The sequence below is a fragment of the Ruditapes philippinarum genome, unplaced genomic scaffold (genome assembly GCF_026571515.1).
Source record: "Ruditapes philippinarum isolate M1 unplaced genomic scaffold, ASM2657151v2 ctg2106_1_1_1_1, whole genome shotgun sequence".
In the NCBI taxonomy this organism is placed as follows: Eukaryota; Metazoa; Mollusca; class Bivalvia; order Venerida; family Veneridae; genus Ruditapes; species Ruditapes philippinarum.
The window spans coordinates 3,340-75,428 of record NW_026854426.1 but is presented as its reverse complement, the minus strand read 5'-3'; the positions used below and the strand labels follow the sequence as shown (position 1 = coordinate 75,428).

Here is a 72,089-nt window from a genome sequence, read left to right as displayed (position 1 = left end):
GCTTTTAAATATGCAGTGACATTACCTTTATATATCCTTTATCTTAATACAAAACAAGAAGCGCCGCAATACGACGAAAACCAGGTTTTCAACGACCAAGTTTTGATGTGACAACAATCAATAGGTCAAAGTGCACTGAAGTTATTGAGTAGATACTGAAAATTCTATTGTAAGCAAATTACGCTGACCTTGTACCCAGATATCTAAGTGGCAATCCAAAGCTGCCACTCAGCAAGTTCAGTGTCAAAAGGTCAAAGCAAACAAAGTTATAACATGAAAACTAAATGCATTAACCTTGATCACAGACACCTGGTAGCAATCCCAAGCTGCCTCTTGATATAAGCTACCCATTCATCAAGTTGGTGTCAATAAGCAAAGCAATCTCAAGTTATTGAGCAGAAACTGAATTCTATTTTTAATAACAGTGACCTTGACCTTGAATCACAGACACCTGGGTACCAATCGCCAAGCTGCCCTCTTGATTAACCTATCATACACCAAAGTTTGGTGTCAATAGGTCAAAGCAATCTCAAGTTATTGAGCTGACACTGAATTTCTATTTTTAGTAACAGTGACATTGACCTAAGATCACAGACACCTGGGTACCAATCCCAAGCTGCCTCTTGATATTATAAGCTAAAACCATACGACCAAGTTTTGGTGTCAATAGGCCAAAGCAAACTCAAGTTATTGAGCGGAAAACTGAATTTCTATTTTAGTAACAGTGACCTTGACCTAGATCACAGACACCATGGTACCAATCCAAGCTGCCTCTTGATATAAGCTATCCATACACCAAGTTTGGTGGTCAATAGGCCAAAGCAAACTCATGTTATTGAGCGGAAAACTGAATTTCTATTTTTAGAAACAGTGACCTTGACCTTGATCACAGACACCTGGGTACCAATCCAAGCTGCCTCTTGATATAAGCTATCCATACACCAAGTTTGGTGTCAATAGGCCAAAGCAAACTCAAGTTATTGAGCGGAAACTGAATTTCTATTTTTAGTAACAGTGACCTTGACCTGGATCACAGACACCTGGCTAGCAATCCCAAGCTGCTTCTTGATATAAGCTATCCATACACCAAGTTTGGTGTCAATAGGCCAAAGCAAAACTCAAGTTATTGAGCGGAAACTGAATTTCTATTTATAGTAACAGTGACCTTGACCTTGATCACAGACACCTGGGTAGCAATCCCAAGCTGCCTCTTGATATAAGCTACCTACACACCAAGTTTGGTGTCAATAGGCCAAAGCAAACTTAAGTTATTGAGTGGAAACCAAAAGTTGACGCCCGCCTGCCTGCCCGCCCGCCGACTTCGGCATTACAATAACCCGGTTTTCGTTGAAAACCTGGTTAACAAAATTTTATTTACAGAATGAAATAAATGGAAATAAAATATATTTTCTTAATGAAAAAAGTGCACCACAATATACAAGTAAATTGGAACAGTTGGGTAAGATAGCCCCATTACTCTTTGAACAGTCAAGCTAAAAATGATTGGTATAAAATTTTCCAAGGAAATAACTATAAGTCTAATAAGATACTCACTTATAAATTATGCATTGTTGACAATGCATACATTTAAGTAAGTTGCATGTAAGTTTAACAAAATATCTGTAAATTATTAACTTGCAGATGTGTTAACTACATGTATAACTAAACAAATTTTTTTCTTCCATGCCTTCCCTACATGATGGTTTCTTGTTATAACAAAAGTTTTAACAATATCAAACAAGAAAATTCTGACCACACAAGCCAAGTCAAACCAACTTGAGGAGTACCTTTATACTTTCAGTAGGGCTATGTACTATGAATCAACCTTTAATGATTGTTCCTATGTCTTTCAAATCTAGTGTAGCCATGTCCACGGGAACATAATTATCTACCCTTGAATCCCGATAACTCACATTCTTTCTGTATTTTGTTGCTATGGAAACAAAGTCATCCTCTGACAGACTGTCAACACATAACTTAGAAACACCTTCACGATCAACTCTCTCCATCAAATAATCCAGCCCCGATCTTAGAATATCTTTACAAGCTATCTTAACATCTCTCAATTTGTACTTTTGCTGCATTTGAAAGTAGTTGCTAGGTAATGTTATTTTATAGAAGTAGTATGGATAAACAGGGCTGTAGCTACTCTCCGATTCATAATCTGTTATTCCGTCACGATTTACAGCGTTTCTATGGAAATGGTCGTTATGAAGATGTAGTTGATGTCGAAGTTGACCAGAAAAGTCGCAAGACTCACACTTAAATCCTATACCAGGTGATAACCCTGTAAAAACACATTTTAAAATTGTTATAGACATAGATATATAGCATCATTATCTCAAATTGAAATCTCATTATGGTAGTCTGGACACCAAGTTAAGTACTTGAGATGGTGGAAAAACCCATTTTATTAACAAAATATAGCTATTTCTGTTTTTTATGAAATTTCTAAAATGCAGATTTAATTAAAATTGTTCAAACCCAGACTTCAGCACATCTCAGCAGTAGATCTTGATAATTAAAGAACAAAATGTATGTTCTTCTAATTTTCACAACAAAGTGAAAGAAATATTAAAATGCACTGCTTTCAAAAATAGCAATTAAACACAATATTCCCTGCCAAACCGGGCTAACCACTGTTTCCAACTTGCTATATATATGACTGAAATATTAATCAACTCATTTTCAGAGCTCCAGATAAGCTTTTGACCCAAAGAGTTTTTACCCCCAGTTTTTTTTTGAAAGGATACTTTAAATTTCAGAACTTATTTTCTCACATAGTACTCACAGAGTTAAATTTGGTCAGATGCGTATTTCATTATTTATAGTGCTTAAAATACCCAAATTCCAGTCTTATCTGGAACTCTACATGTTATAAAGAGACATACTTGCACGAGGTGTTTTGAGACGTACAACATCCAACTCTCTATTCTGGTGCTCCTTATAATGATGCAACACAACCAAGTCTACTTTCTCTGAACGAAACTTGCACCATCCACATGCATATATCTTAGTAACATTTCCAGCTTTCTGTTTACCTGAAATGTATTTGGTATAGAGAAAAAATACATGGACTCCTTTGTGACATGCTCAATTTATGCAAAAAATTCATTGAACAATATTACATAACATTCATTAAAGTTGAATACAATTCCCACCTTCTTCAAGAATATATACTGTGTCCCATTAAACCAAGCCGTTTTGCAAGTTTTAAGTCATTTTCAATAAAGGCATAGTTAATTTTTACAAGGAATATTTAAGTTGTACAATAGAAAAATAAATTCCAAATCATTTTCTTTAAGATTAAACAATGCTGATTTGTTGCTCTGCAGGGATATAAGATAAACATAGTGCTACCTGAAGTTTTTGTCTTCTTTGAATGTGCTGTATGACTATCCATATCATCAGATACTGGTTTTTTCCCACTCCGTTTCATAAGATAAAACAGTCTACCATATAACTTATTGTAACACTTCACACATAACTTTTTTCCATCCTCTTCTAATGCTGAAAAGTACATGTATATTTAAATTCCAAAGTATCAAATTACTCAAATGTAGGTGTATGACCAAACAAACTGTTTGACATAGGCCCCAATGTGTTCCTCTCATAATTATTTAAGACTAAATCAGGTACACAAAATAAAACCAACAACCTACTTAACTGGAAAAAAAAACTAGAAAGGTTTTTGTCACAAAAACATATGTCTCCCAAAACTAATTATGGTCACTCATGTGAAGTTTTTCTATTCTTTTTAGCTCTGGCGGCCATTTTCTGCTACGAAGTGAAAGGTGCTGGTAATGTGCACAACTTATGTTGTTTCTGATCACTCCTGTTAAGTTTGGTTGAAATCCCACTGTGTCGGCTGGACAAGATATTTCTATTTTTAGTTCTGGCTGCCATTTTGTACAGGGAAGGGGAACGTGCCATTGATGTGCACAACTAGGGTTGGTACTGATCACTTATTAAAATCAAACCAGTCATTTGACCTTCGAAGGCCAGTCAAGCTTAATGCGGATGGATGGACAACCAGACAGACATCTGACTGAACAGGGATAAAGGGCCATTTCTATTGTTATTTTCTTTTGTTTAATAGAGGGCCATGCCCCCTTATTCTATTATTACAGAAAGAATTCTCTTTTGTTCTGTTTACAGTTAGATGGCCCCCTATCCCTATTCGGTAGTGCGGACAGACAAACGAGACAGCAAAGGCAAAAACAAATAGGTCTCCCAAAATTTTTGGGAAACATAATTATCTAGAGTAGAACATTACTGTAACATATTCTTTTAGGTCATGGACCTTTATCATTTGGCCATTTAAAAAATAAATATACATGTATATTACACTGTAAGATAAAGGGCTTTCTCAATGTTAAGTTTTATAAGTAAAGTCTTCAACATAAATCAGCTATATAGAGGTCACTGCTCTACAGAGGGTCACTCTCCACAGGTTACACAGTATTGACATATATTTGAGCCACGCCATGACAAACCAACATAGTGCGCTTGCGACCAGCATGGATCCAGATCAGCCTGCGCATCCTCGCAGTCTGATCAGGATCCATGCTGTTCGCTTACAAACCCTATACCAAGTAGAGAAACTGATAGCGAACAGAATGGATCCTGATCAGACTGCACAGATGCGCAGGCTGGTCTGGATCCATGCTGGTCGCAAACGCACTATGTTGGTTTTGTCGTGACGGGACTCATATGCAGCTACAATGCTCGTAACTAAACCTTAAGTTTGATGATAATTACAAATTTTTGTCATGCTGTAAACTATGCAAACTGTGATATAGTCATATAATTGTTGTATGAATCAACTGTTCAGAAATCATATTACATGTTACCTATCTTACCTTGGATACTTCTGTACTAAAGAAATCAAATGATTCTAACAACAGGGACTCAGCACAGTAATGGTATAGTGATAAAAAGTAATTCTAGAAAAAAATATATACTTTTTATATATTTTTTTCTAGAATTAATTTTGATACTATACCAATACAGTGCCAAGTCCCTGTGATTCTAACAGCAGATAGATAACAAATAATATTACCTAAAGAAGATCTTAATTTTCGTTGACTCTTTTTATTCGCTTTAAAAAAACGGAATGGAAAATTCCGCAAGAGCTGTTTTGTATCTCTGTCCGGACATGTTAACGAGGCACACTTGGTGAATTCTTTCAACTCGGCATTTAATGTTTCTTTACTAGTTGTCTGTATGAAGTCTTTATTTTCCAAATTACACTTTATTGGCGGTGTATATGTGCTCTCATTTTCTCTAGTATTCAAGTCATTGCTTGTTACAACTGGTCCCTGGTTCATCACTACGTTAAAGTCACGATTTTCAGCAACACTGTTTTCTACATCAGGATTTTGATGATTGCTTTCAAAATTATTATTTACAGCTGTTGTCATATCATCAGAACATTTGCTGTCTCTCAACTGATCTTCAAGCTGTTTCTGCCTGTAAAATAAAGCTGATTTGTCCAAAACTGTAAAGTACTACTATAACCTTCATCATTTAAGTTATGTAATTAATCAGCCATGCCTTAAATTTCAGACATTGTTGATTTAAAGATCCTGTATGTTGTAATAAAGGTTGTTACCACAATAAAGTGAAATTTTAAATATGTATATAATCATTCTTCTAAAACAATTTCAAAACATCAAAGAATATGTTGAATATGTACTGCAGTTGTTTATTTGCATTATCAGGAATAATTAAAATCTATGCATTCAATTCTTATTGAAAAATTTGGCTTAGACTTTATCGAAAATAGATTTCTAATTACCTCCCTTTATTTACATGAAATGTTAAATTTGGTAATATCTTTACAAATCTTTTTTGAACTTACAATATTGATAAATCTTCATTTGAGAATTAGATTTATGATATAAATCCACAAAAAAATGAGTCACAAGATCTAGTTTAGTAATCAATTAGCCATGCTTTTAATGTTAGCTTTAGATATTGACAATCTAAATGATTTCAGTAATGAACTGAAGACATATACAGCATATAGTCTTAACAGACAGTACAAATTAAGCTGGCTATATTCTTTTGGCATATGTCACAGTATAGAAATTTAACAGTAAATCAATACAGGCAGGAAAAATGTTTTAAGCAGCCTCATAGGCTCAGTAAGTTAAGTTGTTGAACAATATTTAGTGGGCCCAGACTACGTATTTTTTTCTCATCTTGTGACATAAGTCACATTATTTTATACTTCATGTCATGATTGCTGTAAGTAATCACAAAAAGATAAAAAAACATATTTGAGCCGCGTCACGACAAAACCAACATAATGCGTTTGCGACCAGCATGGATCCAGACCAGCCTGCGCATCCGAGCAGTCTGATCAGGATCCATGCTGTTAGCCTACCAACCCTATTACAAGTAGCAAAACTGATAGCGAACAGCATATGCATGGATCCTGATCAGATTGCGCGGATACGAAGGCTGGTCTGGATCCATGCTGGTCGCAAACACATTACGATGGTTTTGTTGTGACGCAGCTCATTTGTGTTAAACAACAAAATGTAATGACATGGTTTATAAATATGAAGTTACCTCCATGTCTTCATCTTCAACAGGTTTAAATGACATGTTTTACAGACAATATTATCCTGGTGAAGGTCATTTTCTAGGACATCATAGCTTAAACACTCGGTAGCTGATGTGTAGCACCAGTTATTTTTGTCATCACTACACACCTTGTGGCAACTTACACATACTCTACCACCTAAAAAAGTACAAAATACAAATAGCATAAAACATAAATATTAAAAAGTGTCTACTCTAGGAGGGGCAATAGGGGGATTCATGTGTTGTTTTCTTTCTTGGTTCAAAGCATTAAGTACCGTGAACTAAGAGGAGCACAGTATAATATTAATAAATTCTCACTTTTCGATATAATTAAATCCCCCGTTTTTGATGACTGCATAAATCTCTAAAACCAGTCTTTAACAGCGTTTCAGTAAAGAAATAGGTATGTTTTAAATTTCAAAATGACTTTAGAATGCAAGTCAAACATCCATTTTGCAGATTTGCAAAAGAATGTGATAACAAAATTTTGTTTCGAAATCTCAAGTCGTTCAAATGAAATCTAAAACAATGACCTCATATTATCATATGACATGTAAGGTAGAAAGATGGAGGAAAATTGATTGCATCTTACCATTTACTTCTGACACAGACTGCTTTACTTCCATTTTCTGTAAGAAACCACGTTAAATAATGATAATATTATAGCAATGTCATATCTTTTTTAACATTATCTCTTTCAGGTGACAGATAATCTTATATGTATATGACTATATATATATATATATATATATACAGAGCTCCAGATAATTTTTTTGGCCAAGGGGTTTTTACCCCTCAAAATTTAGAGTGAGGGGTAAAATGCAAATTCTGAAAAACTTAAGGGGTAAAATCTGTCAAAAAAGCATTTTGCATTTTTTATAAACAAATTAAACTTATTGTTTTTTTTCTTTTTTTTTTTTTTTTTTGCTTATTTTCTTTTTTTAGAAAAACCTTTACAAATTAAATACTGATTTAATGTGAAACAATACAAAACATGCCATGTAAAGTCAGACTGCCCAGAGTATACTGGAACTCAAGTTTAGGATACACAGCAAAATTATCAGGGCTTCCATTTTCAAAATTTGGAAGTCAAAGACTTCAAAATCTCTGATATTGGAAGTCACATTATAATAAAATTATATAGGTAAAGAAGGAAAAGTATTGATTTTGGGAAGTCACAGGCCAAAATGAAGGAGAAAATGACTCCCAAACTTTCACAAGTGGAAGCCCTGAAATTATTTTATTTTCTAGGAGTCAATATTTTTCTTTCTTTATTTCTGTTGGCATGTACCTTTCATAATATCATGTACTCCAGTTTGAACAATTATAGTTGAAATTAGAATTAAAGAATAATAAACAAATTTTTTTTATCTTTCCTTAAAATAAGTATTGGTCTGAGAGAAAATTATCCGTAACTGTAGACTGGGTACGAAAATATTGAGTACAAAACTGCAGGGGAAAAACATGTTATTTTGTTCCAACAACATTAGTTAAAAAGAAATTAATATATATTTTTGTTTATATTGAGGCATAAGCATGTCAATAGATGCCTAAACAAACGTAATACTGTGTTTACTCCTACGATGATTATCTGGCACAAATTTCATCAATAATTTCACAGGTTGATCTACGGGAGTTACCTCCCTAACATGCGTTGCTGACAACAGAATTTTTAGTTTTCAATGCAATAAAATGGAAATATATTGTATTTTCATGCTCAAAACATTTTCTTTATACATATCAAATGTTTACACTTCTATTCTTTCACGCATAAATTTTGACATACGAGCGTATTTTCATTTTGTTGTGCGTAACTGTGACGCACGAATTTTGAAAGTGATGCGTATTTTAGATTTTCTATGCGTATTTTACGCTTATACGCACGCTATCTGGAGCTCTGTATATATATATATATATACATGTATATTCATTGTTTATATTGTATGTAAATTATTAAGTGTTTTTTTCTCACTTAATTGGGACGATGCCTTAGCCTCGTGATTTTGGGAAAAATTATCACTAAAATTGCTAATTTGGGCAGTAAAAAAGCAGGTTTAAGTTTTTATTTTTGGGAAAACTGCATGATTTTAAAGAAATTTTCAATTGGGAATTCTGTTATAAAAGCTGGAAAATCACTGTTATGCTCCAGTCTCCAGATAAGCTTTCACAGGGTGAGGTAAATGGGGAATAGACTTATAGCCATCCATATTAAAATTGATTTGGAATTTAGAATTTTAAATTGACTTTAAATGCATTTTTATCTTGATGTTTCAAACTTTAAAGCCCGACGCATTTGAAGATGAGAACCAGTTGGTTATAGTCGGAGCTATTCGGTAATATGTTGGTTCCCATATTCAAAGTGTGGCGCATTTGAATAAGGCAAAGCTAGGTAGCCAATTGTGTATTTGTCGAAAGATTTTGTGAATGGAGTGAAACGGCGATAATCTTGATGTTTATTTCACCTGTCTTTACATTTGATTTGGATTTTAAATGCGTTTTGAGATCCACACCCAAAATGTCTGTCACGTGGGAGACGTTGAAATATTATTTTTTTTGTCAAAAAGACTTCTATTAAGTTCTTTTGTTATATCTGATAAGAATGTGTATGGGTTTAAAAATATACATTCTGTTTGGAATTAAAACGTTTTAAACTCCACACCCCAATGTTGAAGTCAGAGATCGTCCCTGTTGAAAATATTCATCAGTTTATAATTCAACAATTTCCATGTCCGATTCCAGTGATTTTTTTTTCAATTTTAAAAACAACCTGTGGCTTTCTGAAGGGGAAAATATAGCGCAGTAAATCAGAAAAGAGGGAAATCTGAAGTCAAATTTCAATAACTAAGAATGAAATTTAAGCACACATTTTATAAACTTTTCAATTTCAGTTCAATTTAGCATGCATGGTACAAAGCAGAGTCTATTTATAGGGACTTTGAGCTGCTCTCAAGTCATCATGGTTCTGGTGAAGAACTGCACAGGGCATTTCAGGGGGAAATATAAGCATTTTTAGGGGAAAATATATCTATTTTGGACTAGAAGCAGCCTTTATTCAGCTGTAAAATACAGGGAAAAAAATCACTGGATTCATTAACCAGAAAATAATACTCGAACTGTTTATATGAAACTGTATAAAAAATTATCAAACCTCTCTTTGATAAACTGATCTGATACACAAACTCAGAAAGTGAAAATATAAACACGCTGAGACGGCTGAGATTGATTGTTTACATTATTTCCCGCCATAAATTCAACACCGGTGTAATCGTTTTATTTTTAAAATGTCAAGTAATGCGATAAATGTCTAACGCCGCTAAATAATTTTTTCGGCAAAGCAATACAAAAAAAGTAAAATAAATAGATCTAAATGAATGAATGAATGAATGAATGAATGAATGAATGAGTGAATAAATAAATAAATAAATAAATAAATAAATAAATAAATAAATAAATAAATAAATAAATAAATAAATAAATAAATAAACTAAAACTGTGTCCAAAGGACACGGGTGCCCCCACTGACAACATATATATGGTATATAGTGAAAACATCAACAAAGGGCAATAATTCTCTTAAATTTGGTCGCAGCAAAAATTCCTTCCTTTACTTGCATCTACACATTAAGGTTGTTCATCCCTGGAAGTTTAAGCTAAATCTGCCATCCGGTTTAAGAGGAGTTGCGTTCACAAAATTTCTATATGGTATATAGTGAAAAAATCAACAAAGGGCCATAATTCTGTTTAATTTGGTCGCAGCGAAAATTCCCTCCTGTACTACCATCTACACATTAAGGTTGTTCATCCCTGGAAGTTTAAGCAAAATCTGCCACCAGGATTAAGAGGAGTTGCGTTCACAAGATTTCGGGTCGTACGGACAGACGTACGGACTGACGGACGGACAGTGCAACGCTATATGCTCCCCATTTTGTGGGGGCATAATAAATAAATACTATTACTACTGTTGCCCTGTTGGAATTTAAAGTAAAGAGGAATTATAACCACTTACGTTTCTTTGAACACTTTTTGTAACATTAATCCTTGATATATACCCAGATGTTTCTTCCGAAAGAAAGAAAGAAAGTAAGAAAGAAAGAAAAGGAAATACCACAAAAAATAAAAAAGTTTTCTTAACCTTTGCTTGTATTTGAATAAAATAAAACATACGTGGCATACTATATGGGGATACATATAGAACTGTTTCGCAATAACACTTTCAAATAAATATGAAATAGGACGTTAAGTTGAATGTTTTGAAAAAGGTTGCTGGTGTTCCACTGGGTAGCTCTTAGTCTTATATGCAAGAGTTTCTTGAGGTACATTTTGCAAAGAAATTTTTTTTTTAGAATGATGACTGCCACTTGTCTAATAGGGACACTCCTGGTTTTTCATTTTTATCTTGCATCTTTCTTTTACAAGTACCATTTAATATCTTAAAATGTAACATACGTTACTGCCGCCACCTAGAATATTCATTTTTGAGGATGTGTTGTAGAAATGTATGTTCCAGAATAAACGAAACATATGCAGTTAGTCATTACTGCATGCATATACTTTGATTATTTAGTGTAAATTATATTTGGCTGTTACCTCACTCATATCATGGATGATCAAATGTCGCCAAATACATATAAATAAACAGTAACAAACTTAAAGAATTTGAGAGCGAAACAAAAATTATTTAATTGAAAACAATGCATGCTTAATAATACAGCGTATGTATAATAATAAATAAAAATACATGTAAGTTGCAAGCCTCTCAAATATCATTCTGTCTTTTGAAAATTTGTCTTTAAATCATATCTTTTTCCACGACATTTTAGATAGAAACATACGTCACCATTGTTTTAACGCTAATCCATTCAAGAAAACCCCGTTAATCTATGTGTAATTTTAATATATTAACCACGAATAATGGTGCGTTACACGCTCTTGCTTTATTTTTCAACGTTCGTAAAGTTGGCAGCCTAGTAGCCTTACAACCTGAAGTTGGCAGCCTAACAGCCTGAAGTTGACAGCCTAGCAGCCTGGCGGCCTAACAGCCTAAAGAAAACTAAGAATAGTACAAACATGAAAATGGTCGGAAATACACCAGTTGCACCTCCTTAGATCATTCCACGCCTTTCAATATCGTGATCTTTATTTTTTCAAGATGTTGAACTTTATCTTAACATATTTTTTTGAAGCGTCAGAATGGAAAAATGGCAAATTGAATCATATGTTACAGACACCTATGATGCCAACTTTTTAAGAAATGAATACAAAGGGAAATTCAGGTCAGAAACATGCATAACATCAAAAATATGCTTCAATTTTACATTAGTCCATGAATTTGTTAACTTTGGTCGAATTTAAACTTGTTAGTAACAAAAGTGAAACAAACGATAATATTCAACAGAAATGGTATTGTCTACACATGTAAATGAAAAACATAAAATTGAATTTTTATAACATTAGACTGATGTACATTTGAATCCTGAATAAAAGAGCCAAAAACTTTGATGTACTAGTAATTACCTGGACATTAGTGGGGCACCCATCTTGTTTGTATTTTCCTGGGTTGAAAAGTCCCTCTAGATAGAGAGATTACAGATTTTAATATTTTTACAGATAGTTCTTTTTTATATGCAACCAATATGTTACATTATGAGACCTGAAATCTACGCTACTGAAGAAAAACATTGTTACATTACAGAAATAGAATGATGTAGAACAGATACATTATTGTGTCAATAACCATCCGTCATCATTTTTATAAGTACTTTTTTCCTATTACAGAATTGCGATGTGAGTGATTCTTAATTGATCTAGGTCAATAACACAAGGCGTCTTCTGTATGAAAAACATATTAGTGACTAATGTGGCCTACTTGTTTATGATACAATTTTTAACAGAAAATAGACCAATAAAATAGACGTGCACACGTTTTCACAACATTCAAAGAACCTCTGAAAAATTTCCGAATACTCATAAGGCGGAAAGTGTCGGACAGTTGCAATTCATGTGACGGAAAGTGCCGGAAAGTTGAGATAGGTTATGTTTAGCGTAATAATTTGAAGATAAACGCTAATGCGAGCAGATTTCAGGTTCGAATCCTAATGGAGGCACAAGCTCTACATGATTATTATGATGGTCAATATTCAAAAATATCATGGTCATTTTCTTTTTTATTCAATTAGATACGTGTACATTATGTAAGCGGTGTCTGACAGGGACATACTACCATATAGTAATAAATGAGTAGCAATTTATTTTTTTTCACTGTTAAAGGAACTTCACTGAGGTCCAAAGGCCTAGAAATATATAATTTGAAAATTTTACAAATATCACATGAAGCACATTAATTTGAAAAATATGCAAAAGATATCAAAGAAATATACTCATAATGAAATTCAGAACAGGATTCGAGTGCAATCATTTTTTTTTTGCAAAAAAACCCTGATTATTTTAGAATAACCGAATGAGGGAATGAGCTGAAAATTTGCACACAAGTTATTGGTCTATACCTATATCAATTTGGTACATAAATCTCGGGAAAATATAATCAGTCCCTAAAACCTCAATGGAATCGCTTTAACAATTCTTCATCTTGTACATAAATTTTGTACATTTGTTGTAATATATATAAATTATGAGTGTTTAGTAACAAATAAGTAAACCTCAGTTCAATCATAACATACATTCTTATTTTCACTGTTATCAACTGTAACTCTTGATGATAAATTTTGTTGATTATACCCTATTCTTTGTATCACCAAAAAGAAAAAAACGAAGTATTTTAAAAGATAACCATTAATTCATAATTCAGATTTAAGATAAGGATAAAATAAATCTGCGTTACGCGGCATATAGATAGCGCAAATCTTAATCTTTCAATAAGGTCAAATCAGTTACAAATGCATCAATATATGCTAATAAATCCATTTCATAAGGTTAAAATTATCTAACTGAAAACCTGAGATTTTAACTTTAATAAAAGTGCATTTTGTTTACAGCAAATCGAGTATATTTGTTACAGAAGGATACGGTTTCACCCCACTTTGTTTGTAACAATAAACAAACTTATATCAAAAGTGCATTTTGTTTACGAAATCAAGTATTTTCATCATTTCCTCTCTTTAAGTAGCCCGCCCATAAATTTTATAATTTTCACATCCCCTGTAAAGGTATGACGAAAACATTCCATTGAGTGGATGACGTCGTTAAGTATATAAAAACAATCGTCAACAACTTTGAACCTACTGGTATCAGTATAGCTGATTATCTGTTGGCTTAAAATGCCGAATGTGCCCTGGACTTAAGTGTAACCCACTTGATCATCTCAGCTCTTGACCCGGATAAAATGACTGATAGAACGTTTGTACGGATACATGACACTTAATATCTTACTTTTTCTACCAATAAAAAGGGCATTGTTTTATATCGAGTGTCATTTTTTTCTTGAAGAAAATAAGAAAAAAGAAATTCAGCAAGAATAACAAACTGCATTAGAAATGAAGCAGTTTGGAAAATATCTATTTATTCTGATATTTTACTATTTTGGAGATTTGAGTTATGGAAAGCCATTTGATACTGACGTAAGTTTTGTTTGTTTGTTTCGTTGTTGTTGTTTTAAAACTTTTTACCAGTATCGATGGTACATAATAATATCTTTACAACAGCACACCTACATTTCATAATAAATGTACCTAAACCACATCGTTTCTCAAATGAAACCGGACTGGTATACAGGTATACAATAATAATGTTGTTTTCTCTATGCTATATGATGTTATAGCTATATCTTTCGTCTAAGAATCTATTAAATAACAATTTAATTGTTGGAAATGACAAACAGACTTATGTTAATTTGAAGGAAAATAATAAAAAAAGCATGCAACAATATTAATGTTCAAGAAATAGAGCAAGTCGGTAAATTTCCTACTCCATGTCTTACTGCATAACTAGTGCGTGTTTGTAGAACATTGTGTTTAACTCTTAACTTTCTTACAGCAAGAATGACTCGCATTTTTCAGACCAGTTAGTCCAGTAGGCTTGACGAAAAACTATTGTGTTGGCTTTTTAATTTCATTAGTATGTAGATCAAACTTACATTGACCAGTTTAGAAATAAATCATATAAGCTTTAATCTTTTCAGCAAAACAACCATAACTATGATATGTTTTATAAGTTTGTGAAAGGTATATGTCCGGTTTAAACAACAAAATGTAGCATAATTTAGGCAAATTGTGTCAATTTCTGTTTCTTGTTATTATTTAAAAGGAGCGAGTTGATATTTTCTTTTATTTCTCTTGGTTAAACCGACGCTTACTTACACTGAAGAAGACACAAAGAATTGCGAAATTTACCGATTAAAAAAAAATAATAGTCTTCTAAAGTTCAAGTTTGTTTTATAACGTTTGCACACTTCACTTTTTATCTATATATTTGACGTAAAATTGAAAATTGTGTTAATATGTCAATAGCATTGCCTGTTATCTCTCATCCGATTTTGATAGCATGCTTTCTTCCTTCACCCAATTATGTCTTACAAAATTATATTACGATTGCCTCTATTAAAGGTAGATAACATATTTTAATAGTTCTTGTACAAAAAGGCCGATACATTAAAGAAATCAAAGTAAGCAACAAAAAATAATACAATGACTCATTTCCTCGTAAGAATCTCCACTAATTCTTATAAATAGATAATTCATGCATTATATCCCGACATTCTGTTATATTATTGTAACGTGCTTTATCTCAAGTGTAACACATTTTTATTCTACATGTTTAAAAGTCTATAAAAAGAGATTTAAGATGACATGAAATTATCGATTTGTGAAATCATATTCAACACCAAGTGGAGACTACCATGCATGTATTATTCGCATGAAGCGATTTTGATTAATTTGTATTTTGTGAGAGAATGTTGATGGAAAATGTGTACATAAGAAATTTTTAAGACTTGTAAAAAACAGGTTTTAAATAATTAATTGTCAACATCTACATCGCTATAACATACCCCTCAACGTTGGGTTTCACAATATGCGTTTCCAGTCCGAATTATCATATATTTATCATTTAATTTAATTATCGTCAACATTTATCGTCGAATTTGAAAAACAAATATTAAAAATAAAAAATATCCCTTGAAAATAATAATTTACTTGAATTTAAAGATAACATTTAAGTAAGCAATGTCCTGTTAAAAGTTAGTAACATGCCCGATAAATATTACATACAATATGTTTAATTACCGGCGTCTATGTTTCAGCTTTACCTAGAAAAGTTTGGATACCTGGACGAGAAACAACCCGGTAAACAGCATGATGAACAGTCTAGGAAAAACGCAATAGAGTAAGATATTTGACCCATTGTGTGTTCGTGGAAATATCAACTTTTATAATCCTACAACCAAAAGTGATAAACCTTTGCAGGCAGCATAGAGCAAGGCCAGTCTGCATATTTTTGCAACTTGATCAGACTCTACTTCAGTGTTGTTATATTTTTCTTGTCCTTCAGGTTCATTGATTCCAGCACAAACGCGTTGAAAATTGCGTACCGCTCTAGCCGGTGCTAGGGGCTTGAGGGATGTTCCACTTTTTCATTATCCCTCAAAGACAGACTCAATCAAACCGAGTCTGTAATTTCATGTTATATTGTTGTGATTAATCCTCTTAATTTTCATTTTTATATCCCTAACATTGACAATGGACAGCCCAAGAATAAAAATGGAAGCTGGACAAGTCCATTTTAGGAATTCAGCATGTTAATGTTGGCTAACCTATCCTTCCGAAATAAAGCCCAAAATCTCTCATTTCAAATAGATTGTTCTTCATTCAAAGTAGATCAAGTTAGTTTTATACAGCTTAAGTTGAGTACGATCTTATTGAAAGATTCATAAAGAAAAACATATCTTATTAAAACAACGAAATATGTTTTAAATTTATTCCTTATATAATATCAGATTCATAATATTCAATCTTACCATTCATTCATTTTGCTTATTACAATTTTGCAGGACGTTTCAAGAGTTTGCAGGACTCCCGGTGACAGGTCAGCTTAATGAGGCAACTCTAAAAAAGATGTTGGCGCCAAGATGCGGCCTACCTGACGTCATCAAACCGTCTGACCGGATACCCCCCACAGGGAACAAGAAGCATGACCTTAGACAACCATTACAGTTTAATGCTCCCGGTACAGCCTCTCTATATGTATAAAGTAGTTGACTCATTTTTTAAATCCATCTTAAGCGCCAATTATGGTTCATCACTTACTCGGTCTTGGACATGTTTAGATTGTTTGACAGCTATGCGTAACGATACGTATAAAAAGTGAAACGTTGGCTCCATGTCCGGGGTCAGTACTCGACAGCGAAAGCTGCATTTTGTGCCCGAAAGGGCGGATGGACCCTCATTAAGCATTAACTACAACAAGAACAACAAACTTGATATTCTTGTCAAGATTATTGAATGCAATACATTAACTGGTTTAAGATTAAATACTGTTACAGGCAGTGCTAGGTGGCATGAAATGGATGTATCACTACTTTTATTATCTCTCTTAAACAGAGTCAATCAAAATGAATGTACTTTTCTGAAAAATAACATGTGACAATATTTCTATTCAAAGGATCAAGACTTACTAGTATAACCATATACATGTACATATCAATTCTTTTTTTATCAAGACAAAATAATCATCATTTCCAAGAAAATACATCGAATGATAATTCCTATTTGTAGAATATAGTACAAAAAGTCTAGAAAAAGTGAAACATGTTATAATTTTATGAAGTTTAATTGTATTGGTAAAACATAAATTCGGTTAAAATACTTATTTTGTGCAACATCTTTTTCCAGGATACAAATGGGATAAGAAACAAGTCACGTACAAATTTGCTGGTTTCACTCGACAGCTTCCGGCATCAAGTCAGAGGTGAGATTTGAGTTTAATATTTGTCATAAACACAAGATTTGGTAAATGTACATTTGTTTCTTTATTTATAACATGAATTATGCTGTAATTTCTATGATAATTGTGGAGTTGTATAATCCAAAAATATTCTTATCCAAAAAACAAAGAAAAAGATATTTGGTTGATTTGCACAATGTTCAAATCTATGTCGAGTCTGCTGTACCAAAATTATCTACATATGTATTGCTATCTCGTACATCGGAGTATTTCATCTTCTAAAACATTTTAATTTTTAAACACATGCAAATCTGATTCACGAAACACTTCTGTGCAAGTGTACACTCAATGTGAAAAAACAACCCTACCCTCAACCCCCAGAAAAAAAAACAAGAAAAAAAAACCCCACAAAACAACAACAACAACAACAACAAAAAGAAACTCCACAAAAAAAAGACAAAAAATAACAACAACAACGAAACAAAATAAGAAAACAAAATAAAGCAAAAAAACAACAACAAACAAACAAATGAAACAAAAACAAAGCAAACAATAACAATAGAAAACCCTAGAATCAATGTATGTACATCTATAGAAAGTTACTTAATCAGTTTAACCTTTCATTTCAAATGTGCAATCTCTCTTTCAGACGTGCAATAAGGAATGCTTTTAGCAAATGGGAAGCTGTTATTCCTCTTACATTTCGGGAAGTAAGTTCCGGCAACGCTGACATTCTTATAAACTGGGTTTACCGTTCGCATGGAGACGGAAGTCCTTTCGATGGTCTTGGTAAATTATTTTGTTTATGTATTAAGTAGGGAATACATTTTATGTGAATCAATCCTCGCAAACTCCACGTTTCAAAAAAATATCAATATGGGCTGTATCCTTCATATTATTCAGGAAAGTATTGTTTGTGTAATAATTAGTTTGATAAAATATGTGCTTCTGCTCGTAAATAACTTTATGGTAGAGTAGTCGGATCAAGTTTTAAAACGGAAAAATCGCTAAATAAAACCGCTTTTATCTTTCTAATGGCAAACGCAAAATGTGGTAAGCGCTTAAGAAAAAGTTCTTTTGTGAGGCATTGATACAATTCTTTTGCAATTAGTTCTAGGTTAATCTTTACATTTACTGGTCTATTGTACGATGAAAAGGTTTACAATACTACATATTAACATATCTCTTAGTACACAATTTGTATTAATTTATTAACTTATATCTTATTTACTGCAGGTGGGACATTAGCACATGCGTTTTTCCCTGGAGAGTCAGATATCAGCGGTGACACACATTTTGACGATCAGGAAGTTTGGACGGAGAGAAGTAAAGAGGGAACTAATTTAGAAATTGTGGCCGCGCATGAACTTGGACATGCTATTGGTTTAGGACACAGTAATGTTGATGGGGCACTTATGTTACCTTTCTACGGTGGATATGACCCGAACTATAAACTGAATTATGATGACATACGTGGTGCTCAGTCGTTATATGGTAAACTATTTAGAGCTTACACTGATAACATACGCTTGTTTATGTTAAATACTATAGGACGCAGCTGTAGGATTAGCCTTTCTCAGTTGCAATGAAGTAAAAATGAAGGTTAAATGCTTTTTAACCATTGCATAAAAAGACATTGCAATCTTATTATAGGTTATAAGCATTACATTGGATATATTCAAAAGCAATGTATTTTTACCGTCCTTTAGAAAATTTCATTGTTTGCAAACACGTTTTTGCGAAGTTTAAAATCAAATGATATTACTACTAATTATATCTTTTAGATTACATATATTTTCTAAAAAACACTGAATGCCTCTAATTTCAAGGTGGAAAACAAGCCCCAAGACCAACACCAAGACCACGCCCTCCTCCAAGGCCAACATTAAGGCCACGCCCAACATCAAGGCCACGCCCTCCTACAAGACGCCCTGCACCGACTCAAAAACCGGACGATGAAGATAAATGTAGTATAAAATTTGACGATATTGCCAATGGTTAGTAAATTTGTTTGATATTGTATTAAAGTGTAATGATGTTTTGTGTTATGAGATGATACGTTCAACAACGTTGGATGAGATTTTGCTGCAGTAATTTGCTTCTGTTGCACGAAGGGACAAACCTTTAAACTTAATATAGTAATAAGAAGTTCTGTTCAGATAAATAATTTCATTTTTGACTTTAAGATTTTCATATGTAGTCAGTAGAATCCAAGCCGCGTGTGTCTGACAGGACCGGTACTGTCTGACAGGACCGTGCTGAAACTGCCCAGTCTTGAAATCTTCCCGATATTGATACACCTAGTATGGAAATCATGGAAGTTCATTACTATGCTGTAAATAATTAAGTGTTTTCATAATGACATTGTTTGGGCTGAAGACTGTCATATTAGCCTGAGGCCAATGGCCGAAGGCTATTACCAATGACAGCCTAAACCCCAATTACAAGGCCATTATGAAAACACTTAATTAATTGACAATTTAATTAATTAACTACACATAATCTAAAAATGTTAAATAGCATATCCATGATGGGTATAAGCACTTTGTGAGGTTATATACAGCGTAAGTCATTTTTATGATAACTGCAAAGTATTTCATAAAATGAATTGTTTTATTTTCAGGACCCGATGGTCGATTGTATGCGTTTAGATATAGAAAGGTATATAAATTCAACAGTAATGATGTGGGTATAGAACGAAAGTTTCCCAGAAATGTCCGTAAAGTTTTTCCAAAGGCTCCAAACAATATCGGTGCTGCTGTGTACGATAGATTCAACAGAAAGTTCTATATCTTCAAAGGTAAATTCTACTAAATTTCTCTTTAGAAGTATTTAGGTACACGATGTCCAAAAGCTTAGATACCTAAAGGTTGATATACTGTTCCATTTAAAACGGACACCATACAACAGATGATACAGAATAAAGAGATGTTTCAAAAATAAATGAATCGAAAATCGATACCCGGTGCATCTCTTAACTAGATTTGTGCCAAAAGCAATTAAAAGCGTTCCTTTTAAGTATATTTGTCACATGGAATATGATTAACCTAGAATAACTAAGTGAGCGAAATGCCTATGTGCTATCTCATCAGTATTGAAAATTTTCAACACGAAAACGTTCTAATAAATGTGTTAGTTTGCTTTTTATTTTAGTACGTACAACTTACACGAACGAGAACGTTACATTTTGTTACATTTTGTTTCACTGATAAGCCATATGGAACAAGAGCTGTCACGCAAGTGACAAATGCCCCCCCCCCAAGTTTCTTAAAGAAAAGAGAATGAAAATAACAAATTGCTTAATATTGTTATTATGAGATGAAGTGCTATTTATAGCAAACTTAAAACATTGGGACAAGGGTCTTAGATGTGAATCAACATCTTGATGTGGTAGACAGTTAGGCCAAGTTATTTTAAAATCTTTGGCTTCAATGCATGATAATGTTACAGTTTGGAAACTAATGCGTACCTTCAAACTCTCTTATGACCATAAGTACCTTTAAACTATAAAAGTGACCTTGACCTTGGAGGTAGGAACATGGGTCTTACACACAACACATCATCTTGATGTGGTAGACATTTGTGCAAAGTTATTAAAAAATCATTTGATGCATGACAAATGTACAGTCTGGACACAAACGTGTGTACCTATAATCTCTAATTGTGATAGTGTGAACCTTCAAAATATAAGTGTGACCTTGACCTTTGAAGAAGTGGCGTGGTTCTTGGACGCGACACAACATTGTCATATGATAGATATTTGTGCCAAGTTATTCCAAAATCCCATGTGCATGACAAAGTTACAGTCTGGACATGATTGTTGTGTAAGAGGGGACGCGCGGCCGGACAGACGGGCATGAGCCGTAGCCGCCTCACATCATATCGATGTGGTAGACATTTGTGTCAAGTTACTTCGAAATCCTTCTATGTATGACAAAGTTACAGTCCGGACACGAATTAAATGGGGATGCACAGACGAACGGACATACAGACGGACATACAGACGGCGATTTTAATATGCTGTCCTTCGGGGGCATAAAAACTTAGTGTTAAACACAGCTGAAGGGGAATCATCTGGACGATACGTTGGAAAGTGATGAACCTGACCAACATATATAATATCAACATGCTAAGCACCGCCCGTTATTTGTCATAGCCCTCAGCATTTTGTAACGATACGGTCAATATCATGATTAAACAGCTACATTCGATAGATAATTAGCATAAATTTCTTCTGATTTTACAGGAAGTCGGTACTGGAGGTACAGTTATAATTTTCAGCTGGATCCCGGCTATCCTAAACGTTTACGTGGCTGGTACCGAAGTATTCAGGCTGCACTCCAAGAGGACAACGGTGAAATCAGAGTTCTCAAAGTAATGATTCAAACCTATTAAGTAGTTTATACTCGTAACTGTTACAACGTAAACAATATGCATGTATTATGTTATACAGTGAAAGTTAATTGAGGATTTATAACGTTTTGCTTAAGTAATACTTGATATAACACACACCATTTGCACATGAACCATTTCAACGAAATTCAGAAATTACCATTGCAGCAACGACCTCCTTATATATGACTTTAATTTTATTTTTTCACTTTGTTTCCAGAATTTTATCTTTTGTAACATTTACCAAGAAAAAACGGTATTTTCCTGTCATTATGTACATGTTTTTTAAGAGTGACAAACTATAAAGAATCTAAATGTTTTTAAAAAAGAAAATTATTTCCGAACGTAATACAATGTATATAAATTTACCAGGGCAGTGAAATGAGTGTATGGAGAGAGGATTTCACAAACCCTCCACGAGGATACCCAGTTAATATCAATCGAGGCTGGCCAGGTTTAAGGTCCGATCTGGAGGCTGCTATACGTTATAGAAGACAATCATATTTCTTTAAGGGAGGAAAGTAAGCTAATTAATAAACTAATTCTTAAAAATGGTAAACTATGTACTATTAATATCTTGACAGTCATAAGTGATGTTTTTTAATTTGTAATTATAAGTCTTTTAAGCGTGATTAAATTAAAATTTTGATATATGTTATTAAATTTTTTTTTCCATTTTTGAATAACCAATCATTTCCAAGTTTTTAAATCTTTAACGATTAATTGCTGTTTGATTTGACTAGACTAAGGTTAAACCAAGCAGTTGAAAAAGCCATGCTTAAAGTTATCCAGGAAATCGCGAATATAAAAAAATGATACAAAGTACAGGTACTTTTCATGTAGTTTTGCTATAAAGTTTCAAACAGTTGATATCATTCAACAATTGTATGAAAAATGATCTACTTTATATTTTCAGTTATTTTAGATACAATGACCGGTATAAAAAGGTCGATTACAGAAAAGCTAAAGCGGGACCCTGGCTTGGTTGTGGACGTGTGGAGCCGAAATGAAGAGGCTATAAAACATAAAAGACATGATGGTCCATATTGCATTTATTAATTATTTTAATGTGCTTCAGTTTCATGATTTGCACGTTACTTAGTCATTCTCAGAAAATTGTGCCAGTTCATTTTCTTTTGGAATGAATCGGAACTCGTTTTAGACACTCAGCGAATGTTAGATGATAAATCATATATATGTATAAATTTGTATTTTCAAAGACTGTACAACATAAATGTTTCATTAAAAGCAAGTGTAAATTGTGTAATAAACATTTACAAGAAATTACTTTTAAAACTTTTGTTTACCTTTGTAAAGAAAAGGATTTCAAAAATGCCACATTTTAATCTCAACAAAATCGAAGGTTCAGAATGAGTTACAAATAAGTATGGTAGTTCTGATTCAATACTCGTCTTCGGAATGGCAAAAATGTGCCACATTAAAGGATCCATGATACGAACAAATCAGCAGATGTTTCGTAATTCCAAATTAGGTTAATTCGATTAAGTGTATTCGTTGAAATACTATGATACTTGATCTCAAAGTAAATACTGTTTCGGTTTTCGGTATGTTAGAATAAAAAGATATAAGAACCAATGTTAAGATTAAAACTTTTTTATTAAGACAAGGAGTGTCTTTGTCATCAACGGCACATCCTAACGGAACATGCTAGATTAAAGCTTTAAGATTCCGAAAGTCATTAACTGGTTGATGGCAAAAACACTTATACAATGAATATGATTATGATATTAATGTAAAAATGAAAATAATTATTTTACACATGTAATACATGTTATAAAAAAAGTAAAAAAGATTGTTAGCAAATATCATTTAGCAAACTAATTGACAAATTTCGCTATTAATTACATAATCAGCATGACTTTTTGGAAATTAAAAAAATCTATGAATTCTTCCCTGATAGCAGAAATGTATATACAAAGGTTACAATGATTTTACTGATTTATGAATATGATGTTTGTGATGATCTGGACATAGAGCCTGCACATTCAATTGAATGAGTATTTCTTCAACAACCTGCAAAATAACAGTAAATTATGCTTAGTATATTAAAATTAATATCAATGTCAATGAATAAAACTGCATAATCTATGTAAACACGACAGATCACTCCTTTTCGAGACTTTCGTACGTGTAAACTTCAGTGTGGCAACTATTAAAAGCTGCTTCGTACTGTTATATTTTATTTTTCTAGTCCTGAGGAATCATTGATCAATTTCAGCACGTCAGCGTTGAAGATTGAATACCACTTAAGTCAGTACAAGAGGTCGTGAAGGATGTTGTACTTTTATATTATTTAAAATTAAACCGAGTCTGTAAATTCTGTTGTTTCATTGCATCCGAGACATAACCAATTTTAGAGATTGTTAGTTTAAGTGTTTTGGTAAAGACGTTCTTGTACTCCGTACTATTCGTAATCGAATTATAGCATATTTGGCTACAAAGCTCACGTAAATACACATGTATCTTATTTCTATATCATAGTTTGTAGTCACGTATCAGAGTTAAATCACAGTGCGTTAACTGGAGTGCTATTAGTTACCCGCACTCAGTGTCTCTGTCTAGAGCATGCTCATTGATCGGTTCATTTTTTCTAGGGTTTGCTTATTGCGACGGCATGGAAAAAGATAACAATAGAATGCTCGTATATTGGTTTCAGTCTTCTGGGCATTAATAAAGTGACAAAAGGGAAGGTGTTTTCATTTTTGCCTATGATTATGATACAAAAGTGATAACAGGGCAGGTATTTTCATTTTGCCTATGGTACAAAAGAGAAAGAACATCAAAACACTCGGCAGTCTGATTCATATACCTGGCCCCATCGTACAAATCAGATAGCCCGTGTTTCAATGCTCTTTCTTTTACATAAACGCTCAATGAATTGGTTATTGAAATAGATTTAGTTTGTTATCAACAAATCTAAAAGAAAATGACAATTGATTTACTATTTATTTGTGTCAGACCATTTTATTTGTGTTTTCTTACAAAAAATAACTATGATTAGGTGAACTACACTACAACAGAAAACTTACATGAGTTTGAGAAATAAACAACAATGTTGCAAGTGCTCTAACGTCATCTTGGTCATCTTACATGTAGATCTACCCCTATTGCTTCCAGTTCTTTATGTGCTTTCTGTAGAGTCTACAAAATGTATAAACAAGTATGATGTTTATTATGTTTTTTTTTCAATTAGATCTATTTCTTTTCCGCTACCATGTACTTTGTGATCGAAATCCTGTGCAATACACCAGTGCAGTAACGGCGTGATGCAATTTTCCTTATAGCTGAATCAACCTAAATGCTTACAACGCGGATTAAAAGTTTATGAACATTAATCGGTTGTGACGTCATATTATTATCTCAATTTGACGTCACAAGTGCTTGTACATGTATTTACACAAGGTCGAGGAATCACAAAGGACAACTTTGCTTATGTCAAAACCCGCCACGGCACAAATGAATGCTGCTAAGTAAGAATTTACAAAAACAGCATATAAAAGCAGTGAACAACACAGGGAAGAAGGCAACGCCCGTTCACAAAGAGATTAAACGGACATCACTGAATTCATGAATTTTCTTTTAAATCACAATCCATTTAATGAAACATCTAGTTCATTGAGGCACATAGAAACAGGTGTGACTGTCGATGAAAGGGTGAATTGAGATAATACAAAACAAATAATATTCCGAAAGACATGTTGAAGGTTATTAATTCAAAAAGTTAAAACAAGCTGTCACTATGAATGAAAAGTCTTCAGCGAGCCAACTTTGTAGTATTCTATCTGCTTTGTTTAACAACACAGGTTTTCCTAGAGAGGCTAACAAAGCTGCACTTACTAACGCATTGTGGAATTTTGAAAATTTTACAAATCTGGTACGATTCGATGACATTGCCTCCGAAATTGTACATGTACTTGACGGCGACTCACTTCTTCAGAAGATTTCTTGGGTAAAATGTTCAAGAATTGAAAATGTCTCGAGCAATATTATTCCTATATCTCTAAAGGGCATGTCAATCCTACAGTCGTTTTTGACCGTTACATGAACCATTCTATAAAAGATGTTGCTCATATTAGGCTTATGAAAGACGAAGTCTGTACAAAGGATATTACTCATGTTAGGCGTATGAAAGACGAAGCCGGTACAAATGTTGTGTTCGGTTATAACACACCACTGAAAATGATTTTGTTTGTTTCTTTGTTTCATTTTACGCCTTTCTCCAACAGTATTTCAGTCATATAGGCGGATAGTTTCCTAACCATCGTTCCTGAAGAGTTACACTAGTACTTGACTACTTTCCTCCGCGCTAAACTACCAAAGCATCTTCCGGGGATCGAACCCACGCCGGAGAGGTACCTGGATTAGAAGTCATTGACTCTAACCCCTTGGCCACGGAGGCGGTCTATGAAAAAGATGTGTTTCTGAGAAATGAGGAGACAAACACAACTTCATTTTTTTTATCTTGGTAATTATTTGGAACAAAAAGGCATTATTATACGCAATTCACCTTCTGATGCAGACTTTCTGATTATTCAAACAGCTGTTGAATATTCTAAAACGAAAACAACGTATGTTATTGGTGAAGACACAGATTTGCTTGTCCTGGTATTGTTTCATGTCTCGTCAGATTCGAAGAATGTTTATTTCAGATCAGGCAACAATTCGATTCGTCTGAAAACCCAAAAGGTTTGGCATATACAAAACAAACAAAATGTGATTGGAATATAAATTTGTAATCTCCTACCATTACTGCATGCTTTCTCTGGTTGCGACAGTACTTCACGAATACACAACATCAGCAAACCGGCATGTCTTATTATAATGTGTAAAAATGAAGTGTTGCTGTAAAATGCTGCAATATTTCATTCTTCAACTAACAAAGACGAAATTGTTAGAGCTGGTGAAAATGCCATGAAGATTTTATATGATGGAGCTAGGGAGATAAATTTGAACATACTTAGATTTCACAAATTTGCAATCAAACCCATGTCAAGTTGATCTATTATTCAAGTTCAAATCCTTCCACCTACGTCTGATGCTGCGGCGCAACACTCTATACCGTCATATTTTCAAACACAAGCTTGGATTGTAAATGATAAGTTAGATCCAAATGAATTGGGACAAAATCTACACAACCCGCTCCTCCAGATTTTCTTTTAAATATCATCAGATACAATTGTAAAAAAAATGCGACTCTAAGAGATGTACCTGTCACGAACTTGATCTCAAATGTTCGGCTGGATGTGGAGAATGTCATGGTATTAGCTGTTCAAACTGTCGGTCTATTTCAGATATTGATTTTGCAGACATGGACGACTAGATCTTGTTTCGGCATAATGCTCTAAGAACTGAGTTATCAATTTTTACCTGTTTGTATCTGTTTTGTATTGAAATGTATTCATATTTTGTGTTGTTATTGGCAATGTAATGCATCTGGCATCTTGTTTGTACATAAGCAATAAGGGTTTCACTGTAAGTTATTCAGACAAATATGTTCTATACATTGAACAGTCTTATATGCCTCTTGAAGTAAATAAATGTAGTTTGTAATAAAAACAAAAGATTTATAATAATACACTGTTTGCTTGCCATATGGAGTAGTTTTTAAATATGGTAGCTATACTCTTTTATCGAGTGCCAAATTATACTTAAATTTGTGCACAATATTTACACTTAGTCTGGTGTCTATTACAGAACAATTAACTAGTACTAGCACCAAACTATGCGTTATAACTTAAATGTAGTAAAATGTATGAATCAATCTAACTCCAAAGGTACAATACATACTTATCAATGCTGTTTTATATTTGTTTGTGTTGCGACAAAATGTTTTTTTTCCTCTAATTGTCAATGTCAAAGTTCATCTTTAGTAAATTAGAAAGTATTACTTTGATGTCTGAAATACAGAACGATAATTTAAAATTTATAGAAACTTGTGGTCTCATGTATTGTAGACTGTCATGTGTTAGTTCAAACACGACAATAACCCTACCATATACTAAAGTGATTTAGGTGTATACATCGATATGACAACTATGTAGGTTAACCTGTAGATACATGTTCTTTATATCAATGCAGTGTTGCTTGCCAAATTAGGTAGCTCTTCAGTGCATTAGTAATAGTTTTATTCCGTGTGTAATGTCAAATTTCAACAAATGACACTTAAATGTATATACTACAATTTCTCCATAGTATTTTTCATCTATAGTTTTTGGTAATTGTTACTCGCTCTTAATTATACTTACATGTTGTTATTCTTTTTTTACTTTAAACAAAAAAAAAATTGTTCAAAATGCGTTGGACATGTTGGATGTTCAGAATGTTAGCTTGACAAAAGTGTACCTGAATTATTTAACATTTATCTAAAAACATAATTTACAATACGCATGTATGTCCATTTTAATTCATATGAATACAGCGGACATAATTTACAAAATGTTTCTTCATGCATAAATATGTCATTATGTTTTGTTTTACTGTATATATATGCATGGAATGGATGATTTGCTGCTTACATATCTCAATTTGACTGGTTAAAATGTGGGTGGGATTTGTCATAAAATTGCCTATCAAATGTTTTTTTTTAAATTCTAAACACATATATTTTGTATCAACATGGATGGAAATTTGATTGTATGAAGTTTGCATGCAATAATATGTTTAACTTATATATGGAAGTGTTTTTAGTATCATCGGACATTAACAGATACACCGATTTTATAACTGAAATTTAAGGGTGTCAACTTGAAAGCTAGAGTTATCACACTTCCCGTTCAGCAAAAGAGTGCAACTTTTTTCCTAATATCAAGCAGATATGATACTATCATAAAATACCCAAACAAACAGTTTTTCAATTAGTTCTAGGTTAGCTTATATATATGTATGAGTCATTTATGTAAATAACTTACCTCATCAGTGTCAGATGACCTTAAAGCCCTGCCCAGTCGACCATATTCCTCCCCAACCTTGTTCAAAGGACCAGCTTTAATAGAAAAATCGAACTGTTTGTCAATAAAGGAGGACATTTATTAAATCAGCCAAAAAAAAGAGAGTAAAAAATAGTATTTTGATATATATTTCGTAGGCCTTTGTGCTGTATGGGATCTACACAGGTTGGAAAGTGATTATGTTCACACTTTCGTTTTTACATTGAAATGTAACGGCTAAATCTTTAGTTTGGATTAACATTATTTATACTATAACATAGTAGTTAAGTGAGCATATATATTTTTATGTTAGCTAGCATCATTACTTTTGTTTGAATCTTGGAAAGTTTTCTTTGTTTTGTTTTAAAACGTACTAATTAAGTCTTTTTACATAAATAAACAATACTACGCGCATTTAAGATTTTGACTGGAAACAAACACTTATAAAGGACATCATCTGTTTAATTTAATTAATGCACATTCTCTGTTGAGTTTATGTAATTGATCAGTCTGTACAATACGAGTTTTCAACATCAAGTTAAATCTTGTTTAGATCATACGGAGGAACAACCTGTAGAGCAATATTGAACCAGACAAGTATAGATTGTAAATATTGAATAGTTGTTGTAATAGAATAAACTGACATTTTAATTTTATTCATAGATAAGATTAATATATTCTTTTTATTTCATATACTTGATAAACATGTATTTATGACTTACCCTGTGCTAGTCCAATTACTAACAACGCTATAAGTATAAGAACTACTTTCATGTTGATGCCAGAATGAAAATAATATCGCGTCTGCACGATTTTAAATACACAAACATGATGTCAAAATATAGGCATTTGTACAACCATTTGAAAAATACTTTTAAATCTAGAAAACAAACAGTAAATGTAGACTACTATGAAGCTACGATGATGCCATGGATTGACCAATTTTTAACTAAAACTGTGGTATTATTTTATGTAATTGTTATGTTTTAATAACAAAGCAAATCAACATGAATACGAGATAAATCAAAATAACCCGCTCGATTAAAATTAGGAGAAAGTGAAACATGACCGAAAAATACATTTTCAATTCTAATGACAATATGATTAATATATATGTCTAAATTTTAGATACAATGAAAAAATAGAATTAGATGAAAATGCTAATTGTATCATTACGTCAGGGAAAACAGGAATTGTATAGCTTGCACAAGAACAGATACATGAGCTTTAGACTTTAATAAAGAATAATGGTTGTTGTCTTGTAACAATGTTTCTTATTAAAAATGCTCTCATTTTAAAGTCTATATTGGAAAACGAGATTATGGAAAGACCATGTCTTCCATTGGTATTAAACCAAAACATCTTTGTTCAGTTGGATGTCTGGTAGTTGTTACTTACAAATGTTTGTTTAACGTCGGAACAACTAGAATCATAACTTAAAGACGTTAGATATTGAATCATTCTGCTGCGGCAATCTTATATGATTTTTTTTAAAAAGACGCACAATTGATCCTTGGAATCACACGATTTAATTTACATGTCCTCAATGAAAATAAAAGTACATAAAAAATGCACATACATCAGCCTTACACTTCAGGACCTATTTTAAATCTCTTGCTTGTTGCAAAATATTTTTATTTACATTTACTTCAAATGGAAACAAAACTGATCAGTAGAGGGGTGTGTCATAATCGAGGGCTTTACAGAGACTACCAGGCTAAAATTATATCATGCGTAAACGCGTTGTCCCCACCTAAAGGGGAAATGTTTTGCATTTGGACAAAATGCATCAATGAAAAAGCTATTGCATTGCATTGTCATAAAACATCCGATTTTTTCAATCTATCCATTTATTTTTATTTAGAAATTTTAAAACATTCGTTTTGAAGGTATATACATTTGTATCTTTTAAAGTTTTTAAAATTTTCTTTTGAGATGATTTGAATAGTGCTGTGCGGACATTGTTCTGGCTTTAAAAACTTTAATAGCCGAATTTTATATACTAAAGACAGATCACATGTGTGCTTTATATTTTCGTTAGGTTTTGTAACGTGTCTGATGTCTTATATAATCAGTTCATGCGCAAATTTAATGTTTTATTGTTGGTCCTTTGCTTATTTAAAGTTTATATATCGTTTATTCGGGATATAATCAGTTAATGTCAAACCATAACATGTACCAGCGGGTCATTTTACGCGTGCTTAAAACCTTGCTTGTTAGATATAAGAAGGCCATCATGTTAGATAACCTTGTCACGATTTCAAACGATCAACAAAACATAGGCACGTTTTCCTTTCTTTAATTTTTACAAGTTTAAAGAGTAATGTCTTTGTCCTTAGACACTGATTTGTTTGGTGAAAGACTCAACGTCTATGAATTATGTCATATAAATTATATCACATTTAATAGACTTGTGTATATGTATAGGATATCGACCGAGAACAAGGTCCTTCCGGTGCGCGAGACCGATCCAACTTACAAAGCGTCAAATATTGGCTTGCTTGAGTAATTATTAATCAGAAGCATTTGAGGTAATTCAAAAAGATTACTTTTTAACACAGCGAGTATGCGAGGTATGATCAAAAAGTTCTCGGCCAGATATACTTCTAGCCACTACACTGACATTTACACACAATACGTCGATTGAAGATTACTGACCGAGTAAAACGCGGTTTTAGACAGATTAAAAAAGATAAAACACGCTTTGATAAGTAGAGGGGTGTGTCATTTAGACAAAATGGACAAATTTGAAATCAGAGCCGTCATTCACTACCTCTGTAAGAAAGGGATGTCTCCCAAGGAAATCCATGAAGACTTCATGTAAAACGGGCTGCTGAATTTAAGACGGGCAAGGCAGGGAGGTTGGAGTTGATGAGCGGCCTGGGCGGCCAAAAGAGGCCACCAACGATGAAACTGCCGAAGACGTGCACGATCTGGTCATGTGCAACAGAAGGCGAGACCTGCGAAGCATTGCTAGGGAAGTGGGTATAAGCTTTGGTTCAGCTCAGGCAATTCTGATTGATGTCTATGTCATGTCAAAGTTTTCCGCTAGATGGGTCCCCAGACAGTTGACTGACGACCAGAAACAGACCAGGCTTAACATTTCAAGATATATCTTGTCTCGCTACAAGGATGAACCTAATCTTTTTTACCGGATCGTATTTCAGGATGAAGCATGGGTCCATCACTTTGATTCAGAATAAAAAAAAACAGAACATGCAGTGGAAACACCCTGGCTCATCCCATCCAAAGAAATTCAAGAGGATGCGGTCAATAACGAAAGATAAAAATGGGCCAGTTACATTCAATTGATATACAAGATGAATTTCAAAATTGTTTCTGATTTTACAGAAAGCCAGTATTGGAGGTACAGATTTATTTTTCAGCTGGATCTCGGTTATCCTAAACGTTTAAAAGGCTGGTACCGGAGTGTTCAGGCTGCTCTCCAAGAGTACAATGGTGAAATCAGAGTATTAAAAGTAATCATTATAATTTTAATCTGTTTCAACTCATAACTATAACATCTATTTAATAAATTGTTTATATGCAATTAGTTATTGAATTATAACAGTTTACAAAACATAAAATTGATATTGTATTTTTCATGTTTTGACTGTTGTGCTATTGAATGCTATTTTGTTACACATATTATTCTTTTTTGATATGCATGAACATCGTATATCATCGAAATTCAAATGTAACATTGTAGAAATGGCTCTTGCAGCAACGACCGTTCTATATGCATATATATCTCTATCTTTTGTTACTATTACAAACTTGTGAATAGTTGGAAATTGTCGCATTTGCCCTGTGAGCTTATAACACTTGTAAAAGTCATTATAGAAAAAACGACCAAGAATTAATGAAACACTGATTTTTACAGAGTATTTTATAGAATTCAATCTATATGTTTTTTCATATTCATATTTTAAATCAAGTTATAGATGCAAAATTATTTAAGGTTTAAGGTCCGATCTGGAGGCTGCTATACGTATTAGAAGACAATCATACTTTTTTTAAGGGAGGAAATTAAGTGATATTGTAGAATCTAATTTATAAATTAATTATTTAAAATGGTAAAGTATGTAATTTGCAATTTTGTGCAGAAACAAAACGTACGTTAACTAACATAAGTCTTTATAGCGCCAATTAAGCGTTATAGAAAATTTAAAAAATTGATTTATTTATTACTTTATTTATAAAGTATTTCTAATCATATAAACGCTGGCTCCAAATAGCAATCGTATCAGTTTTTTACACCCATACTTGGTTGCTGGAACATGCAGGAATTTATTGTTAAATTTTAAAGTTTTGAAAGTCTTTAATGGTTAATAGTTCATTAATTTGACTTCACTAAGGTTAGACCTAAATAGTTTAAAAGCCATACTAGATATACAGGACATACAAAAAAATCGTAATGGTTGAAATAAATGATATAAAATACTGGTCCTTGTGAAGTTGTTATATAGATTTGTTATAAAGTTTGAAACAGTAAATATCAATCAGCAATTGTTATGTAAAATAACCTAAATGTACTTCATATTTTCAGTTATTTTAGATACAATTACTGGTACAAAAAGATCGATTACAGAGAAGCTAAAGCAGGACCCTGGCTTGGTTGTGGACGTGTGGAGCCTAAATGAAGACGCTAGCTATAAAATATAAAAGTCATGATAGTCCATCCTGCATTTATAAAATATTTCAATTTGCTTTCAATTTCGTAACATGCACGTTACTTAGTCACTCTCAGAAAATTATGCTAGTGAATGATACGGATCACATTTCAGACACTCAGTGAATGTAAGATGATAAATCATGTATATATACATGTATGTATGTGTTAATTTGTATTTTCAAGCAAAAATGTATCATAGAAAGCAAGTGTAAATTGCGTACCAAACATTTGCAAGAAATGACTTTTAAGGCTTTTGTGTACTTTTGTAAAGAAAAGAATTTAGAAAAGCCACTTTTTAGCTCATCAAAATGTTTGGTCGTCCGTAGGTTTGCATCAATATTCGTCTTCTTTCGCTTTTTATGGATGACAAAAACGTGCCGCATTAAAGGTTCCATAATAACCGCCTTATGAACACATCCCCGGATGTTTCTTAATTCAAAATTTCAATTTTTTCATGTTTAAATGTTGGATTCTGCTTAAGCAGGGGCGCGATGGTAGCTCACTTAAACCGAGCCTGCAATGTTTTCAATTTTACCGTTTTGTGCGTTCTTTATGGTCCAACACACTATGACGTACTGGCTGGTCAACGCTCTCTGAACGTTTCAATGGTTCAATTTTTGAACGTTCTCGAATGAGATTGACACATCTAGCGTGTGATTAACGTGCGTCTAACACATTACTAGCGTGTGTCTAACGCACGAGAAGCGTGTAACAGCGACCAAGTAAGATATGTTTGAAACCCATAAGTTTGTGCTAACGTACCACTGGCGCGGGACAAACGTTTTGTCAACACCTGACGAGCGTTGCGAACGTGTGACTAACCGTATTGTTCCGCTGTCCTGGTCCCCTACGACTTCGTTCGCTGAACAATAGACAACAGTAACCAATAAATTGATGGTTACCGTTGTCAACTGTTCTGCGAATGCAGTCGTAGGAAACCAGGAGAGTGGAACAGTACGATGTATGTTTTGTACTTTCGTTTTCGACAAAATGGCCGGCCATCAAGATTTTACAAGAATTTTGCAAGATTTTAACAAATTGGAGTGTCGGAGTTATGATACAATACTTATTATGTTTTTCCGCATTTATATTTCCAACGCAAGTTGTGATTTGAACCAAAATGAAGAGGTAATAATAATAATAAAAAAGTAATAATAATAATTAAATAATTTTGTGCATTATTCTCTGGCAAGTATGTGAAATTCATATAAAATGAATTAAACAAATATTCCAAAATAAACGACAGAAATAGTCCGTGGAAGAATAATTCTCCAGACAATAACCTACTAACAAAGTCTGCAACACATACGCCAAACTTTTGAACAAGCTCGATTCGATGCATACTGTAGATGCATATGTCGGTTTGTATACTGGTTGATATGCTATGATATAAATGCTGTTTCAGGTAGTCGGTTTTCAAAGTATATAAGTATAATAAGATAAAATAACAATTTTTAGATTATAACTTTTTTTATTAAGACAATAAGTGTCTATGTCATCAACGGCACATCCTACCGGAACATGCTAGATTAAAGCTTTCAGTATCCGATAGTCATTAACTGGTTGATGGCAAAAACACTTATACAATGAATATGTCGTTAATGTTAAAATGAAAATAATTACCTTATACGTGAATTACATATTGAACAAGAGATTATTAGCAAATATCATTTAGCAAACACATTAACAAATTTCGCTATGAATTACATAGTCTAAGACCTAATCAATTACATAGACCTTATAAATATTGGAATTTCAGAAAATGATTATACGAATGCTTCTCTGGTAATAGAAATATTTACACATATATTTACTTAATTTTATGAATATGATATCTGAGATGATCTGGAAATAGAACCTCCTCATACAATTGAATGACTACTTCTTAGAACAACCTGAAAAAAAATTACAATAATCTTTGTTATTATGAAATAAATTACAAACAATATTAAAGTTAATGAATAAAACTTTACAATCTATGTAAACATAACTTATCACCCCTTTTCTAGATTTATGTACTTCATATCAGCATGTGGGTGTTAAGTTCCATGTGGCAACTGTAAAAAGTTGCTAGTGCTGTTATATTTTTCTGATCCATAGAGATCATTGATTCCAGCACGCTAGTGTTAAAGATTGAATACCGCTTAGATCGTTGCCAGGGATCCTTAGAGATGTCGCACTCTTACATTATATCTCATGAACAGACGAGATCAAACCTAGTCTGCACATAATATTATTGTTTCATTGCTTCCGAGGGATCACCTCTTTTTGTAATGGTTGGTTTAATTGCTTGGTTAAACGGTCTTGTACTCTTATTCCTAATCATAACCATGTATGTCTAGAAATGGTTTACAAACGCTCATTTAATTGGTCAATGAAATAGATATGTATATTGTCAATCAAATTTAGCGTAATGATAATAGATTTACATTTAATTTGTGTCATATCATTGCATTTGTATTTTCTTGCCAAACAATTTATGTATTTTTTAAGCGAACTTTTATGCAACCGAGTACTTACATGAGTTCAAGAAATAAACAACAATGTAACAGGTGCTCTACTGTTTTGGATGTCAGATAATGATGACATCTCACTCTACTGGTTCCGGAACTTTAGGTGCCTGTAGTAAAGTACAAAATAAAATGTCTAAACCAGTATGCTATTTATTTATTTAATTCATTCATTTTCATTGCCACGTTTTATGATTGAAATCATATGCAATATGTTACAAGTAAGCCTTATCAGTGAATCCATTTAACGATGATTACGTAACACTTTATGAACATGAACCGCTTGTAACATCACATTATTTCACTTTGGCATCAACAGTGTTTATGTGCTTTCCTTGGGCATTCAAGCAAGTACTGCATAATTGTCAAACTAAGCGTGAAATTTGGAAATGAAATATAACATTGCGCTGAATCAATTTAATAAAACTTAGAGATCACCGTACATTTATATTTGTAAAAGAAATCTAAGATCAATGCAGAGATGAAATCTTGCACATAAAAATGAGTCACATATGTAAAGAAGTTACCTCATCATTTTGAGATAACCATCCTTAAGCCCTGCCCAGTCGACCATACTCCTCTCCAACGTTGTTCAAAGGACCAGCTTTAATACAAAAATCGCATTGTTTGTCAATAAATGAGAAATTTATTCAATCAGTCAAAAGAAAAAAGAGTAAAAAATACAGAATACAATTTTGTTATTTTTTGTAGGTCTTTGTGCTGTAGGGAATCTTCGCCGCCTGACAAGTGGTTATGTTCAGTTTTTCGGTTTAAATTGAAACGTGATTTTGGATTAACATAATTTATAATCTATTCTATGGCATAGTATTTTAGTGAGCATTTATATTTCTATTTTAGAATCATTGCGTGTGTTTTACACTTGGAATATTCTATTATTCTTTTAGTTTAGAACGTAATAATAAAGTATTTTTACATAAATTAACTACATTTCACAAATTTAAGATTTTGGTTAAAAACAAACGCTTATAGGTTACATCATCTGTTTCTTTTACTTAATGCACATTCGTTGTTGAATTATGTATTGAATCTGACCTGTTTTGAACTGTAAAATACAAGATTTCAACATCAAGTAAATTCCTGCTCAGATATAACATAGATGAACATCCTCTACAGCAATATTGAACCAGGATGGTAAATATTGAACAATTGTTCTAATAAAATAAACTGCTTTTACTTCCATTCATTAATATAAGATTAATATAATCATTTTATTTCAAATGTTGTATATTTTTATCACTTACCCTCAGCTCGGCCAATTACCAACAACGCTATAAGTATAAGAACTACTTTCATGTCGATGCCAGAATGAAAATAATATCTCGTCTGAACGATTTTAAATACAAAAACATGATGTCAAAATATAGGCACTTGTACAACCATTTCAAAAATTCTTTTAAATCTAGAAAAAAATCTGAAATGCGGACTACTATGAAACTATGATGATGCCATACGGAAATTTGCTTTAAATAGTGAAATATAAGAGATATCATGAACCGTTTCCTGACATCACACATGGATTTACCCGTTTTTTTAACGAAAACTGTGGTATTGATGTTTTTTTCTCTTTTGTATCATAGGCAAACATAAAAACACGTTCCCTGTTGTCACAATATGAAACCACGGGAAAAAGTAACCAATGAACGAGCATCTGAATAAGATACTTCGTCCACACTTGTTCGTTAACACTCTAGCGGTCACATTTTTGCCTCAATCATCATCAAACTTGGTCAGGATGTTTATCCAGGTAATAGCTCGAATGAGTTCGAACATGGGTCATCTCAGATGTAAAACTAGGTCACCGGAGCTAAAAATAGAAAAACTTTGTTAACACTCTAGCGGTCACATTGTTGCCTCAATCATCATCAAACTTGGTCAGGATACTTATATAGGTAATAGCTCGGATGAGTTAGAAAATAGGTCATCTCGAATGAAAAACTAGGTCACAGGAGCTAAAAATAGAAAAACCTTGTCAACACTCAAGCGGTCACATTTTTGACTCAATCATCATAAAACGTTGTCAGGATGCTTACCTAGGTAACAGCTCGGATGAGTTCGAACATGGGTCATCTCAGATGTAAAATTAGGTCACAGAAGCTAAAAATTAAAAAAAAAAACCTTGTTAACACGCTAGTGGTCACAGTTTTGACTCAATCATCATCAAACTTTGTCAGGATGCTTGTCTATGTAATAGCGCAGATGTGTTAGAACATAGGTCATCTCGGATAGAAAACTAGGTCACAGAAGCTTTAAAATAGAAATATCTTGTTAACACTCAAGTGGCTACTGTTTTGATCCAAATATCCTGGAAATTGGTCTGAAAGTTTGTTTTGATGATTTCTAGGTCAACTTTGAATATGGGTCACCTGAGGTCAAAAACTAGGTCACACCGCCCAAATATGGAAAAACCTTGTTAACACTCTAGTGGTCACATTTTTGACTCAATTATCATTAGACTTGATCAGGATGCTTGTCTAGGTAATTGCTCGGATGAGTTCGAACATGGGTCATCTCGGATGAAAGACTAGGTCACAGGACCTAAAAATAGGAAAATCTTGTTAACACTCTAGTGACTACTGTTTTTATCCAAATATCCTGCAAATTGGTCAGAAAGTTTGTTTTGATAATTTCTAGGTCAAGTTTGACATGGGTCATCTTGGAGGAAAAACTAGGTCACAGGAGCTAAAAATAGAAAAACCTTGTCATCACTCTTGTGGTCATATTTTTACTAAATTATCATTAAACTTTGTCAGGATACTTGTCAAGGTAATTGCTCGGATAAGTTCGAATATGGGTTATCTCGGACGAAAAACTAGGTCACAAGAGTTAAAAATTGAAAAACCTTGTTTACACTCTAGTGGTCACATCTTTGACTCAATTGATAATTTCTAGGTCAAGTTGGAACATGGGTCATCTTGGATGAAAAACTAGGTCACAGGAGCTAAAAATAGAAAAACCTTGTCATCACTCAAGTGGTCACATTTTTGACTCAATTGTCATCAAACTTTGTCAGGATGCTTGTCTAGATAATTGCTCGGCTGAGTTTGAACATGGGTCATCTTGGATGAAAAAGTAGGTCACAGGAGCTAAAAATATAAAAATATTATTAACACTTTAGTGGCTACTGTTTTGAGCCAAGTATCCTGAAAATTGGTCTGAAAGTTTGTTTTGATAATTTCTAGGTCAAGTTCGAATATTGGTCACCTGGGGTCACACTGCTCAAATATGGATAATCCTTGTTAACACTCAAGTGGTTAACAAAATCACACTGTTCTCAAATTTTCTAATAAAAAAAGCTTTTCTGATGTACAACATGTCACAGAGCTTTAAGGGATTAGAATAAACGTCTAACTGAAATGATAGTGCCATGTTTGAATATCATATTCTTTTTATCATTATCTAATTTTATCTTCATAATAAATAACGTGTCCATGAGCCAGTATATAGTCGATCGTTTGTAAAACTTAACCGTTGAAAGAAGTTACCACTGAGGCAGTGTCACCTACTTCATTTGCTCCTCCTCTGTTGGAGTTCGGCTCCGCCTTAAATTGTCGCGAAAATTTAAAATGATGCTCCGTATGCTAGCATTTAGTCTTCATTGACGGGGCAGAAGGGAACCAGGACAACTTTGATCAATATCGCTTGTCGAATCATTAAATTACAAGTCACAAAATCTAAACCACGCCCACTATCAGAGAGGTGGTTCTCCCGCAACCTCGTTATGCTACGGCCAGTAAGGGGAGATCACTGCAGAACTAAAATCATTCGAACATTATGCAATTCATGCCAATATTTAAATGGATATGTTCTGGGCACATATTGCCTTGAATTCATTTTAAGTATACAAATCATTTAAATCTTACTTGTTATTCAATTTATTCTGCTTCGACTAGACGATTAAATCTTTGTCGCAACAGACAAACATTTTAGAATTTCAGACATGACATTACTTTGTGAATTTATGCATTAGGTTCTACTTTTTCACAAAAAATGTGCGACTTTATTATTTAACAACGAGCACATTCCAAGAACATGGAGAAAAAATTGATTCGTGCTTCGGATATTTAACTGTAATAGAGAACGATTCTCAATGCTCATTCACTGTTCAATGCTCATTCACTGTTCACATCATTTGGTGGCGTCTTTGATGTGCAGCATCAACATTTAACTTGTAAATATGCTTAATATATATACCACATATGCAATCAGTCATTCACAAATATCAGCCATACTAGGAATAAAGCATACACGCTTTATGTTTAAGGGATCCAGCAACACAGGACTACCGGCAAGGAGACCAGCAGGACACCAACGAAAACTGGACAGGGCACAAGGCAAAAACGGATGGGGTGATTAATTTAATAATACGTTATAAAACCTTTTGGAAAGTCTGTTTTCTTGTTAGTAAATGTTGCAGAAGACACTTGTTAGTATCGTTGCAGATGACACATATCGTTTGAGCATTTTTGTTGATAAAAGTGCGTTTTTATAACAAATGATAGTTGTCAGAAACAATTCTCAATTTCTAATGTCTGTGGGTTTAATAAGATATAAATAACAATAACAAAATTATAAATAAGATTTTAACACCTTTATTAAGACAAGAAGTGTCTTTGTCATCAACGGCACATCCTATAACGGAACATGCTAGATTAAAGCTTTAAGTATCCGATAGTCATTAACTGGTTGATGGCAAAAACGCTTATACAATGAATATGTGTTTGTAATGTAAAATGAAAATAATTATCTCCCACATGTTATACATGTTGTACAAAAGATTTTTAGCATATTCAGTAACAAATTTCGCTATGAATTACATAGACCTAATCAATATGACTTATTGGAAACGTACGAATTCTTCCCGGTACCAGAAATTTTTATACATATATTGCGATATTTACAGACTTATGAATATGATATCTGAGATGATCTGGAAATAGAGCCTCCTACTTCTTAGAACAACCTGAAAAATAACAGAAATTAATGTTTAATCAATTACTTATTATTATTAATATTAATGTTAATGAATAAAACTTCATAATACATATGTAAATACGACTTATCACTCCATTACGAGATTGTTTTTGTTCTTCATAACAGCAGGTGTAACGTTTCATGCCACAACTGTAAGAATTTGCTTGTCCAGTATTGATGTATTTTTCTGGTAATTCGAGATTACTGATTCCAGCACGTTATTGTTGAAGATTAAATGCCACTGAAGCCGGTGCAAGTAATCGTAAAAGATGTTATACTTTTATATTACCTTTAATGAACAGACTCAATGATACTGGCTCTGCAATTTTGAAATATTATTGTTGTTTCATTGCTTTTCGAGATTGTGAGTTTAAATGTTTTGATAAAAATGTTCTTGTACTTTTATTCATAATTATGATTGAATAATTATGGCTATATGCGAAAGTCGACTTTAAATGGCTCCCTCTGATTTACAAACGCTCATTTAATTACTCATTGAAACAGATTAAGTTTCTTGTCAATACATACAGAATTTACAATATAAACATTGAATTTGTCTTAACACGTTCCATTTGTATTTTCTTACAAAACATACTTAAAAAAAAGGAACTATCAAATCGTACAACCAAGCTACTTACATGAGTTTGGGAAATACACGACAATGTAGTGGGTGCTCTACTGTGGTGGGTGTCAGACAATGATGACATCTCATTCTACCTTTATTGGTTCCGGTTCTTTAGGTGTTTTCTGTAGTTTAAGTACAAAACGAGTCAAGGCCAGAATGTATAAATATGTATGAAATTTATTTATTTATTTCTTTTCTCTTACCATATACTTTAATTTGATATCATATGTAATATATCAGATTCAGTTTACTGAATTGAGAGTGATAACTCTAATTCACACATTTTTTGCAATAGCCTAATTATCTTCCTGCATATTTTAAATAATGAACCACCTAAACAAAGTTTAGTTCAAAGAATTTACATTACACTACAAAAATTGTGTATTTAAATAGTAACTGGTACTTCTTTAAGGTCGTGAATGAAGTATACAAAACATGGTATTTTTCCACAGTCGACACTTAAATTCTTAATTAAAAAAGGACTGGAAAATCAGCATCAATTATTTATAATAACATCTACAATGTAATATGTTTTTTTTGTTGTTGATATTTAAATATTTCCAAAGTCAGTGGCCAGTGGTCAATACAATTCTATATACTTTATTGTAATTTAGTAAAGAGAACGTTTTGAAGCAGTCACATTCTGTTCTACTCCTATATTAATGGGTGACCATGTGCTTGTTTGTTGAAAACAAAGTTATAACATTTATATTTAACAAGTGTCGGGGATCATTGATGCCAGCACTATTAAGTTTTGAGAAATGAGTACCGCTCAAGCCGGTGCTAGGGGGCGTGAGGGATGTTGCACTTATTCATTATCCCTCATGTACAGACTCAATCAAACCGAGTCTGCAATTCTTATGTAATTTTGTTGTGATTATTGCTTCCGAGGGATCACTTTGTTTCCAGATTTTTATCTATGTGTCGGAGTTATCTCTCCGACCAGTATTGCAAAAATACCTTGTAGTTGAATACTTTCAACGCTGATTGTGTTCGTTTAATAAAATAACCAGTTGTGACGTCAAATTACTAGTATCATTTCACTTTGACGTCACAAGTGTTTTACTTGTTCAGCGTGACGGTCAGTCTAAGAGTAATTGGAAATATAATATAATTTATGTATACCATTGTGCTGAATAAGGTTAGACATCATCATAACTTGAAAAGAAATCTAAGTTCAATTGAAAGAGTAAATTCTAGATATAAATATGAGTCATATATGTAAATATCTTACCTCATCAGTGTCAGATGACCTTAAAGCCCTGCCCAGTCGACCATACCCATCCCCAACGTTGTTCAAAGGACCAGCTTTAATACAAAATCGAATTGTTTGTTAATAATGTAGAACCTTTGTTTAATTAGTCTACAATGGCTGACAAGTGATAATGTTCAGTGTTCAGATTTTTGTTTTTACATGGAAATGTGATTGCTAAAACTTTAGTTTGGATAATCATAATTTATAATATTGCATAGTATGCATTTACAGGGAGACACAAGCAAACATTGTATTTCTTTGATTCGAATTCTATAAATGTCCTAGAAATAAATACAATATGCAGCCACAGGAAAAGAACTTTTCTCCTAATAAGGAATAAACTGATGGTTTTCCTCTTTGACTCACATGAGTCAGGTTAGAGCATTTAGATTTCACATCAGTTGCTACTATGAAAACGCCAAAGTACCTGTCAAATGAATGACTAAGACTTATTTCAATCTAACAATATCCACAATATCTGTTATTGTAATTTCCAGAGTATTTTTTCTAGTTACATGACTTGTTTTAAAACTACTTGGTGACTCTGTCGTGACTCTGTCGGCATTTTAATTTCGTTCAACATATAAAGATATAATTACGCTTCAAGCCCAAAATATCGAAATTCATGCTAGGACTTTTGGAAATGTTATTTTGGCATGATTTGAGTAAATTAAATCAATGTAATATTTTTGTCATTCATTTGCCTAGGTATCCCTAGGTATCCCTTGAAATGAGAATATATATTTCTATTTCATCATCATAATTTTTGACACTAGGTAGATTCTCTTTCTTTTGGTTTATAACGTATTAAGCAAGTCTTTTCACATAAATAAGCTGCATTACACTAATTGAATATTTTGGCTGGAAACAAACACTTATAGATGACATCATCTTTTCGTTCTGTTTTGAATTCATGTTATGGTTGAACTGTACATTATGAGTTTTCAACATCATGTTAAATCATAGATGTACAACCCCTACAGCAATATTGAACCAAACAAGTATTGATTGTAAATATTGAACAATTGTTGAAAAAAATGAACTGAACTTTCAATCTAATTCATTTATATTCAAGTTAATTGCATATATATTTATTTCATATAATGTTTATTTTTATCACTTACCCTCTGCTCGGCCAATTACCAACAACGCTATAAGTATAAGAACTACTTTCATGTCGATGCCAGAATGAAAATAATATCTCGTCTGCACGATTTTAAATACACAAACATGATGTCAAAATATAGGCACTTGTACAACCATTTCAAAAATTCTTTTAAATCTAGAAAAAAATCTGAAATGCGGACTACTATGAAACTATGATGATGTCATACGGAAATTTGCTTTAAGTGGTGAAATATAAGTGATATCATGAACCGTTTCCTGACACCACACATGGACTTGCCCATATTTAACTAAAACAGTGGTATTCTCTTAATATATATGTTCCAATGTATAATTACAAAATAAATTAACATCAATACAAGACATTAATCAAAATAACCCGTTCGATTTAATTTGTTATCCATAATTTGTTACACAGTAAAATATGGCCATGTACAATTTCAATTAAATAATTATGTTAATTATATCTGTCTGGATCTAAGTAAAATACCATGGAAACCACCACCACTACAAGATCCACTTGAAAATTGGATTGCCTATTTCTAACTTTTGATTTATGTAATCAATTTTCAGTCGAGATATGCTTGCTCTCTTACAATCTATACGGATGTGTACTCCTGTCTACTTTTGGCTTCAAATCCACTGTTTCTGAAACCCTACATGAACATTGCGTACACGTAGAATTCTCGATTCTTTAATTTCAAAATGTATGACAGTTAGCATTAATGGGTTCCGTATATAGTCAATGTTGCTGTCAGGGTAGATTGGCCTTCAAAATAACATATTGATTAAAAATGCTCTCATATTAATTTTATATTGGAAAACAAAAATATAGAAAGACCATTGAAGTAAACAATCTTGTATTGGTAACCAAAATCTGTTTTCTGTGTTCATCTGGAGTTTTCTAACTGTTACAAATGTTTGTAAATCGCCGAAATAACTAGATAAATAAATTCACGACGTTAGACATTGCATTATGTAGAGGTTGATACTTGGTTGCTGCTCGACATTATGCGATAATGGCCCGAAGATGTGCATAATGGCCTGAAAGCCGCAGGTCCGAAGGACATTATGGACTCGAGGGTCACTATCGCATAATGGCGAGCAGCAACCAAGTATCAACGTATTTTATATCTATATCCGAAATACGACATTTAGATATCGGCGCTAATCTTAGTTGTCACCCTTTCTTAGAAACGGACAGTTATCAACATGTGCCTCCGATTAACTTTGGAAACAAGACAAAACAAAACAAATATGAGACAATGGCTGTTTTTTATGAACTTTTGTGCCTTCAAGAACGGTTTCTGAGACTGATGTCTACCTCTATTTGCCATCGATCCAATCTTTTTCCCACCGTCAAACTGAAATCATTATTGGAAGTTCTAGGGGTCATGTTTTGTCTTCGGTAGAGTTATTGTATTCTTTTTTGAGTTTATAAATGTTTGATGTTTAGCTTTGTTGATTGCGATTGAATATGTCATCTAAACATAACATTTTGCTAAAAGTGACTACAGTTCATTTAACGTTAGTAACCATCTTGAAAGTCACTGGGATTGATAACGTCATTTTACACGTGCGTTGATTTACCCGCCCATTATGGAAACATAATGCCGGGTAGCAAGGCGGCCGATATTGCATAATGACTTAGACCTTGAAATTATTGCCTTGAAATACCCTAGATTTTGTTATTGTAAATAGTAACATAGGTATTGCGTACTGATACAGTATTTTTTCTAAATTACTGGGATTTGATAGCATGTCCTCCAAATATTTAAAACCAACGCAAATTGAAATAATAGATGAAGTTTCACTCTTACATTTACTCAGGTTAGCTGGAGACATTCAAATTACTCGCTCATGATAAGCACCGCCTATGTTTGGCCATTGTTTCTAAAGACACACAGTAAAGTTGTCTAAGATTAATATCGAAATAGTCAATATTGATAATACTTAAGATATATTCATTAGATATGCAGCATAAATATCAGACTTTGTCCTGTTTTTATAAAAGTTACAGTTATAATTTTCTCCCCAGACACATTAATTTAAAGGATTAATATCGAATGGTTAGACATATTAAATGCAATATTTGTTGAAAATAAATATCTAATATTAGATAGGTGAACGTTGACAACAATCCATTGTTATAGGTGATCCTAAGAGCAAAACACATGCGCAGCTGTTTGTCTTAAAACTTGCTTTATAAGTTTGACGTATTTTTCATATGTCATTTTTACAATAAACTAATCCGTGTTTATTTGGGATCTTTCAAATAAATAATGAGTATTGTAATAAATATGTTTATAAATACCAGGTATGCAAGCATTCATTCACAAATATCAGACACCCAAGGAATAAAGCATACACGTTTTATGCTTCATGAGGGATCTACAAGTTTCACAAAAATACGTTAAAGAACCTTACATAAACATTGGTCATGTGACCTTTGAATGTCTGTTTTCTGGATAGTAATGGCAACAGCTGAGTATTTTTGATGATAAACAAATGATTGTTGTCGGAAATAATTGTCAATTTTAATATTTGTTTAAAGATATAAATAACAATAACAAAACAACAAACAAGATTTTAACTACTTTATTAAGACAAGGAATGTCTTTGTCATCAACGGCACATCCTACCGGAACATGCTAGATTAAAGCTTTAAGTTTCCGATAGTCATTAGCTGGATGATGGCAAAAACACTTACACGATGAATGTGATATTAATGTAAAAACGATGTAAATAATATATTGCAGATAATATGATTATATATACAAAATAAAGGATGCATGACAAGCACATAGATTTTACTACTAGTTATATTATTAATGCTAGGAATTCCATGGAAAAGAATCTTGTGAGAGTATAAGAAATGTTGCCGACATTTCGCAATGATTTTACAATTGTATGACATGATGTATTCACGATTGTCTGAACCCAGAGCATTCTTCTAGAATTTGATGATTACTTCTACGAACAACCTGAAAAATAAAAGTTAGTAATATCTAGTTAAGTACAATAAATAATATGTTTAATAACAGTATTTTTCATGGTCTATGTAAAGCCGTTCTGTAAGTTTAAAAGCGAAAATAGCGTAGACATATTCATTTTCATTCACTCCTTCACTCTAACTAAAAAATATTTTAATGGTATTTGTAGTAATTTCTTGTCTTTCAATAGTACGAGTAAAATGTCATTTTTGTCATTTATATATATGGATCAGAACTTTGTATTTTTATTTTATTATAAAACATATCTAATGTGAACTATATAATATAACCGTGTACTTACATGAGTTCGGGAAATAAACAACAATGTAGTAGATGCTCTATGCTGGTGGGTGTCAGACAATAATGATGTCTCATACTAGGTCAGGCTCTTTTGTTGCCTTCTGTATAATAGTTCAAAACACAACATATGTCAAAGCTTGTGTAAACAATATAGTTTCTTTTTTTTATTCAAATAAAAATTTTAGCTATGCACTTTGATTTTAATCTATAGTAAGCACAAATTACTGCAATATCAATAGTAAAGTTATATTGGTTAAAGCTGTTACATTTTGGTTAAGTAAAGTTCACTGAAATTATTATGCCATATTAAGTGTTTGTGTAAGATAAAAGATTTGCTAAAATCAATACAAAGTTCTTATATGTACATAATATAAGTCACAAATTATAAATCTCGTAAGTTACCGCATCTAATCGAGATAGTCCTAAAGCCATGCCCAATGGACCATACTCTTCCCTGACCTCGTTTACTGGATCAGCTGTTAAAGATTAAAAAAAAAAGAAAATTAAAAGAAATCAACGATGTATTCTATCATTAAATTCTCAAAGACGTGAGTACATGACAGAGCTGTGCAGCACCATATTAAGTAATAGTCAGGTAAAAAATGTATAGATTGTTCATCGGAAAAAACACATACACACACAAAAAATAAGAGATACCCCCCCCCCCAAAAAAAAAAAAAAAAAATAAATAAACTAGAATCAAAAACAAACAAACAAAAAACAAAACAAAAACCAAAAACAAAACAAAAAGCAAATAAAAAAACCAAACAGAAATCAACAATAACAACAAGACAAAATGACAACAACCAAAAACAACAACGAAATACCAACGCCAAAAAACAAACAATAAAAAACAACAACAAAATATCAACAACAAAAAATCAACAATCAAAAACAACAAATAAAACTAAAACTATCGTATGGGATTCATACCCCCACCAATGTCTTTGACAGAAGACGACTTGGAAACAAATACATAAACATAAAAAGAAATTATCTCTGGTGAAAAAAAAAGACAAATCGTACAGGTTATAAAATAAATATATATTGTCAAATCATGTTCGAAACACTTACACATAACCTTTCATTTTCCTAATGTACTAAAACAAACAAAAGCAGTGAAGTTAAGAAAATAGCAAAATTATGTCAAAATGTAACTAAGAGTGGAAAAAACTTTGCATACTAAGCTTACTTGTGATCCTTCATATATTAAATAGTTTCAAGTGAATATCTGTTCTAGTTTCAGAAACATTTAAGTATTAATGGTTATATCAGAACATTTTCTGAGCATAAAAGGGGCATAGCTTATGTCATAATTTAATGGAATTGTAGATTTTTCGTAATCTGAGCTTGCTTGTAACCATTCATATAAATTTTAAATTTCAAGTAAATATCTGTTCTGGTTTAAGAATATATAGTAAATAAATTTAAAGACATAAAAATGGACTTAACTTTGTCAAAATACAATACAAAGTTATCCCCCCCCCATTTTTTTAGTTATGAAACTTGACCTGCATATCTTACTTGTGACACTTCGTATATATTTGAAGTTTCAAATGATTATCTGTTCTAGTTTTAGAAATATTTAATCACATGTTAAAATTTAAGAACATTTTTCTAAGTCAATTTTTGACCTTCAAGTTCGGTCTTGACCTTAAGCTGGCACAAGGGTAGGATTGGTTCTGCACATTGCCTTGTTAGGGTGTACATTTGAGTCAAGTTTGAAGAAAATCCTTCCATTAGTATAGAATTTATAGAGCGGACACGACATATTGTCTTGTATTGATTGTATGTGAATTTGAAGACTTAAAAAAGGACATAACTTTGTCAAAATGCAATACAGAGTTATGAAACTTGACCTGCATATCTTACTTGTGACACCTCATATATCTTTTAAGTTTCAAAAAGCAGTGCTTGTTTCAGAAATATACATGTTAAAATTTAAGAATATTTTCTAAGTCAAAATTTGACCTTCAAGTGGTACCTTGACCTTTAGCCGGCACAAAAGTAACATGGGTTCTGCACATAACCTTGTTGAGATGAACATTTGAGTAAAGTTTGAAGAAAATTATTCCATTAGTATAGGATTTTTAGAGCGGACAAAACAGATTGTCTAATATTTGATGGAGCTTAACTTTGTCAAAATGCAATACAGAGTTATGAAACTTGACTTGCATATCTTAATTGTGACACTACATATATCCTTTTAGTTTCAAGCAAATACATTCTCTAGTTTCAGAAATATTCAAATACATGTTAAAATTTTTAAGAATATTTTCTAAGTCAATTTTTGACCTTCAAGTGTGACCTTGACCTAAGCCGGCAAAAGGGTTACATGGGGACTGCACATAACCTTCTTGAGGTGAGCATTTGAGCCAAGATTAAAGAAAATCTTTCAATTTGTGTAGGACTTACAGAGTGGAGACGACATACTGTCTTACATTTAATTGTTTGATATATGACATTCAATTCTAACCTTGACCTTGAGCTGACACATGGGCAACATGGGTTCTGCACATCCCCTTGTTGAGGTGAACATTTGAGCCAAGTTTGAAGAAAATCCTTCAATTGGTATAGGATTTATAGAGCGGACACGATAATGGAGACGGACGGACCGATGACCTACCGACGCGACAAAGCAAATCCATTATAGCACCCTACACACACACATTTTGTTGTTGGGGTATGACAAAACACTAAACAAGTTATTCGTGTTGTTGAATCCTTAAACTGTACTTTTTGTCATCATTCAGTACTTTATCATCTATATATATATAATCATAAGGTAAATAAAGTTATCACTTACAATCTGCCTGCCCAATGACCACCAACGCTATAAGTATAAGAACTGTTTTCATGACGCTACTAAAATGAACATATTATCTCGTCTCCTCACTTTTTAAACAAAAGTAAGGCACAGGTACAACCAGAGGAAAAGTACTCTTAGATTTACAAATAAAACAGAAATGATTTAATATAAGATATATCTGAATTTAAAATAATAGAATTCAATAAAAAACATTTTTAAAGATGTTTACTTAACTGAATAAATGACAGATAATTCAATTAACTATCTCGTTGAAGACAAACTAGTTTTAATATTTTTAAATTAGCATATGTAATTCATTAACAAATTATGTCACCATCCTCGAATTTATAGAGAATTTGCACATAATGGAAAATATGCAATACCCTTCATAATACTGTTGATGGTATTTAGTAACACATGTGACAAAAAAAGTACAAACGAATAAAATATTGATGATGTTGGTAAGTGTGAGATACATGATCCGATATTGCATATTACTATATAGCAGATAATAAAGTGTTCTAGAACAAAATATTACTTTTCTTCATAAAATTGTTCACAATCAATCAATTAGAACTGGGTCAATATTTCTTGTTCAAGAAATATTTTGCTGAAATATGTTTTGAAAATATATACCAATTTTGATCCAGTTCTCTTTAACATGTCTGTATTTACTGCGTCCTATTCTATCACACAGAACGTGCAAATGTGATGGTGTCACCAATGACATCATCTGATAAAACTTTTATTTCACTTAGTGATTGTTGAGCGCCTTCAGTGATGTTTTATATTTCTGGTCCTTTGAGATCATTGATTACCAAACTATTAGTGTTAAAAAAGTGGGTACCGCTCAAGACGGCGGTGGAGTGTGAGGGATATAGCACTTTATTATCTCTCATGTACAAACCCAATTAAACCGAGTCTGCAATTTTAATGTAATTCTGTTGTGATTAATGCTTCCAAGGGATCACCCTTCTTCCAGTTTCCCCCCCAGAACTCCAACCACTCCATACCTAAAACGTAAAGGTTGCTAACATCTGGCGACTGGCATTCAACCGGGGGGGGATTGATAACTGGCTCACTTGGAATCGGCTACGAAATTCATTCAGATCAATTCTCAACACTTTGTTATAAAATTTCTGCCTTGTAGCATTTTCACGGCAAGCGATGGCGTAATAATTAAGGTGTTTACCGTTTAACCAAAAGAGTGCAGGTTCTCGCCATACTTCGGCTTTGTATGACACCAGTAATGGTTATTTCTAGGAAATTGATATCGTTTAATCGGGATATAATTAATGAATGTCAGGTTTACGGTTACGAACTTTTAACTATTTAGGGGAAATAGTGTGTAAACGGCCATTCGGTAGAATATGATAAACAAGATCAACAAGGAAAGGCAGCGTTCAATGGACGGAATTCCAACACGTCCCAGCAACAAAGGCTCCAGCCAACAGCCCAGGAGGACCTAAACAAAAACAGGACAGGACATAAGGTAGAGCTGCGGTACGGTATCCCGAGGCTTCCGGGTTCAAGTCCCGGTCAGGCTGCACAATTTTCTGACCCTGTCTGTATATAAATAAGACACATGGTGCACAAAACGACATTGATTTAAGCGTACCGTCTTGTCACAATAATCTAGTGAAAGGGTGATTCCTTGGAACCATTAATCGCAACAAAATCACATGACAATTGCAGACTCGTTTTTGACTTAGTCTGCACTTGAGGGATAATGAAAATGTGCATCATCACTCACCCACCTTGCAACGGCTAGAGCGGTGATTTCCAACACCTAAAAGTGCTGGAATCAATGCTCTCGAAAGATCAGAATAGTGTAAAAACAATGAAATGAAGTACGGGGCAACCATTTACAGCTGCTACTCGACACTTTACACCTGCTGATGTGATGTGAAAGGGTGATAACAGAAACATTAATCGCAACAAAATCTCATGAAAATTGCAGACTCGGGTACAATTAGTAAGGGCGGAAAGCTTCCCCTTTAATGTCAACAACTAAGCAGCTCTAAACAGACATTCGTCTAGGTAGCATTTTATTCGGCTGTTCTAAAGATAAATTTCATAAAAATACCATGAGGTAAGATAGTCTTGTCACGTTGTTTTTAATGATCAACAAAACATTGGCACGTTTTCTGTTCTTTAATGACGTCAATGTCTTTGTCCTTGAACCAAATAATAGGACACTACGTTGTTAAGTGCTCAACTTTACGTCTAAAAACATTTTTTATACGTATATAACATTGGATAGACATTACAGAAATTATGCAAGTGTCAAACAAACAGGTCGAAAGCGTTTTGAAATTCATAAAGAATCAATGAGAATTAATTCATAATTACATAAGACTACAATATGTATATTTTCCCTTCTTTTATTTTTTCGTCTACGGTATATTCCCTTGTGCCCCTAGTTATGTTTTGTTTATTTAATTTTGCCCGCTGCCCCCTTCCGATACACCCCTTTACTTTTAAGGCCTATTAAATTAATCAATAGTCTTCTTTGGTTTCCTTGTCGGTTTCTATTGTTTTTTATTGTGTGTTGTTGGGGTGTCATCCCGTCCGTGCTTTGCCGCGTGACATATCCTGATTTTGTTTGGTGTCCTGAACTCCTTGCTGGTCGTCCTCTGTTGCAGGGTCGTGAAGGGTTTTGTTCATTGAACGCCACCACTCCTTGTTAATCTTGTTTTCCATATTTTAACATTTTCGAGACAGTTTAGATAGATAAAGAGTTTATAATGTAATGTTGTAATTATCATGTAGATTTCTATCAAATTCATAGTTTCCCTATAACACAGCCATTACAAAGAGCCTTCCGTATACGATGTAAATGTAGAAAATATTAAAGGCCCATTATGCCTCAGAAATGCTTTCATTTTTAATTCTGAAAAGCTTTTTTAAATTTTGATGTCCTTTTACAGTTTTGAAAAACATACTCATTTGCCATATACATGAACTATATTTTGCTTCTTTAGCCCTTTTGGCAATGGGTATAATTATAGAAAAGAAGTATTATGTACGGGAGTCAAAATATCTTTTTGTTAACATATTGCTACTTTACGACACATTACTGCACTTTAAGCGCTACTTTCGTTGTTCAACATCTAACATGCTCCTTATCCATTATTAAAACAATATTGAACAAATGTTTGACATTTCTAAAGAACTGAAAAATATGAATTTCCGAATCATTATGTGCCTTTAAACTTCAAAGTGTAAATGAGTACAAGTAAGTAAATATGCCACTTTAATGGGTCCTTTTGCCAAGGGCAAAATTTGAAGATAACGGATCATATTGACACCGTCCACATAGCGTGCAAATGATGATCAGATTTTGAAGATAAGCAAATCAACTCATTGCTTGTGCGATAAGGGACAGAAGCATTTCCGGTGGACAAAAGTAATACATTTTGTAGATCTTTTTTGTTGTTTTTTTTTGTTTTGTTTAGTTTTATTCTTCCGTTTGGTTTTCTTTTTCCACAACAAAATCAATGTTAGAAATGCTTTATGTTAGTCTCAAAATCATCACCATGTCTGTATCTTTCTTTTGAATATTTTGGTCTTTATCAACATAAACATTATAATAATACAAATAAGATCTGTTTAATTATAAATGTATTATCCTTCGGCGCAATATTTTCGCGTGTGAAATTGTATTTTATTTTTGTATTTCCTAGTACAAAAAATGAACTGTGCAAATGCAGTAATATGGATTAGTCTGATGAGGTAGGTTTACATGGAGCTTTATATTTTGAAAAAAAAAAGATAAGATGGACACCTTAAAAGAATGATAAACACATCGATATTGAAAATGTTGTTTGCTCAATTTAATTGAGTCTGTTCATGGACGTAAGTGGTAAATGATAGGCATAGTCCACTCCTCCCCGTAGCACCGGTTTAGGAAGACACAATATTTAGAATGAAAATGGTAATAAATGTAGTTTTCAAACAACCTTATGGAATGTCCAGATATATTGGGCAATATAAGGCACATACTAGTTCATTAGCAAATTATATAATATTAGAAATGATTTAGGTATACCAATTGATATACATTGTATCATTATATCATTTTATCTGGAGTGAAAATAGTATTTGCAATGATCACCTATATGTATAAACTCATACAATTAATTTGTTCAAAATACAATAATTTCGAAAATTTCATTAATATTTCTTATTTAATATTGTCTTGTTTGCTTTAGTTTCATTAGTTCCGGATTGTTAGCGGAACAAAGTAAACGGAATCATCTGAATACTTTAAATTCAGTCAACCATGAATTGGAGCTGGAATTCAACTACATGGATGTCAATAACAATAGCCTGATAGAGCTGGACGAATTTGATGCCGTCATAAATGTGCAAGATGCTGACAGTAAGTTAACTGATTTGTATATAGTGGGATTAAGATTGTAAGTATAATGATAGACGGGAATATATACCCAGTGGTCATTGTTTGATGATGCTGGCTGTGAATGTTCATCTGATGACATTATATAACAAATCATTGAAATGGTCAATAACAGAAGACATGGTATATGACAATATTTTTGTTTGTTGATGACTATTTTTGATCAGCTGTGATATCAATCTATCATAAGAAATACTGTAGGCGATGCTAGAAAAGAAAAAATAACGTGCAGGGAATGCATCTACCTTATTATCCAGTCACATGGTCAATAAAATTACATAACTAACTGGGAACGGTCCAAAATGTGGCGCTTCTTTCCAACAAATCTAAAAAATTAAATCACAGTAAGCTTTATTTTGTTGTCTCTTTTTTGTATTTTGTTTATAGAAAACGGATGTGTATCTCTAAATGAGTTTCTTAGATATCACTATGGAAACGAACTGAAACAAGCATGGAATCTTTTCAATCATTATGATCATGATCAGGACGGATGTCTGGAGCTTTATGATATGATAGATGAATACTCTGAGATTGATGTCAACCGTAAGTTTTCATACTAACTTACCTTGCTAATTTGAAAGTATATACATGTACTTAAGACCAATCTTTCTCACATTCTCATAATGCGACTTTTAATATGTTTTAATATGTTTGCTTCTACGTGCATTTTACGTCTGATTAGTATATAGTATCTACAAATTTGTCAAAATGTTTTAAATTTTATGCAAATAATAATTAAAAGTCAATTCGACGTAGTTACAGACTATGTACAGAGATTTGAATATTGACACGGTCCAAAATTTAACACTGATTGTCATGTCATTTTACACCCTAATAAGTATGACAGATGAAAGAGTATTTTTCTTTCTATAGATATATTTTATAAAAGATGTATTTTACAGCAAAAGATGGAGAAGTTACGCTCAATGAGCTAGAGGAGTACTATGACAAGGTAATTATCGCTAATTTACAAGTATTGTTCTGTATCTGATTGTTTTATAACGTCTTATTGCTTGTATAATACAAAAATCAAATATACATGTACATTTCTATATAATACAAATCAAATATACATGTACATTTCTATATAGTACATTTCTTAACAGTATATAAAATGTTTGAGCAAAAAGTATGTCAATAGTATCTGGACTTCTATAAGAGAAGATAAGAGTACTGGTTGGGGAACCACCAAATCATGACGACGGACAAACCAGGACGTCACCTGAAACAATTTATTAAGTCGTTTTCTCTCTTTCAATGGTTGTCAATCAATTAGTCGATTTTTATCACTAATAAATGCATGTTCTTTTCTATAATCAATTAATTAAATTGATTTTAACTTTCTTAAACGTTGATAGTTTTATCTCTATCACAAGACCGTTGACGTTGAGAATTCTGATGTAAAGTGTGCAATGCTTGACCTCTGTGACTGGCATTAATCATTTGCAGAGAAAACATTAGAACACTCAAAACTATTTATATCATGTTAACAATAATAATGAAACCAACAACACGATAGCCATTATCTGGATTAAATTAAATTCATACACATGGTACAGTAGTGAGAACGATTTACAATCTAACTCTTCTGTTTCGAATGGAACTTAGCTGTGGTGTGTCAAATTTTCAAGGTATCTCTCTTTAAAAACAAACAGAAGCTAACAACATGGTGATGAAGAGCGGGACATATTTTACAGTAACCACATACTACATAAACTGATGTAAACATTTATGTATATTAGATAGTTATAGATTTAGATATATTCTCTTTGTCATTTCAGTTGTTCAAACAGATTGGAATGATACCACAAGCCTGAAGTTAAAGATTTATTGATGGAGTGACACTGTATTTTTAAATTGTTTATACTTTGATTTGTTTGGCTTTAATTCGTAGAGTAAACGTGAAATGCAATGTTGTTGTTGTCTTTTTACTTCTATTTATGTGTAAACATACAAAAGGAGTACATCCACTAGCACCATTACAATTCAATGGCACATTTAGTGTGATACGATGCAAAATATCCAACTGGATATTTTCTTCATAGAACAGGCATCAAATTTTAAAAAAAATCAGGTTAAAGCAGAAAGGAGTAATGAATAAATATCAAAAATAGATACCGAAGTTGACATACATGTTTTACATAATGTGTATATACATATACCTAAACCGCACGCAAATTCAAATATAATAATAACATTATCTTAACTTCCTCCATTTCATAAAATAATGTCTAAAAGTTATATGTTAAGTGAGAAGCATAAATTTGATTATATATTTTTAAGGTATGGTTTCCAATAAGATTATATCATTTTTCATTCTATATGATTATATAATATGCATCAACATGACATTTTAAAAGTTTGGCAGTTCATACACTTCTCGTTTCTTTTACATTGATGCATTTTGAAAAAAAAAATAACAAAAAAAATTAACAAAAACAAAAAACAAACAAAAAAACATACAATAAAAGTAGGCTGGCAGGGAGACATTAAGACAATTGTCAATCCTCTAGACATTATCAACCAGTAGTAATATTAGTTTTTCACTATATATACAAATGTCAATCAAAACATCATATAAAACTATAACAAATGTCACATTCCAAAGTAATCAAGTAATGGTCCTGCAGAGTGATCTCCTCTTTATTTTTTTGTACGGAGTATTTTCATTGGTCTAAGGTTTTCACACGACCAATGAATTCAAATACTCCATACGAATGCATCCGTTTATACATGTGTACTTTCATTTTTGGATGGAGAATTTGGCAAATAAGAAAAACGGTTCGTTATAACTTTATATGATGTTTTGATTGAACAGTTAATATAAATAATAATATAATTTGATCATATTTATATACGCAATACAAAAAAATATTCATTCATTTCAAATAAACTGCCGTTTAGTCGGGTAAGTTTGACAAAACCCAAGCGGTCATGTCTCTGTCGAGTTACGCTTGTGGTGACTTCGAGGTTACATATCTTCTTATAACTTGAAATGATTGTAATGACAGCTTTATTTCCTTTAAGAGTAATCAATTCCCTACCATTTGGTACCAAGATATTGAAAATTGGTGAAAAAATGTTTGAGTTATGGAGTTCATATTAAGATGAGTGCTGAAAAATGAGCGGCGAGTTGCATACCTTTACTAAATATATATATAAATATTATCATTTTTTTATTTTTTTGTGGGAAATGAAGGTAATTGAATTAAAGGCATATACCAAATATTAAAACATGTTTCAAATGAAAAATGCTACATTTTACATGGTTTTGAGAGGTAAGGGGGTTGTAGAGTGGGTGAGGGGGGCCCGGGGGTAGTGACCAATTAACGCGCCAAACACCTGTTATCAGTAATGCCATGATCCCAATACTACCTTTTCTGTCAAATCATCAATAATGCAATAATCTCAATACTAATATTTCTGTCAAATCATCAATGATGCAATGATCCCAATACTAATATTTCTGTCAAATCATCAATGATGCAATGATCCCAATACTAATATTACTGTCAAATCATCAATGATGCAATGATCCAAATACTAATATTTCTGTCAAATCATCAATAATACAATTATCAAAATACTAATATTTCTGTCAAATCATCAATAACACAATGGGCCAAATACTAATATTTCTGTCAAATCATCATAATACAATGATCTCAATACTAATATTTCTGTAAAATCATCAATAATGCAAAGATCTCAATACTAATATTTCTGTCAAATCATTAATAATACAATGGTCCCAGTACTAATAATTCTGTCAAATCATCAATAATGCAATGATCTCAATACTAATATATCTGTCAAATTATAAATAATACAATGATCCCAGTATTAATTTTTCTGTCAAATCATTTATAATACAATGTTCTCAATACTAATATTTCTGTCAAATCATCAAAAATGCAATGATCTCTATACTAATATCTCTGCCAAATCATTAATTATGCAATGATCTCAATACAAATATTTCTGTCAACAATGATCTCAATACCAATATTTCTGTCAAATCATCAAAAATGCACTGATCCCAGTACTTACATTACTGTCAAATCATTTAAAATATAATGATCTCAATACCAATATTTCTGTCAAATCATCAATAATGCAATGATCTCAATAATAATATTTCTGTCAAATCTTCAATAATGCAATGATCTCAATAATAATATTTCTGTCAAATCTTCAATAATGCAATGATCTCAATAATAATATTTCTGTCATATCATCAAAAATGCAATGATCACAATACTAATGTTTCTGTCAAATCATCAATAATGCAATGCTCCCAATACTAATATAACTGACAAATTATCAAAAATGCAATGATAAATATACCAATATTTCTGTCAAATCATCAATAATGCAATGTTCCCAATACTGATATTTCTGTGAAATCATCAATAATGCAGTGATCTCAATACTTATATTTCTGTGAAATCATCAATAATGCAATAATCCCAGTACTAACATTACTGTCGAATCATTAAAAATACTATGATCTCAATACTAATATTACTCTCAAATCATCAATAATGCAATGATTCCAATACTAATATAACTGACAAATCATCAAAAATTCAATGATAAATATACTAATATTTCTGTCAAATCATCAATAATGCAATGTTCCTAATACTAATGTTTTTGTCAAATCATTAAAAATGCAATGATCTTAATATTTATATTTCTGACAAATCATCAATAATGCAATAATCCCAGTACTAACATTACTGTCAAATCATTAAAAATATAATTATCTCAATACTTATATTACTGTCAAATCATCAATAATGCAATGATCCCAGTACTTACATTACTGTCAAATCATCAATAATGCAATGATCTTAGTACTAATATTTCTGCCAAATCATCAATTATGCAATGATCCCAGTACTAATATAACTGACAAATCATCAATAATGCAATGATCTCAATACTATTATTTCTGTTAAAATTATCAATAATGCAATGTTTCCAATACTAATATTTCTGTCAAATCATCAATAATGCAGTGATCTCAATACTTATGTTTCTGTCAAATCATCAATAATGCAATGTTTCCAATACTAATATTTCTGTTAAAATCATCAATAATGCAATGTTTCCAATACTAATATTTCTGTCAAATCATCAATAATGCAATGATCCAAATACTAATATTTCTGTTAAAATCATCAATAATGCAATGTTTCCAATACTAATAATTCTGTCAAATCATCAATAATGCAGTGATCTCAATACTTTTATTTCTGTCAAATCATCAATAGTGCAATGATCTCAATGTTAATATTTCTAGCAAATAATTTATAATACAATGATCCCAATACTTATATTTCTGTCAAATCATCAATGATGCAATGATCCCAATAATTATATTTCTGTCAAATCATTAATAATACAATGATCTCAAATCAACATTTCTGTCAAATTATCAATAATGCAATGATCCTAGTACATATATTTCTGTCAAATAATCAATAATGCAAGGATCTCAATACTAATGTTTTTGTCAAATCATCAATAATGCAATGATTTTAATACTTATATTTCTGTCAAATCATCAATAATGCAATGATCTCAGTACTAATATTACTGTCAAATCATCATTAAAACAATTATCCCAATACTAATATTCTGTCAAATCATCAATAATGCACTGATCCCAGTAATAACATTTCTGTCAAATCATCAAAAATGCAATGATCCCAGTACCAACATTTCTGTCATATCATCAATAATGCAATGATACCAGTACCAACACTTCTGTGAAATCATCAATAATGCAATGATCTCAGTACCAACATTTCTGTCATATCATCAATAATGCAATGATACCAGTACTAACATTTCTGTCAAATCATAAATAATGCAATGATCCCAATACTAATATCTCTGTCAAATCATCAATAATGCAATGATCTCAATACTTATATTTCTTACAAATCATCAATAATGCAATGATCCGAGTACTTATATTACTGTCAAATCATTAATAGTACAATGATCTCAATTCTAATATTTCTGTCAAATCATCATTAATACAATGATCTCAATACTAATATTTCAGTCAATTGATCAATAATACAATGATCTTAGTACTAAACTTTCTGTCAAATCATCAATAATGCAATGATCTCAATACTAATGTTTTTGTCAAATCATCAATAATGCAATGATCTTAATACTTATATTTCTGTCAAATTATCAATAATGCAATTATCTCAGTACTAATATTACTGTCAAGTCATCAATAGTGCAATGATCCCAGTTGTAATATTTCTGTCAAATCATCAATAATACAATGATCTCAATATTAATATTTCTAGCAAATTATTTATAATACAATGATCCCAATACTTATATTTCTGTCAAATCATCAATGATGCAATGATCCAAATACTAATATTTCTGTCAAATCATCATTAAAACAATTATCCCAATAATAATATTCTGTCAAATCATCAATAATGCAATGATCCCAGTACTAATATTTCTGCCATATCATCAATAATGCAATGATACCAGTTATAACATTTCTGTCAAATCATCAATAATGCAATGATCCCAGTACCAACATTTCTGCCATATCATCAATAATGCAATGATACCAGTACTAACATTTCTGTAAAATCATTAATAATACAATGATCCAAACACAAACATTTTTGTCAAAGTATCAATAATGCAATGATCCCAATACTAATATAACTGACAAATCATCATTAATGCAATGATCCCAATACTATTATTTCTGTTAAAATCATCAATAATGCAATGATCCCAAAACTAATATCTCTGTCAAACTATCAATAATGCAATGATCTCAATACTTATATTACTGTCAAATCATTAATAATAATACAATGATCTCAATTCTAATATTTCTGTCAAATCATCATTAATACAATGATCTCAATACTAATATTTCAGTCGATTGAACAATAATACAATGATCTTAGTACTAATATTTCTGTCAAATCATCAATAATACAATGATCCCAGTACTTATATTACTGTCAAATCATTGATTATAATACAATGATCTTAATTCTAATATTTCTGTCAAATCATGATTTATACAATGATCTCAATACTAATATTTCAGTCGATTGAACAATAATACAATGATCTTAGTACTAATATTTCTGTCAAATCATCAATAATGCAATGATCTCAGTACTAATACTACTGTCAAATCATTAATAAAACAACTAGAACTATCACTAAATGTGATTAATACCCCCCCCCCCCCCCGCAAGACTGCTTGGAAATGAGGATGTTACTTGTAACAGAATACCTTGTAAAGAATTGAAATAGAGGTATGGTTGTGGGCAATTAAAGACAGATGTGGTTCTTGTATGTTGCATTTCCTTTCAATGTGGTTGGCCATTGATGAAGTTTTATTGGATTACTCTGTAATAAGTCCAGAAAGACAAGGAAAAGGAACAAAGGGCAATAACTCTATAAATACTGAAGATTGAGTTATGGTTATTGTGCACTGCACTTCCCCTCATTGCGCTTGACCATTGTATGAAGTTGTATTGAATTCCAACTACTAGTTTTCAAGTTATGCACTGGACAAAAAGTAACAAAGGCAATAACTGTAATAAGTCCAAATAGAGTTATTGTTCTTGTACACTGCACTTTATCTCACTGCCCTTGTCCATTGTATAAAGTTTCATTGAATTCCAACCATTAATTTTCAAGTTATGCACTGGACAATAAAAAGTAACAAAGGGCAAAAACTTTTAAATTAGCCAAAAAAAAGAGTTATGGTTTCTGTGCAGTTCACTACCTCTCAATATACGTGACCATTGTATGAAATAGTTTTGAATTCCAACTAGTAGTTTTCAAGTTATGCTCTGGACAAGAAAAAAGCAATGCAAAAGTAACAAAGGGCAATAACACTATAATTACTCTGGACAGAGTTATAGTTCTTGTGCTTGACCATTGTATGAAGTTGTTTTGAATTCCAACCAGTAGTTATCAAGTTATGCTCCGGACAAGGAAAAGTAACAAAGGGCAGTAACTCTGTAATTAGTCAAAATGGAGTTATGGTTCTTGTGCACTGCACTTCCTCTTATTGTGCTTGACCATTGTATGAAGTTGTTTTAAATTCCAACCAGTACGTTTTAAGTTATGCTCCGGACATGGAAAAGTATCAAAGGACAAAAACTCTGTAATTTGTCAAAATGGAGTTATGGTTCTTGTGCACTGCATTTCCTCTTAATGTGCTTGACAACTGCATGAAGTTGTATTGAATTCCAACCAGTAGTTTTCAAGTTATGCTCCGGACATGGAAAAGTATCAAAGGACAAAAACTCTGTAATTTGTCAAAATGGAGTTATGGTTCTTGTGCACTGCATTTCCTCTTAATGTGCTTGACAACTGCATGAAGTTGTATTGAATTCCAACCAGTAGTTTTCAAGTTATGCTCCGGACAAGGAAAAGTAACAAAGGGCAATAACTCTGTAATTAGTCAAAATGGAGTTATGGTTCCTGTGCACTGCACTTCCTCTAAATGTGCTTGACCATTGTATGGTATGAAGTTATATTGAATTCCAACCATTAGTCTTCAAGTTATGCTCCGGACAAAAAACCAATGGAAAAGAAACAAAGAGCAATAACTCTGTAATTAGTTAAGATGGAGTTATGGTTCTTGTGCATGGCACTTCCCCTCATTGTGCTTGACCATTGTATGAAGTTGTTTTGAATTCCAACCAGTAGTTTTCAAGTTATGCTCCGGAAAAGGAAAAGTAACAAAGGACAGTAACTCTGTAATTAGTCAAAATTGAGTTATGGTTCTTGTGCACTGCACTTCCTCTCAGTTTGCTTGACCATTGTATGAAGTTATATTGAATTCCAACTTAGTCTTCAAGTTATAGTCCAGACAAAAGAAAGCAATGGAAAAATAACAAAGGGCAATAACTCTGTAATTACTTTAGATAGAGTTATGGTTATTGTGCACTGCACTTTCCCTTATTGTGCTTGACAATTGTATGAAGTTGTTTTGAGTTTCAACCAGTAGTTTTCAAGTTATGCTCCGGACAAGGAAAAGTAACAAAGAGCAATAACTCTGTAATTAGTCAAGATGGAGTTATGGTTCTTGTGCACTGCACTTCCTCTCAATGTGCTTGACTATTGTATGAAGTTATATTGAATTCCAACCATTAGTCTTCAAGTTATGCAATGATCTCAATACTAATATTTCTGTAAAATCATCAATAATGCAATGATCTCAATACTTATATTACTGTCAAATCATTAATAATACAATGATCTCAATACTAATATTTCTGTAAAATTATCAATAATACAATGATCTCAATACCTCAGGTGAACGTCGCGTGGCCATGACTTGCACTATACCCCCGTTCCCCCTCTACAACCCAAAAATCCTTAAACATCACCGAAACATCATAAGTATTGACAAAAATAAATTTTATGAAAAAAATTTTTTTATGACTCTAAAAAATTAAAAATGTAATTTACTCTAATTTCATTTTGCATAGAAATATCACTAGAATCTCAATTATCAGCGCAAATATTCATCAACGAAAGTTATTGAAACGAATAAACTGGCGGCCAAAAATTTTTATGTTGCAGAAATGTTTTTCAAACAATAAAACGGCATTTAATGAAGTTCTACAGACATTTCTTATTATTTAAAGGACATTTTTTATCATTTTTTGTGAAGTCAGCGGTCAGCGGCTGGCGGCCAAAAATTTTAATGTTGCAGAAATGTTATTCAAACAATGAATTATTGCTATAATTGGCTGTAACTTTGTTATTAATCAATGGATAATGTTCATACATGGACAAAACAACCTTTTGAACAAGACATTTTTAAAGGTTGCACTAACCTTGACATTGAGCTTTAAGTGACCTTGGCCGTCAAGGTCAAATTATTGAATTTTGGTTGTCATAATTTTGATATTTAAGTACGTATTTGATTCATATGTGGACAAAACAGCCCTTGTGACCAAACACACATGTAGAGTAATTTAGATATGACCTTCACCTTTGGACATAAACAACAAGTGTGATTAAACAAACCTATTAAAATTAACTGAATGAAAATTTCTTTTTGTCTTTAAGTTTCCTTTTAAGGATTTGTTAAAACCGTTCATTTGTTTGCTCTTAGAAAAGTAAAAAAAGTCGATTGTTTTCCCGCCCGTCGGTGGCTCTTGTTCATAGACCGATGTCTTTCATATTTAGTAGGGAGACACTTTCAGTTGTTCTCTAACTTTGGATGGAGTTAGGGATCACGTACGTTAAGATCACTTGAGCTAAGAAAAGATGTTTATAGTTTTATACTTTATTTTGTACTTTATTGAAAAATGTGCATTGACTACATTGACAAATATACAGGTTCTGGTATTTAAGAGATATTATTGGCTTATATAAGTATATACGTTGCATTAAAGCAATATTTCTGCACGTATTATTACTTAAATAAGGTGTTGTACCCTGATAGGTACATAGATTCTCGTTTTATTGTTTAAATAACATTTCTGCAACATTAAAAGTTTGGCCGCTGGCCGCTGACTTCACAAAAAAATGATAAAATAAAAAAAATATCAAAGTGATTTTTTTCTTTTTATATATCCTTCAAATAATTAAGAAATGTCTTTAGAACTTCATTAAATACCGTTTTATTGTTTAAATAACATTTCTGCAACATTAAAATTTATAGCCGCCAGTCGCTGGGCCGCCCGGCCGCCAACTTTATGCCGCCAGCCGCTGGGTCGCCCGGTCGCCTACTGCACGCCGCCAGCCGCCATCTTCACGCCACCAGACCACAGGGCCGCCAACTTCACACATCTTCAGAGAATGAAGAAAAAGCAGCACGCCTCCAGATTCATGCTAATTTTCATGAAAATTTTGAAAATGTATTTGAATGTATAATATTGTGAAATAACCAAATGGAAGCCATTTACACATTATCAATGGCACTTACAAGCCATGTAAATTACCAAAAAGTGGTCAAAATATGCATAAATAGCCCTTACTGCGTTAGTAACGCAGTAGAAATATAGTTGTAAATACTAAAAAATCAGTCATTAACCGCACATAACATGTAAAATATTACTTGAATCTTGAATCATTTTACGTTTCCTAAAATCGTAGTACATATTTCTCAAGTTTGATTTTATTGAAATATTTTGACTCATCTGGAGACATGCAGCTTTAACACACGATTTAACATCACTATACATATCTCTAACAATTCGTAATAGTTTACCCTGGATTCCAGATTTAAACATTTTTAACCAGAGGCCATTACGATATATTGAGTCAAAACATTTCATCATGTTAACAAAATAAGATAAAGGCGTTTACTTTCAAACAAATATTTCTGAACTAAAGACTGCAAAATAAATAGACCATCAATAGTGGAACGTCCTTTTTATAAACAAAAAAAAAACAACACAACAATATCCCTATAGCTCCGCCTCCAAGGCACACATGCGGAATAGCGCCGGTTAATCATTTCATTCGATAAAGCTGATTTACTAAAATAAATTCTTTAAAAAAATACTGCCATCTCATTGGACAAAAAATAATTTCAAACACTACCGTTTTAGGAAAACTATAGAAAGAAACTGTGCTTGAGTAATTCTTTATATAATGAACTGATTTACGTTAGTGTTCTCCATTATTGCTTTTCAGTTGTTTTCATCGTCTTCATCGTCTTCTTGATTTAATTCAAGTAACATTGTTGAACAAAGTAAACATTTTATGATGAACTTTGAAAATATGTTGTTTTATCTTTTGATTTTATTGACTGTGCCTACATCTAAAAGTGAAGTCGTGGATTGGACATTTTCTAGATGTAGGTCTTTCTTTTACAAAAATACACCGCCGTCAGGATTTAATGGTATGGGATGGTCTATATGTCAAAGATACAATTATGACTTTCACTTTGCTACTTTTTACAACACTGATCACAGAATACCTGTATATTCTGCCTACACACTCGACACATTCGATTGCCCAAATAATCAACCACCAAGAAGGAGTAAATGGTTTATTGAACCGCAGGTAAATATTTGTTATTTTACTCTGATTTAGAAAAGAAAACATTCATGACATTACACCGTCATGGTGACTTCCGACAGTCGCGTATCGACAAAACTTTCGTCAGTTCTAAAAAAAAAAACAAGCACAGTCCATTAAAAGATTAACCCCGGTAAACATAGGTAAACTCTAAGTGACTAACCAAATAATATACAAATTATATTTTGTGAGATATTATCTTTGTTTTACTCTATAGCACAGTAAGTAAGACAGCGTATTAATATGAAAGTGAATTCATCGAGTGGGTTCGACACCTGGTGGAAACTGTATCATTTTTTATTAAAGTTTTATTCTTTTTGTTTTAATTACTAGTACTCACTTATGAACTTAAGGATACTGTATTTTTTGTTTCTCTTAAAATTGGATCAAATATTCATACATTTCTAATAAGAAATGAAAAAAAAGAAAAAAAAAAAACATTGATTATATCTGTCATATGTTGCAGTTTGGATCAGAATATCCGTCCCGAGTGGACCCGCCCATTGGGAATCCAGAGGGACGGATATTCCGATCCGAACCGCAAACATATGTCAGATGTTTTTTCTTACATATTTTACTATATTCTATTATATTTTAAACTCTTACCTTAATAAAACAATTTTCCATTGAAATTTATGTCATTTTACCTGTTACTATTTTATTACAATAGCGTATGAAATTGCAACTTCATTCACAACAGTAAATTACGTCATCCAAAGCGTGTCATTGTACAGCACAAGACTCATCTGGCACCCCCGATACCAGATGAAATTTCCGGCACGGAAACGCCAGTCTGATATGCAAAAAATGGAATAAATGAGACGAAGATAATGCGATTAAAAGTAACATAAATAAATAAATCAAATCAAAAACGAATTATCATTATGTTGTTTCGTACATAAAGGAGGGAAAAAGAAGAGAAAAAAAAGAGAAACACAAATGTTTACTTTAAAGTCTGTCACCCTTCTTCCCTTTGAACTTATAGCGCTGAACCGATTCAGCTATAACGACATCTATTACTTACTTTTACAATTATCAGCCAAACGCTCAATCAATACGATGTGCAACATTTATTTTACCTATATGGTATTAAGATGGCTGTTCCGTACTATAAATAAATATGAACCGTGCTCAGATTATACCTAGCCAGCCCGCATAGCTCAATCGGTTACAGCGCGAGACTTGTAATCTCGACATTGTGGGTTCGATTTCCGGGCTGACCAACTTAAATTACTAATCAGTCTTTCGGATGAGATTTTAAATCAAGGTCCCGTGTATGAGTGATTTAACACTTGGCAAGAAGCTTCTGGAATTGGGGCATCTTTCTACATCTGTAACTGCACTATCCTCCAAAAAAATAAAATGACTAATACTCTTATTAGGGACTCGCCCAGGCGAGTATAAATAAACTCAAATGCAAACAAACATCGGATTACCCATATGTGCGTATAAATTGAACATATTGTCGAAAAAGTTAAATTAAGAAAATGAAATGGGAAATCAAGAATTTTAGGCATATATAGATCTACAGTTGTGTACATGCTAATTCATTTCATAGGTACCAATTTCGAATATGTGCATGCACATACCTATTTTGATTTGATTATGTATATACATAGTCAAAGTTATGAAGGAAGGAAGTAAGCACATGGGAGAACTTACTGAGGTATATCAACGAGTTATGGAGTGAAATCCATGCAAATAATGATAAGTAATCGTCCAATATATTACAATAATAATATCTGTCATATGTTGCTGTTCCGATCGGAATATCCGTCCCGAGGGGACCCCGCCCATTGGGCGGTTACGAGGCTTGTCTGACCCTATCAGTCAGAATTCAGCAGCAAACCATTGCCAACATCGCAACTTTTTATTATAATCAGCATTTATTTAATGTATCTAAATGCAGAAAAATATATCACTATATAGGAAGTTATTTTACTGGTAAGAAAAAAAAATGGAAACATTTCTTTTTACAATAACACGTCATGTCAAAATTCTATTATTTTCATCGCTGTAAGATACCATGGTTGGCGAGCCTTTTCATTACAACACGCGTTTATGAATAACGAAACAACTTTAACACATAGGATTAAATTGAAAGAGTATTAACGTTCGGAAAAAAAACTTTTAAGCGTTATTATTCCCTAACTTTTACACAACGTGCACCTCTGTTATAAAAATATCATTTCTAAGTGACCCAAATAATTGCGCGGTGTGGATACTGTATTTTATTGTTTCACTAAAACATCTAAGCTATTTCATTTGTTTTTCTCATCATAAAGATCCATTTTAAAACTATATTTTCCTTGATTCTATCTTGTCTTTTAGCTATGGTAAAAAAAACAAAAGAAAAAACAAGAAAAAAAAAAAAAAAAAAAAAAAAAAAAAAAAAAAAAAAACAACCAACAAACAAAAACCGACAACTTGTTAAAGAAGGAAATAAAACCCATCTTGAATGCAAAGAGACTTCTTTACAACAGTTAATAACTTTTGACCTTTTGACTCGTTACACTGCATGCACTTTTGTTTGCACGCAAACAAAAAATCATTTAAAACTTTTTAAAAGATATTTAATTGCTAATATTCCCCCCCCACCAAAAGCCTGGTATGACCCAAGGCCTACACTTGACGTATACTCAAACTAAGCCGAGGTATTAGTATGGAAAGCCATGGCTGTCTGATATTGTTCTTTTTCAATTTATGTAACCTTTTGGATAATATATGAGTTCACTTCGACTATATATGAATTGAAAACACCTTTTTATTTAACCGGAATCCATTATATTAATCCACAGTTACAATATATGAAACCATACTGTCAGTGTATGAAACCGAGTTAGCAATATATAAGTTGATTTACTCAATATATGATTCCAATTCTTCAATATATGGTACCAAAGTAACCATGTATGGAACCAGATGTCCTTATATGAAACCGAATTATCAATATATTAATTCATTTTACAATATATGAAACCAATGTATCAATTTATGAAACCAGGGTAGAAATATATAAGTTGGTTATTACATTATATGATACCAATTCTTCAATATATGGTACCAAAGTAGCCATATATGGAACCAGATGTCCTGATATGAAACCGAATTATCAATATATTAATTCATTTTTACAATATATGAAACTCATTTATCAATGTATGGAACCAAAGTAGCAATATATGAGTTGGTTATTACATTACATGTTACCAAATTCTTCAATTTATGGTACCAAAATGGCCTGTATGGAACCAGATGTCCTGATATGAAACCGAATTATCAATATATTAATTCTTTTTTACAATATATGAAACAAATTTATCAATGTATGGAACCAAAGTAGCAATATATGACTTTATTATCACATTATAATACCAGTTCTTCAATATATTGTACCAAAGAAGCCATATATGGAACCAGATGCCCTTATATGAAACCGAATTATCAATATATTATGTCATTTTTACAGTATATGAAACCATTTTATTAATGTATGGAACTAAAGTAGCAGTATATAAGTTGATGTTACATTCTATGATAGCAATTTTTATTATATGGAACCAAAATAGCCTATTTTCATGTCAACAAGTCAAAGGCCGAGGTCACTGGGTTTTGTTATTACAATGCATACACATTTTCATGAAATCAATTATTATTTGACTGATTATTTTTAAACTTTGTGGGTAGATTAACCTTGATGTGTCCTACTGGCCATGCCCATTTTTGATCAAAGGTAAAGGTCGAGATGAACTTATTTTTAAATATGTTTTTGTTAATGGTCAGTACGACTCAATAGCTTAAATTATGACATACAACTCGTACATATATAACGATAAGTTTTGCATGCCCAGCCCATTTGAAGTGAATGTGACGTTAAATTCAAATATTTCCTTATTTAAAAAATGTGCAGTATGCAATCAGTGAAGCACGCTGGTCTTTTGACAGTTCAACAAGGAATATTGGCGCGAAACTGTAATACCGGTGCAAGGATAGAATACAGTCTTTAAAAAAAATCCCGTCAATATAATGACATTTTGGTTCAATATATTGCTACTTTGGTATCATATATTGAAGATCTGGTATCATATAATGTGAAAATCAACTTATATATTGCTACTTCGGTTATATACATTGATAAACTGGTTTCAGATATTGCAAAATTGATTTAATATATTGATAATTCGGTTTCATATAAGGGTATCTGGTTCCATACATGACTTACTTGGATCCATATATTGAAGATCTGGTATCATATAATGTGATAATCAACTTATATATTGATACTTCGGCTCCATACATTGATAAAATGGTTTCATATATTGTAAGAATGAATTTATATATTGATAATTCGGTTTCATATCAGGACATCTGGTTCCATACATTGCTACTTTGGTACCATATATTGAAGACCTGGTTTTATATCATGTGATAATCAACTTATATATTGATACTTTGGTTCAATACATGGATGAAATGGTTTCATATATTGTAAAAATGAATTAATATATTGATAATTCGGTTTCATATAAGGACACCTGGTTCCATACATTGCTACTTTGTTCCATATATTGTATAATTGGTATCATATATTATGATAATCAACTTATATATTAAAAATTCGGCTCCATACATTGATACATTGGTTTCATATATTGTAAAAATGAATAAATATATTGATAATTCGGTTTCATATGGTTCAAAACATGGCTACTTTGGTACCATATATTGAAGAATTGGAATCATATATTGAGAAAATCAACTTATATATTGCTAACTCGGTTCATACACTGACAGTATGGTTTCATATATTGTAACTGTGGATTAATATAATGGATTCCGGTTAAATAAGAAGGTGTTTTCAAGTCATATATAGTCGAAGTGAACTCATATATTATCCAAATGGTTAAATAAATTGAAAAAGAACAATATCAGACAGCCATGGCTTTCCATATATTATGTCCTAGACGTTGTGGTACGCAAAATATAATAGAAATTGTGCTTATACGTATTCATTCACCTAGTGAGACTGGAGCCCACATATGTACTATTCCAACTTATTAACACGCACACCTAGTAATTCATTGTCATTTATGCAAACACTTCTGTACAGTTTGACGAGGGGACGCCACTTTTGCCTAAGTTTGGTTAAATCACGTACAAATGTGTGCAAAACAGCTCCTTAATACACCGACATCACATCGTATGAATGATACTTGCAAAAAAAACAACCATATTTTCGAAATTTTGGAAAAATTGTTTTTGCCTGTTTATAAAATAGATGACAAAAAATGATTACAACGCAGGCGGCGGTGGATTCGATTACCATGCATTGCGGTGAGCCCAATACCATTAATTATTTAGAAGGTTTAAATTATAACGCACTTTTCAATCGAGTAAAACCTTTTTCTTTCTATGACAACAGAGAAACGTGTTTATTTGGTGTTTAAAACAAAATACATTTTGTAATTACATATACAAATAGATGTC

The 72,089-nt window shown here is 32.3% G+C and overlaps 3 protein-coding genes and 4 long non-coding RNA genes across 8 annotated transcripts; 2 read left to right on the top strand and 5 right to left on the bottom strand.

Moving 5' to 3' along the window:
* Positions 1–1,353: 1,353 nt before the first annotated feature.
* On the bottom strand, positions 1,354–9,844 carry LOC132740100 (uncharacterized). Its single transcript, XM_060727955.1, has 7 exons — positions 9,743–9,844; positions 7,187–7,223; positions 6,580–6,751; positions 5,063–5,472; positions 3,361–3,510; positions 2,892–3,041; positions 1,354–2,287 (listed from the first exon to the last, which is right to left on the bottom strand). Exons 2-7 carry the CDS (start codon positions 7,218–7,220, stop codon positions 1,821–1,823), a joined length of 1,383 nt encoding a protein of 460 aa, XP_060583938.1. The 5' UTR covers positions 7,221–7,223; positions 9,743–9,844; the 3' UTR covers positions 1,354–1,820.
* A 4,035-nt stretch (positions 9,845–13,879) lies between these two features.
* Positions 13,880–23,164, top strand: LOC132740098 (matrix metalloproteinase-19-like). The gene is made up of 11 exons (XM_060727954.1): positions 13,880–14,168; positions 15,848–15,930; positions 16,595–16,770; positions 17,436–17,511; positions 18,137–18,276; positions 18,724–18,981; positions 19,317–19,484; positions 20,111–20,287; positions 21,734–21,861; positions 22,252–22,400; positions 22,796–23,164. Exons 1-11 carry the CDS (start codon positions 14,085–14,087, stop codon positions 22,887–22,889), a joined length of 1,533 nt encoding a protein of 510 aa, XP_060583937.1. The 5' UTR covers positions 13,880–14,084; the 3' UTR covers positions 22,890–23,164.
* A 589-nt stretch (positions 23,165–23,753) lies between these two features.
* On the bottom strand, positions 23,754–29,664 carry LOC132740099 (uncharacterized). The gene is made up of 4 exons (XR_009627104.1): positions 29,549–29,664; positions 28,809–28,882; positions 24,930–25,041; positions 23,754–23,913 (listed from the first exon to the last, which is right to left on the bottom strand). It is a non-coding gene; the product is annotated as an uncharacterized LOC132740099 (long non-coding RNA).
* Positions 29,665–34,952: 5,288 nt separating this feature from the next.
* LOC132740096 (uncharacterized) lies at positions 34,953–37,384 on the bottom strand. Its single transcript, XR_009627103.1, has 4 exons — positions 37,274–37,384; positions 36,539–36,615; positions 36,022–36,121; positions 34,953–35,396 (listed from the first exon to the last, which is right to left on the bottom strand). It is a non-coding gene; the product is annotated as an uncharacterized LOC132740096 (long non-coding RNA).
* A 3,592-nt stretch (positions 37,385–40,976) lies between these two features.
* On the bottom strand, positions 40,977–44,155 carry LOC132740095 (uncharacterized). Its single transcript, XR_009627102.1, has 4 exons — positions 44,008–44,155; positions 42,863–42,936; positions 41,642–41,750; positions 40,977–40,992 (listed from the first exon to the last, which is right to left on the bottom strand). It is a non-coding gene; the product is annotated as an uncharacterized LOC132740095 (long non-coding RNA).
* Positions 44,156–46,591: 2,436 nt separating this feature from the next.
* LOC132740094 (uncharacterized) lies at positions 46,592–50,230 on the bottom strand. The gene is made up of 4 exons (XR_009627101.1): positions 50,108–50,230; positions 47,704–47,777; positions 47,303–47,402; positions 46,592–46,992 (listed from the first exon to the last, which is right to left on the bottom strand). It is a non-coding gene; the product is annotated as an uncharacterized LOC132740094 (long non-coding RNA).
* A 3,182-nt stretch (positions 50,231–53,412) lies between these two features.
* LOC132740093 (uncharacterized) lies at positions 53,413–56,442 on the top strand. 2 transcript variants are annotated; one of them, XM_060727952.1, is made up of 6 exons: positions 53,413–53,519; positions 53,797–53,845; positions 54,334–54,494; positions 54,918–55,073; positions 55,433–55,482; positions 56,312–56,442. In XM_060727952.1, the coding sequence occupies exons 2-6, from the start codon at positions 53,805–53,807 to the stop codon at positions 56,345–56,347; spliced, it is 444 nt and encodes a 147-aa protein (XP_060583935.1). In that variant the 5' UTR covers positions 53,413–53,519; positions 53,797–53,804; the 3' UTR covers positions 56,348–56,442. The 2 variants fall into 2 exon arrangements, with proteins under 2 accessions (XP_060583935.1, XP_060583934.1); XM_060727951.1 differs by having other exon boundaries at positions 53,414–53,519; positions 54,325–54,494.
* Positions 56,443–72,089: the final 15,647 nt, after the last annotated feature.

What these genes read in the sequence shown, in the direction of transcription:
- LOC132740093 (XM_060727951.1), top strand. Translation starts at nt 53,805, where the DNA reads ATGAACTGTGCAAATGCAGTAATATGGATTAGTCTGATGAG. An exon ending in ATATGGATTAGTCTGATGAG is followed by an intron (nt 53,846 to 54,324) that starts GTAGGTTTACAT and finishes TGTTTGCTTTAG; the next exon opens with TTTCATTAGTTCCGGATTGT. An exon ending in TAGAGGAGTACTATGACAAG is followed by an intron (nt 55,483 to 56,311) that starts GTAATTATCGCT and finishes TTGTCATTTCAG; the next exon opens with TTGTTCAAACAGATTGGAAT.
- LOC132740098 (XM_060727954.1), top strand. Translation starts at nt 14,085, where the DNA reads ATGAAGCAGTTTGGAAAATATCTATTTATTCTGATATTTTACTATTTT. An exon ending in ATTACAGTTTAATGCTCCCG is followed by an intron (nt 16,771 to 17,435) that starts GTACAGCCTCTC and finishes ATCTTTTTCCAG; the next exon opens with GATACAAATGGGATAAGAAA. An exon ending in ATTTGACGATATTGCCAATG is followed by an intron (nt 19,485 to 20,110) that starts GTTAGTAAATTT and finishes TTTTATTTTCAG; the next exon opens with GACCCGATGGTCGATTGTAT.
- LOC132740100 (XM_060727955.1), bottom strand. Translation starts at nt 7,220, where the DNA reads ATGGAAGTAAAGCAGTCTGTGTCAGAAGTAAATG. An exon ending in TTGAAGATGAAGACATGGAG is followed by an intron (nt 5,473 to 6,579) that starts GTAACTTCATAT and finishes TTTATTTTACAG; the next exon opens with GCAGAAACAGCTTGAAGATC. An exon ending in TCTCAAAACACCTCGTGCAA is followed by an intron (nt 2,288 to 2,891) that starts GTATGTCTCTTT and finishes GTGTTTTTACAG; the next exon opens with GGTTATCACCTGGTATAGGA.